At 40.7% G+C, this 71,450-nt stretch overlaps 4 protein-coding genes and 1 long non-coding RNA gene across 8 annotated transcripts in view; 3 read left to right on the plus strand and 2 right to left on the minus strand.

Moving 5' to 3' along the window:
- Positions 1 to 4,280, minus strand: part of coq7 (coenzyme Q7 homolog, ubiquinone (yeast)) — an 8,771-nt gene extending 4,491 nt beyond the window's left edge. The window contains exons 1-3 of the mRNA XM_008279901.1: positions 4,098 to 4,280; positions 2,787 to 2,968; positions 98 to 212 (exon numbers count right to left, since the gene is read on the minus strand). Of these exons, the coding sequence (XP_008278123.1) occupies positions 98 to 212; positions 2,787 to 2,968; positions 4,098 to 4,182 (382 nt within the window). The 5' untranslated portion in view covers positions 4,183 to 4,280. The remainder of the gene's footprint in view (positions 1 to 97; positions 213 to 2,786; positions 2,969 to 4,097) is intronic.
- Positions 4,281 to 19,566: 15,286 nt separating this feature from the next.
- On the plus strand, positions 19,567 to 45,712 carry abcc6a (ATP-binding cassette, sub-family C (CFTR/MRP), member 6a). Its single transcript, XM_008279902.1, has 31 exons — positions 19,567 to 20,117; positions 23,265 to 23,441; positions 23,567 to 23,692; positions 28,556 to 28,693; positions 31,784 to 31,906; positions 32,987 to 33,048; positions 33,187 to 33,318; positions 34,320 to 34,526; positions 35,721 to 35,898; positions 36,141 to 36,302; positions 36,400 to 36,492; positions 37,048 to 37,251; positions 38,068 to 38,214; positions 38,347 to 38,434; positions 38,997 to 39,066; positions 39,152 to 39,278; positions 39,375 to 39,551; positions 39,634 to 39,801; positions 40,034 to 40,217; positions 40,322 to 40,406; positions 40,500 to 40,617; positions 40,896 to 41,103; positions 41,215 to 41,525; positions 41,804 to 42,003; positions 42,203 to 42,329; positions 42,543 to 42,644; positions 42,748 to 42,894; positions 43,019 to 43,177; positions 43,342 to 43,508; positions 43,662 to 43,856; positions 44,289 to 45,712. Exons 1-31 carry the CDS (start codon positions 20,076 to 20,078, stop codon positions 44,395 to 44,397), a joined length of 4,533 nt encoding a protein of 1,510 aa, XP_008278124.1. The 5' UTR covers positions 19,567 to 20,075; the 3' UTR covers positions 44,398 to 45,712.
- Positions 25,842 to 31,893, minus strand: LOC103355935 (uncharacterized). Its single transcript, XR_520115.1, has 2 exons — positions 31,811 to 31,893; positions 25,842 to 28,706 (listed from the first exon to the last, which is right to left on the minus strand). It is a non-coding gene; the product is annotated as an uncharacterized LOC103355935 (long non-coding RNA).
- Positions 45,713 to 47,721: 2,009 nt separating the features above from the next.
- Positions 47,722 to 50,367, plus strand: cep20 (centrosomal protein 20). 2 transcript variants are annotated; one of them, XM_008279904.1, is made up of 4 exons: positions 47,722 to 47,797; positions 48,515 to 48,712; positions 49,216 to 49,300; positions 49,825 to 50,367. In XM_008279904.1, exons 1-4 carry the CDS (start codon positions 47,770 to 47,772, stop codon positions 49,934 to 49,936), a joined length of 423 nt encoding a protein of 140 aa, XP_008278126.1. In that variant the 5' UTR covers positions 47,722 to 47,769; the 3' UTR covers positions 49,937 to 50,367. The 2 variants fall into 2 exon arrangements, with proteins under 2 accessions (XP_008278126.1, XP_008278127.1); XM_008279905.1 differs by having other exon boundaries at positions 49,864 to 50,367.
- Positions 50,368 to 57,791: 7,424 nt separating this feature from the next.
- myh11a (myosin, heavy chain 11a, smooth muscle) overlaps positions 57,792 to 71,450 on the plus strand; it is a 34,876-nt gene continuing 21,217 nt past the window's right edge. For all 3 annotated transcript variants that reach the window (XR_520116.1, XM_008279915.1, XM_008279916.1), the window contains exons 1-4: positions 57,792 to 57,924; positions 61,055 to 61,419; positions 62,047 to 62,203; positions 67,963 to 67,990. Coding sequence is in view for 2 of the 3 variants with exons in the window: in XM_008279915.1 (XP_008278137.1) it covers positions 61,078 to 61,419; positions 62,047 to 62,203; positions 67,963 to 67,990 (527 nt within the window). In the remaining variant the exon portion in view is untranslated. The remainder of the gene's footprint in view (positions 57,925 to 61,054; positions 61,420 to 62,046; positions 62,204 to 67,962; positions 67,991 to 71,450) is intronic.

Consider the following 71,450-nt stretch of genomic DNA (forward strand, 5'->3'; position numbering starts at 1 on the left):
GTTTAGGACTACATCATTATTCTTTCATGCATTTGTTCCTTTCTAACATTTGTATAATCACTTTGTAAAACACTGTATATTTATAGGATGCACCAACCTAATACAAACCCCGCAATGTTCCAGAGGGGTAACAGTGCTGTGGGCCGAACTCTGTTCTCAGCCAGGATTTCGTTGAATTTCTGGAGGTGTTTCTTTTCTTGATCCCACATTTCCTATAGAAAAAAAAAACAAAAAACATTTACATGGAGGATACAAAAAAATGATGCAACTGAACACCCATACTACCATATTGTTCTGTTTTTGAATAACAATTCAGGAATGAAACAAGCTACAGTGCGTCTGTGTATAAGCTTAGATTTATGGAATCAGTCGGTTGCCCACTGTGACTGCTTCAGACGTTGTTAGTGCCTCTCCAGCTGTCTTTCCTTTGCTCTCTCTTCCTTTCCTGTTTATGCTGGTTCCTCATTCTGTTTTTTTCTCTTTCACTATCACCATCAATTTTTCTGGTTTGCTGTTCTTCTTTGTTTTGTTCTCACAGACCATCTCCTAAATCTAACAGAGCAAACACCACTAACCTGCAAACAGCAGATTTAACCATTATGATGTTTTGTCTTAGTTTTCAAATAAAATGTTGTTTATATTACAGTCGTGACTTGATAATCTGACCCTTAACAATCCAAAAACCTTGCTATCCGACAGGTTTTTAGGAAAAACGAACGGAACCCATGAAAAATAGCCTTAACATACCGACACCCTTGGATTCCAACTCCGACATGACATTTTATGTCACAAATAAGGATAACAGCATATTAACAATTTAACAATCCAACAGATTGGCTACGTTCAGACTGCAGGACTTAATGCTCAATTCGGATTTTTTTTTTTGTGAAATCCGATTTTTTTGCGAGTTGGTTCACATTTCCAATTAAATGCGACTTGTATGTGATCTCCTGTGTGAACTTCATAGGACCCAGAAGTGTTCCGCATGCGCAGAAGAGGACACAACAGCGTCACGCAACGAGCGTGCTCAGTGTTTGCAGAAGTAAACACGGATGGTGGTGGTGGAGCATATCTGCCACTCTCTCGCAGCCACAGAGGGTGGAAACAGAAGTGTGACCGCTAACTAAACTGGCATCAGCAGCTAAGTACTGCCTGTGCACTTCCACCCCGTCGGAGCGCACCCACAGAGTGGAAGTGGTCCCCCTGACCACGCCGAATATTTGGATATTCATCATTAATTGGATCTGTGTTGTTCAGACTGTCATGAAAAGATCAGATGCAGGTCACAACAGAGAAAAAAAAAAATCTGATTTGGGTCACTTTAGCCTGCTATCTGAACGTATTTACCTTTGATGGCAACCGACGGGCCTGTGCACAAGCGCACCAGTCAAAGGCGTGAAATCCAGCGATGCGTAGCATTCTAACAATACATTTGTTATTATAACAACTATAAACAATAAATATTAACAACAAATTACCCTTCAAGCATCAAGCCCTCCTTGTATCTCGACCTCTGTCTTGACAATCCGACAGCATTGCTATCCGACATAAAAGAAGGCACTACATTTAATGTTGGATTATTGAGTCACGACTGTACTTTAAACTTCCTCTCTGCATGTTGATTTAACTCCTAAAACGCATCTCTGTGTTTTAAACTGACATCTACTAAAAAAATTTCCATGAAAAGAATCCCTCTCTGCCTTATAAATAGTTAAATGTAACTCCACACTGCTCATTTTGAAGAAGACGATACAGAACAAGCTCACAGGACTCGTTCACTAGGTTTGTTACAAAAGATCACAAGTCTGAACACATGTTCTTGAGACTATCAGGTGGAAATGTTCAGCTCTGGCCTCCAGAATACAAAAAATGATGACTGGGATAACTTAATATATTGCTTTGTGAAGCTTCATGACAGAAGGTGATGTGCTTATTGTGAAGGAAGGCAAATTAACTAAAACAGATCTTGCAACAAGTGGTTTTCTTGCTTGATGCAAAAGAAAACTCATCCAGTTCTCATTTTCCACAACTAATCTACAAGAGACGTCTGTCTGATAAAACATCATTTACTCCGATAGGTGGGTTCTTTTATATCGAGCATTTTCTTCTTCTAACTTTATTCACAGGAGAATTACTTTGTTGACCTGTATGTGCTACATGTGCACAGCAAAATGTGTGAGAAACAGGAGAGGAACACCATTGCTTGTATGAAAATATTTGAGCTATAGCAAGGATAATGTTGACCAAAAACAAGAACTCTGTTGGCAGTGTCTATCAATGGTTGCCACAACACGAGGCATCACAACCCATTTGTTTCACTATTCAAGTCAGGGCCATAAAGCCACCACAAACTACGTTTTTTGAGTAATTTAGTTAAAATTTGTGTATTTTTTGTGTTGCAATATATATAACAGGAAAACAAAATAACACAATTTTAATTTTTCTAGTATCATGCAGTCTAAATGTTAACGATTTAAAAAAAAAAAAAAAAAAAAAAAGGTTTTCACTGATGAGAATCTTTAAATTCTGTGTGGCCTCTCTCTGTGATTTGCCCACTCACACCGAGTTGTGATTGTGTCAAATCTAAACAAGAAGAGACAAATCCAAAGATATGAGTGAATTCTTTATTTTTCTCCTCAACAGTAACTCCTCTGTCTGGTTACACAATGTTTAAATACGTTTCCATTCAAAGGAATCCGTGTGAACTGTTGTCCAGTAAAGGTTAAAGAATGTTTTTGACTCTGCAGATCATGCTGACAGTGTTTTAATCTGTGTGTCATCTGTACCTGAATGAGAGGTCCAGTCTTAGATCGACCCAACACTGCCATCTGGCCGGCGTAGATGCGGTTGGCACCGTATTCACCTGCATGGTCCACACGCACAATTCGGTGCAGCATCTCCTTCTCCTCGCTGTCAAGTGGGGTTGGAAAGACACTGTAAGCACGGGTGCTCTGCTGGAGGGGAACCGCTGAAACAGAGTAACACATCAGAATGAAGCTGACCAGCTCTTTCGAAGACTTTAAGGCTCCAAGTCTATCCTAAATGGAAGATAAAACATTTACCACTTTTCAGTTTGAAGCTTTCATTACTTGTAGAGTGGACTACTGTGATGCACTCCTTACTGGCCTCCCTAATAAGACCAAAAAACATTAGCAGCTCAATCAAAATACTGCTGCTGCAATACTGACAAGAACATGAAGGAAAAACACAGTTCTCCGATTCCTAGATCCCTGTACTGGCTTTCAGTGAAATGCAGAATTGAATTTAGGCCCTATTTATCATCTGTAAGTCTCTGAAAGGTCTGAGCCCAACACATATTGGAGATATGTTTCCTGAAGCCTTGTAGGTCTCTCAGATCTGCAGGGATTGCTGAGTTAATGAAGCCTAGAGTTCAGACCAGACAAGGTGAAATAACATTTAGTCATTATGCTGCTCACTGCTGGAACCAGCTGTTTGGAAAGATTTTCCCCAAATGCAGAATTATTCAAAGTAAGCTAAGATCAGTTATTTTTTTCTATTAATTCTAATCAATCAGTTGTACTTTAGAAACTGTGGTCTACACGGCAGGCACTTTTATTCACTTAATTTCAATGCATTTTTTTTCTGCTTTACTGTTTGCATGTCTTTTATTTTCTCAATCTGTGGTCTTTCTGTGCTTTTTTAGACAACCAGTTTTAATTACTATATACAGCATTTATTTGGACTTTATTCAACTTGACTGAACTGTTTTTTGTTTTTAAATTTATCTACAATTTAATTAAATAACTCTGCTTTATTTTGTATTTTATGTTCTACGTTTTTTGTTTGTTTTTTTCCCTGTAAAGCACTTTTTAAAAAAAGCCTCTGTTTATGAGAAGGTAAATACTTGTGGTGCAGACATAAAGTTACAAAGAGTGCAAACTGTAAAAATGTCACACAAGGCTAGTTCCACATAGATTCTGTTTATAATAATATTACCGGTAGCAAAGGAAGACGATATTCAACGTTACTTTTACAGACGGAGGTAAACGTTGTGTTAAGCGACACGCTGAGCAAGTTAGATAAGTGTTGTTAGCATATTAGCATTGTAGCTCTTAGCTGTGAAAAACGCTGCTTACCTCTGCATTTTAGACACTGACGAATCATCGCTGGACTGATAATGTGAGACCAGTCGTAAAAAGCTGTGTATGCGGTTCTGTGCATGGACGTTAGTCCACTAACTACCCGTGTTATCAAAGAAAGGCAGCAAAATCTTTGCCAGCTGACATTGAACGTCAGGAGGTGGACGTGGCGCACATTTATGACGTAATCACGTCACAACTCACGTCACAGCTCAGTGAGTAAAATTAGTTTGTAAGAATAATAACTGAGTTATTCTTGCTTTGTTTCAACAAGATGCCGACACTTTCACATGTTTTATTTTTATTGAAGCAAATCGGTCTCTAATATTTGCTGGAAAAAGGTTTGTAGGCTACTACATAGATTCTTTATAAATGACTAAATAAAGGAGATTTTATCCTGCAAGGCAGTGCCTGACAAGATTTGGAATGACAATTAACCCTATTTGTATTTTTTGCAAAGCTTAGACCCATAAATGTTTTGGAACTGCGTGTTTTCCAGAAAACTGTTCAAAGAAATGACTCCTTTTATGATATTAAACAACAGTTCAGGATGTAAATAACAAAATATTGGATATTTCTATATTTTCACATCAACAACTTTTTACAAGATAAGTCATTCTTTCTTGCTTTGTTCAGGGAAATGAAGAAATATGTCTCCACAATTTCCAGGAGCAAAACAGAAGAGCAGTCTAGTGTTACTTTTTTGCATAAATAATATTTTTGTTTAATAAACACATAAATCTGTCTTCTTAATCTTTTTTGCAACCCTTTCTGCTTTCTTTTGTTTAAGACTATTCAAAGACTCTGGCTATATCTTTATATCTTTGTATGTACTGTATGTGTGCTTGCTCTGTCCAAATGACATGTTGTGCTGTTCACATATACAATGTTCCTGTAATGATTCTAATTTCTTCAATCATCCATCCATTACCTATACACCGCTTAATCCTCACTAGGGTCGCGGGGGGGCTGGAGCCTATCCCAGCTGACTTAGGGCGAAGGCAGGGGACACCCTGGACAGGTCGCCAGTCTACCGCAGGGCTACACTTAGAGACAGACAACCAAGCACACTCACACCTATAGACAATTTAGAATAACCAATTAACCTCAACATGTTTTTGGACCTTGTGGGAGGAACCCGGAGAGAACCCACACTGCACGGGGAGAACATGCAAACTCCACGCAGAAAGATTCCGGTGCCCCCACCGGGACGCGAACCGGCAACCTTCTTGCTGCGAGGCAACAGTGCTACCCAACTGCACCACCCTGCAGCCCTTTCTTCAGTCAAACTTTCCAAAATTATAAAAAAAAAAGCCCTCTTGTCCTTCCATGCAAAATCATCGGCATGTTATCTGTTAATTAATATAGAAATCCCAAATGTTATCCTAATGAACCATCTATTAGGATCAGTCTATGTGCTTCAACAAGGTCTGCTCACCTATCCAACCTAAACAGATTTATTTCATGTTGCTGGGATGATTTTGTCCCAGGGGAAACATTTTAATACCTAAAGGCACTGAATTATCATCTGACTCTGCTAGTTGAGTTTTGTTTGAATCTTTTATGTGAATACAAGGCTTAGACCTGTCAAGAAAAAAAGCCCCTTGTTGAAGAAAAACTGCTTTTTGCTGTCATGTTGTAGCAGTCTTTGCATTTTTCTACATAGCCCTGACCTGTGCAGTTTCAGAGTTTGTTCCTAAATCACATTAAAATATCAGTTAGTAGGCCTAAACTATCCAGCATGAAGGCAGAGGAAAATGTTTGGCACAAGAAAAATGGTTAAATTTATTACGCAAGGATAGATAAAGTTGAGACACTAAACCATAAATCTTAAAATTTATCACTGTTTTTTTGTTGTCGTTGTTCCTCAACATTCTCACTGTTTTCTTTCATTTGAACTGTGATCCACGGAAGCAACGTGATCCACGATGAAATCATTCATCTGGTTTCTAAGGCTGCTTTGTTGCCGTGCGAGTTCACAGGGTCAGCAAGTCACTTGAATGTCACAGGATTCTAACACAACACAAACAAACCCACACTTTAGAGGCAATTTTAGAGTTTGCGTAGTTCACCTACCCACACGTCTTTGGTCTGTGGGAGGAAAACAAGCGTTTAAAGGAATACAGTAAATAGAGGAAATTGCCATTTTGGCTCAACACTCTCTGTTTTTGTTGTTTCAAACAAATCTCGAGTGTTCCTTTCGTTTAGGTTTGTTATGTAAGACTACCCAATTAAACAAAGAAAATAAGGGAGTTTTGTGGAGCAGTCTGAGTCGGTCTACAGATGGCGGTGTTGCACAGATAAAGCCGGTTGCTGCAAGTTTTACCTTGTAAACTCCAGTTGGTCCCAGTTTTCTTGATTATCAGTTTCAATTGAGTATGTGATGCTGCAGGAAGGCCATCTGAACGAGACAGCATTCAGATGAATTAGATTCAACCAATCAAAAAATGAAAATATTTTAAGCTGTCTCCCTGAAATCAAAGCACCCAAAGGTCTGAGCCTCATGCATGATCTGACACTATCATTCACTTTTATTATATTAGTCAGCATTATTTCCTAATGCCTGTATGACTCCTGCGTTTGATAGACATTTAAAAAAAAACTCTTTCTGGAAAACACATAAAAGAGTTGGGACACAGGAATCTGTGGAATGATGAGGTTGACTGCAACAGTCAGAGCTGCAATGGTCATGAGTAAACAAGGCCAGGACAGTGAATGGCGGGGTGTGCCGGGTTTGTCTGTGTGTGTGTTTGTGGCGAGACACCGGTTATGTGTTTCCCTATCTGTCTTTCTGACTGTGGGTGGCTACGTATGTGTGGCTGCACATCGGTTCATCTGAGTTGCCTTTTGTCCTTTCTACGCGAGCTTGTATGTGTCGGTTATAGGTGAACGAAGCTGAATTAATGACAGGGCAAAGTGAGCAGCTAAAGGCCCAAGAGCACTGGCTTCACTGGCTTCTAGTAACCCAAATAACTGCTGATTTTTGTTGGTAATTTTCACCACCAACGCACAATACCCTCTAAGGTGGATCCCGTCATATTACATAATCATGTGGCTGTGTCACATCACAATATGGTTATAATAGGGCACTCCACTGGTTTTGCACATGGAGCTAAGTGTACTCATCATTGGGAGTACCAAGTTAAAAACAGATGTCCTCTGTGGCTCTGGAGGGAGCTCTTTAAAGTTTAAGAATATAACCTTGGTCATTTCTTGAAATGATAGATCCAGTGGTTTTGAAGTAGAGCTTGACTCATCATAGGGGTGAAAATTCAAGAAATCCCAGGGCCGGGCTGTTTGATTTTAAGCGCCCTTTTTAAAAAACCTACCATAGTTGTTCTTTTTGGCCCCTTGGAAGAAGTAGAAACAACTTGCAAACACAAGCAGAGCGGCGCAAAGGAAGCGTACTGGGCCCATAACCCAGAGGTCGATGGATCAAAACCATCCTCTTCTAGGTGAAGCCATTATTTGGACTAATGACTGGAAGGTTTGGGGTCCAAACTCAAGGATCACCAAGCTGCCACTGCTGGTTCTGAATAATGTCCTTAACCTTAACGACCTCTGGGATGTTTTACTGTGACCAACTCTCCAGAAAAAGACTTTCCCCTTGTGGGATCAATAGAGTATTTAATAAAATGATTGACAAATAACAGCTTTTTTAATTTGACATGACATACTTATGGCAAGCAGTTGCTTATTTACCCAGAAGTTAGGGAGCAACATTATTAGTCATTTGGAGCTATTTTTCTGCTGACTAATGAATGTCCAGTTCAGTGGTCACCATGCTTTTAGGCAATATATGGCTTTTAAGGTGCCAGATGCACCAGTAGTTCACCACACTCCTGGTTACAGCTGTTTCTTATATTTAACAGGATGAGCTACACAAAAGATGATTGATGATGTTTTCACGGAAAACTGCAGCCTGCTACAGATGAAATTACACTTTGTGTAAACCAAAACAATAAAGATGTGGTGCGAACAGCTAAAAAAAAAGAAGCAGAAACCGGCTATTAGTCTGTCTAACGCCAACAGGAGCCATAGTTTTTACGTAATAATTCTCTTCAGGTTCATCTTTACAAGAAATCCCATTTGCATTGTTATTATATTTTATATCGGTTACAAGCGCGTAAAGGAAGTACGGTACTAAACTGTTGCAGTGGACCATTAAGTCCTTAATTAGTATATTTTGTGCACAAATGGCGTGACGTTTCTTCATTACCGGTCGTGATAACGTGGATGGTATTGTTTTTTTAACCTTGTGAGTTTGTGTGTCTGTGTGTCATCATGGCAAAATGTGGTCCTGGAGTCAACTGCTGTAGCGGGAACTACCACAAAGCTGGTTTTGAGCTCTTTGGTGAATGTTTATAGTCCTGTCTGTCTGTGGACAGATTATGTCAGAGCAACAGCGTCACAGACATGCAAGATGCAGCCATGAGACTTTATGGGAATGCACCGGAGATCAAAATGAAGGCTGAGTTCAGAGATGGGCGCGGTCCAACCTATGTTGGTATCACGGGTGGTGATTCTTTGGTGATCTCTCGATAAAAGTGCATTTAATCAAATTATCATAAATCTATACACCTTGGGTTGTGCTGTTTCAGCATATGAGCTGAGATCGTTTGCTTTGGTCTTATAAGGAAGTTGCCAACTATAGTCTGTAGGCAACTATGCAACTTCATACAGACATTACCAAACAATGCTGACTAATACAATAAAAGAGGATGATGGTGTCAGGTAATGGTAATACTAAGACCCTCAATTATTTTTGATTTAAGGCATTTGATTGCATAAAATCAAACTCTTCTCAATGCTGACTCATTTGTAGGGCCTTCCTGTAGTCTGTAGTAATTAATGGAGATGAAAGAGTACAAAGGAGGGGAGGTGGGAGACCAAACAGCGAATATTTGCCTGTTGCCACGTTGTAGATTTGTGAGGAATCTGGGGATAAATACTAAATCCTTTGAAAACGAGTGATTTTCAGAAGGACTTTAAAGAATTAGCTGAGAGGTGTCACGTTAATCCCTAAACACTCCATCTCATAACAGCGCATATATAAAATAATAAACAGCAGTCAGGTCTCAAATTCAACAGCACAACTGAAGGAGCTAAAGACCAGGAGAAAGTTCATGTTTTTTTGCTCTGCAGTATGCTGTGACTGATGACTGGCTTAAAGAGCAAACCACAGAGCTGGAGAAAGAGAAGCATATGTATGTGTGTATGCACCTGTATCTACAATACGTGTGTCTGTTTGTGTAATGTTTGCATGCATCCATGGACGTGTGCAAGTCTGCACACCCTTGCTCCGAGGCTCTGGTCAGACGGTGCATAGCTGTGGTGGGACGCAGGCAAAGCTCCTCTAGACTACAAGTGAGTCAACAATGTCTGCTCTCACTGCGAGGAGACATGATAGGTCTTGTCTCATTCAGTCCCTGACTTGTGTGGCGGCACTCCAGGAGCACGTGTGTGTTGACTGTGTGTGCCTTTGAAATGAAGAATTTTAAGTTAAATTAGAGTTTCACTCAGTCAGAATATATGACAGCAATCTGCGTCACTGTCTGCTCTTCTGCTCTTACGCATGTAAAACTGTTCTTGACAATGCTTTCAGAAAGACAAACAAAAAAAAAACATCACAAAATAATTTCGTCAAACCAACTTCAGGCTTCTTAAGTCCGGGATGACATATTGGTTTGGAAATCAAACTATGAACTTTCAAACTTCTTTGTGGAATTGGCACAGTATGGGTGTAATGAAGGGCTTTTCTCACAGTCGGTGAGGAAAACAAAACAAAAAATTGGATTATTATGATGGTTAAATATGCACAGGTTGAAAATCACTTCAGTTATCCTTTACAGGGCTGCTCCAGTGATTTAGCATTACACTGCCAGCATGAAGTGTCACAAGACAAAGATTAATATCAGAATGTTCAATTTTGAAACTACAAGGGCTAAATTATCCGGCAGTGTAAAAAAAAAAAACTTTTAAAAAAACTGATTTTAACTGTAGTTTCTTGAGATTTTTTTATTTTATAGAATTTCTAGTTTTGTGACATTACAGACAATAAAATGACTGAAAAAGTATTCATTTACTTGTTTAAAAAAAAAAAAATGCTGATAATGTCCAAATTACAAGTCTGTTAAATCTCTTAAATCCTTTCTAACTGTTGCTCTACACATTTCCCTGTTTTGTTAAATTAAAAAATTTAAAATAATACTAATTTACAAGTTTACTGTAAAAGAAGAACAACATGCCAAAACTCTACATAATGTCTATGTCTAGTCAGTTTTAGTCTACTTAAATTTGCTAAGATATCTAATTATTTCACAGATTTAAAAAATAAAATAAAATAAAATGTCCAGCTGTGTTCATGAGTTCATTAGTTCTATGGATGTGTAAATAAAACTTGATTGTAATATCATGGCTCTAGTAAATGCACTGAATGTATGAAAATAAGGGCAAACAATGTACACTGATCAGGCACAACCTCAAAATCATTAACAGGTGAGGTATTTTTTTATTGATAATGTCATTGCAATGCAGTGTTCAGTAGGAAAACCAGTTGGGTCTTTGGCAGGTACCACCCAACTAAACATTGCTGGAGACCAAACACGTTCGCAAAGGCCACAGCTCTCCCAGACATCAGTGGTCAACATTAGACAAGTTGCTTTAACTGTTTGTCAGATTGGTGCAGGTATTAGACCCCTCAGCTGAATCCATTTTGCACTGTGGAGACAAACACGCCATGCCCTACTTCTCCACATCTGTACGCGTCTTTCATAACAGTGTTTGCTTTAATTGCACTTTTGAATTTTGAACTCAAAAACTATGTCATGGTTGTTTATAAAAGTAGCATTTCTACTCCTACTCAAGAATTGTGGATTTATCCAAAATTACAGATCCTCCGTTGTTACTGGCATGAGAAATATCCAAGAGCTGAAAAGTGCATCATAAACTCTCCAAGCCAGTGAAAATGAAAAGAAGCGCATAACAGGGCGCCTTCCAATACCCAAACAACCATAGTATTTAGTACGCTTGAAATGATTTACTATGTCCCAATAGAAAGTGTGTCAAATACAGTGTGTCCAAAACAGCAGAGTGTCTGCCCTTCTGACCTACAATTGTCTGCACCGCTGACACAGGTCAAAGTTTAAGTTTTGACAAAGTAGTACATCCTAATTGTAAGCATACTGAATGAACACCAGCACCTGTATGTGATACAGTTTTTCTGCATGCACGTGGAGCTAATTTTTATGCAATAAAACAATAATGCAGCCTTTAAAAGAGAAGAATAGAAAAATAAGCCCTCACACTTGAGGCCCTGTTGTAACTGTTTAATGATCCCATTGGGCAGATTTGTTCGTGTAAGTTAAATGTTCTTTTCAGATACAGAATCACAGCTGGATTTGCTTTTTTCTCTGTTTTTAGAATGTGAGGAGACGCTGGAGCACTCAGGGGAAATGCAGAACATGGAAAGAACAGTGGCCTATTGGGATGGTGGCTAAGCTGCAGTGTCACATGCATTCAGATATTAAACATTCAGCATATGTTCCTTGTGCTTGTATGTAAAGAAATCCCAAACATACAGAGAAAGAATTAGGTGATAATACTGTTTATCTTGACCAAGGCCTAAGAGTTTTTGATGGTCTCATGTGGATGCTGGCTACTAAGCGCTGAGGATTCATTTCTGGCTTTAAAAATGATGAAGTTTAACAAAAAAAAGAAAAAAAGGGCGCAAACTCTACAAAGAAACTCCAGGGCCCAGACCTAAATTATTGATTCTGGTGCCAAAAAGCAGCCTACGAGGTGATATTATAGTCCTCTGTGTTATGTTTTCTTGTAAAGTTGCTTCTGGTTTTGAATCTCCTGAAAACCAAGGTCAAGGTATAGGATTGAAGTGCAAGGTCAGCAGGAGAAAAGTGCCCTTAGATGGCCTTAAGAGTTTGATGTCCAACACCTACGGTCGCATGTCACTGCGGTTTAATTTATGACGCTTGAGGATTGTTGTCCACCAAAATTGTTTGGCCGGGGTTTGACTGTATAAATTCTTTAAAGGCATGGTGTTCCCCTTGAAAACAAGTTAGTCATCCCAAATTGTTACAAAACTAGGTTGAGAAAGAAATTAAAGTTATGCAACATTGTTTTAAAAAGCTAACCATTTTGGTTTGGTGGTATCCCTTTGGAAAAGGCAAGACGTCTCGTAAAATAGCACCAAAAAAAAGATTCATTTTCTGATTTAAATTCACCAAGTCTCCTAAAAAGCCACCTAAAACCTTTTATAGATGCAGTGCGAGAATAAAACCAGAGGAAAGTGATTTCTCGTCTATTATTGAATTGTTTATACTCACGACCTATCTTGTGCACCGTGCAGACCTAAATCACACTCTAAACCGCCTGTTTTCATGGACACTGCAGAGTGTATTTAGCTTCGTCTGGTACAAGTTAAATGGCCCTTGTCTGTCTGGCACTATTCCTTCAGTGATATTTTTTTTTACACCAACGGGATAAGAGAAAATGATTTAAATCTGTTCTTCATTGGCGGGGAATTGAAAACAAATGCATGTTGAGACAATCCTCATCAGATTTCTGAATGAACTAGTCACGTAATAACTACTATTTATGATAAGATGCCAATGGAGACGCATTCATTTACCCTGACTGTTTAAAAGGAAGCATGAAAACAAGCCCGAGAGGTAAAAGCACAGCTTATTCAACAGACATTAGATTTACCTCAACAACAAGCTCAGGCACATGAGCTAGTTTATATAGAGAAGGAGTGTTCAGTGTGAGAATTACCCAGGAAAGGTGATGAATTTTTAGAATGAATGTCTATGAAAAGCTTCAGAGAGAGTGATCCCAGTTTTCTCATTTACACAGCCAGGCAGATAGATTTAGGAATTTAGGGTTTAATAAAGGGTCTCATTTATGGAACCTGTCATTTAAGCAGCATTTTCTGTTAGCCACAGGATGTGGCTCACTTTGTTTTGCCATCACAGCCTTTGCTGTCCTATATGGTCTTCCGGAAGTCCTTTATGTTTGTGCTCTCTGATTTACAGAGTGCAAACTGTGGGCTACCAGTGTATGAGTACATTCTGGAACAAATGGCACTGCAAAAGGAAGCTGGGTAATGAGTGCTGTTGTTGAAATTTAGATAAAGCCTGTCTGGAGGTGTATGATTTAGTGTATGTTGCTCATTTTCCGGTGTTCTTATAGCAGAAGATAAAGAAGTGAAAATTACAGGTTTGGATTACTGTGTGGGAATAATGGCTTGTTTTAGGGTGGCTGGTTGTTCAAGCACAAATACATAAAGATAAAGCATTTAATATGTTTAAGGGTCATTTTCTCACTTAGGTGCTGCTGTAGGGATGATGAGTATCAAGCATATGTTAACAGTCTTTGTTATTGTGAAAAAACTGTGACTCAAATAAGAGTTAAGCAGCAGGCAGCAGTCCAAAAGACAAAAAACAAACAGCAAACTCAGATCAGAATCAAAGCTGTGGTCAAATCATGTGGTAGGTTCTATGTTCTGTGGTTGGACATAGATATATGGTGATATAAAAAGCAGTGGCAAAAAATACTGCCGGTCATCGCTTCATCATTTTACCACTCGTACTCATCCCTTTTGTTTTCCACCCTCAAGAAGACTGTGTTTTTACGGCACGCAGGGAGTGGATGATTCCCCAATAAATGTCACAACCACAAGTCCAGGCCTCCCCCTCACTTTTTCTCCGAGATATTTTTAGAGGGGCTCCATCCACAATCCTCGAGTGAAAAGCAGAGGAATTGTTTTTGTTGATGCTCGTCTTACCACTTCAGTGTGGTGACTCGTGATGAGCTGGTGCCTTCATACGTCACAAGGGCCCAGAGTGAGTGGGAGTCAGGCTCCGAGCTCTATTAAGGGGGGAGCCAGTCACCCAGGTTATTGGGCAACTAAGTGACGGGGGACTGGCCCATGGATCTCCACTAGCTGCTATTTTCGGAGGGCAGCAGGTCTGTTTTGAGTTTGGAGTGAAACCACAATATCCTATTAAGCATTGTTAAAGTAATTGAGCTGTGTTTACTCAGAGGGTCTGACTGCTTAAACTGAGGCTGCTGAAGCTCTGCAGGATTCTACAGGAAGCAGAGCAAGACTGTGGATAGATAGATAGATAGATAGATAGATAGATAGATAGATAGATAGATAGATAGATAGATAGATAGATAGATAGATAGATAGATAGATAGATNATAGATAGATAGATAGATAGATAGATAGATAGATAGATAGATAGATAGATAGATAGATAGATAGATAGATAGATAGATAGATAGATAGATAGATAGATGGATGGATGGATGGATGGATGGATAGATGGATAGATAGATAGATAGATAGATAGATGGATAGATGGATGGATGGATGGATGGATGGACGGTGGATAGATTACACAGTTGTCTGTTCGTGCTTCAGTTTAAGGTCAAAAAGTCAGCAAGTGGCTCCAGATTTAAAACATTTTGAGAATGAACCTCTGATTTCTTGCCTCCAGCTGCAGGAGTTCAGCCATGCTGTGTCCTCCTGGCTTACAGCCAGCGTCTTCACTTTGTTTAGAAGCTGTCTAAACCCATGGACTGTGGCTGGGTCAGCTGGGAGGCACAGCCAAGTCAGGCCCAACCAAAATTTACCACTGGCTGACACATAAAGTACAGCTACCCAACATTGTGCCTGTGGCTTGAATTAAGTCCTCAAAAAATAGGCCCTGCACATTTGTTCTAAAACAGTATGCACATTCTGGTGCATCATCTGCTGACTACTACTAACTATACTGATTACTGACTTTATTTTAGACCTTTAGATTAAAAAACTAAAAGCAGTATCACATTCACACAAAATTAATGTGTTGATTCCACAAAAGATGAGTGATAACTTAAAATCTCATTTTGTATCACTTTGCTCAGTCTCTAACTGTCATAGACTCTGTAAGCAAAACTCATCCATGCATCACTGACTTTCCTACAAAAGAGGAAATAGATGCAACCTTTGAAATTTCAAAAGCGGAATCACAAGTTTTCCAAAAATAAAACATATAGAAACACATGGTACATGGTGACGTACTTTAAATGTATTGCTAAACAGATTCGTCAGCAAGGAAATCTGTAAAGACAGTCAAGAGGAAGTGGAGAGCTTTGAATTTCCTCTTGATGTCACAACCTAGTGTTAATCTCTGCTGCAAGACTTGATTTAAGTGTTTTCTATGAAGTTGGTATTACTTCATAGGGAGTAAAATGCATTCACCTGGATCTTTTTCACACATACATATGTATAAGCAAGCACAATCCCTGCAAAAAACGACCAACATTAAAATGGTAATTTGCACGTTTGTTTTTAGCGATCACGCTCCAAACCGATTCTGCGCCACCTCTGCCATTCCTTCTGGCTGGCTGTCATCCAGCGTGGTTTTCCTCTGAAGAATAATCATAGCGTAGTCTCATTCAGACACCTTCTGGGTTCCAGGGCAGTTGAGAAAATGAAGGCAAGCCATCTGCTGTCTGAGAGGAAAAAGAGCATCTTTACTGTGTCTGAGGTTTAGACATGTCAGGTTGAGATTAGAGTTACCAGAAAACTTTTTTAAAAAAAAGCTGGAGCCCAGCAATTACTATACGAATTCTAGATTGTTTATGCAACCAAAGTGTCTCCTAATGTCACGCAGGTCAACTAAAATTAGGAGTAAATGTGTTTGGCCTATAGAAGGAGCTGGTGAAGGCTACATTTGGAGCGTTCCTCATCAGCCACTGAAACAATAGCTCATTTTTTGGGAAAAAAATGCTTATTTGCTTTCTTGCAGAGTTACATGTGATGCTCACTACCACTTTTACATCAGTCCCATAAACACACAGCTGCAGGCTAAACATAGCGTAAAAACCGAAAAACTGAAGGAAACAGCTCGTTCCGAACCCACCAGCATCCCTGAAGCTTGATTGCTGATGTTTTACCATGTTTGTGTGATCAAGAAGCAAGTTCGACCAGGGGAAACATGTCAACCACTCGCAATCACGTCTTTTTCTTGATTCTAAATTAACACAGTGGCGGCGCGGCATACAGGAACAAGTCTCAAAATGTATTTAAAATTTAACAAACCCTAATAGACAAACAAGTAGGAGTGGCTGCATTGTGAATGTGAGTGGGCACATGCATTTAAATTGTAGGTTAGGCTGGCATGTCCCCCCACAAAAACAACAACAAAAAAAAATTACACCAATGCGTTATTTTTACAATTAGGCTTTTTATAGAAATTAAATGAAGATTTTTATTTACTTCCGGTCTTTGTTTTTCCGCTCATCTCAGTGAGGGGGTCAAGATGAAACATGTGCTGTTAACTTAAGCCTGTTTGTTTCCTTTACTTTTCAGGTCAGGAGTGATATGAAGTAAATTATATCAATCTTGTGTGTGTGTGTGTGTGTGTGTGTGTGTGTGTGTGTGTGTGTGTGTGGGTCTGTGGGTGTTTGTGTTGAAGTATTTCTCTCACAGTAGGTGAGCAATCAAGCTGTGAGTATTTCTTGTGAATGAGCAGCTCCTCGGCAGGTGCCAGGGCAGCAGGGTGATAAATACTTTTGGGCTCGAATCACTAGCAGAGCCATGTGAGACCAATCTGTGCAGACTGAGGAAACTAGTCTGACATCTACAGACACACACACACACATCGTATGGACGTGCAGAGCGCAGAAGTTGCTGACAGACAGGAAGCAGGTTCAGAGTCTAAGCTCAACCGAGAACAGATTAAGATGGCAATGCGGGTTAAAACGGAAGACAGACCCCAGTTATAATTGCTTGCGTAGGCTGACACATCTGAATTTACAGGCTGCCCTAGAGCTGCGCCACTCATTTAAAACTGCTTATTTAAGAGCTGAGAGAGAGAGAGAGAGAGAGAGAGAGAGAGAGAGAGAGAGAGAAGAAGTACAGAACAGATATTTTGCTCACTTGTTTCCTAATCTGTTGTAGGCCCCTCCCTTTGCTTTGCTGTTGCTAAATTTGTCTTCCCCTTGCTCAAACGTAAGAAGCCAAAATGACACCATTATTTTGACTAGACTGTTTTTCCTCCCAGGGAGAGAGGCCAGAGGAAGTGTAGGTGACCTAGACTGGTTAACCACCGTTCGACCACGGGTTGGCTGGGGCACTGCCTCCCCCGCAGCCACCCTCTGCATCCACTGCCTGCCAGGTCCACATTACTACTACTACATGCCATGACCACAAGCGGTCCCGCTCCAGTGCCAGCCTGCCTTTGGGTCCGTGCTGAGTACTTTCTCTCTTGCCCATTGGTGTAAACAGTCTGGCGTCTGGGCCCATCGGCTGGCACGGAGCTCATTTGGGTCGTATTTACAGGCCAGACGTGTGTATGTTTGTGTTTGGGCCTAGTTTGCATAGCTCTTGCTCTTTACTGCACGATTCCTTATATGTGCGTAGTTGGTTTTTTTTGTTTTGCTTTTTTTTGTGCTACTTTTTTCTCTTCGATTTGCAATAACCAACCTCAAGCTCCTGTCTGGGAACGATCAGCTGAGGACTCTTGGCTCGCAGGCTGCAATGAAGTTTATTCTGGATCCGGCAGGGGAGATACTAAAGTATATTCCTTCCCCCCCCCTCGGACAAAGCCTTTATGGGCTGCGTTCACAAACAGCTGCTTCATTATGTTGACATCGCCACAATGCAGAGGGCCCCTTTTGAGAAAAATTCTCACACACCTTCTAAAAATTTCCTCCTGCAGCCAAGCACCAGATGTTGTCATCCGTCTAGTGCTGATTAGAAAACACAAACACACTCGGACCGCAGAGATTCAAGCATGTCAGTTAAAGCGAGTTAAAACAGAAAGAGAGTCTCTCTTTTTCTCAGTGTTTGGGGATTATTTGGGACAAAAGGTATGTTGTAAACACTGCACACACACACACACACCACCCACCTCACTGGCTGTGATACAGTGCCTGAGGTGTTTCGGACCATTTCTTGGTAGTAGCAACACTCCGCTCAGGCTGTAGGACGGAGACATAACACAATAGTTGGTTAGACCATGGATGTCTTTTCTGTTTGGATCCATCTGACAGCTACATTAAACTTTATTACACTCATTTATTTTCACTTAATCCTAGCTGGTTAGCGCTGAAGCGAGCGAGACAAACTTTGGGCAAAAGCAAAAGGTCATTTTGAACTTTCTAACTCTCTGACCACACCTAAAAACACACCTAACACAAAATATTTATTCCTAACCAGGATTTCTAACCACAGTTATAGTTCCAGATTCCTACTTTATGTGTCCTCCAATTGCACCATAGAACAACAACTTCAAATCCAACTTTTTGCAAAAAGTTTCTAAATGAATTCACACGTGTCACGTTACATAACTCACGTCATTTTTGCAGCGGGAGCTCTGAACTGAAGCGCTGTATGAAAAAACACTTGCTTAGATCAGAAACATAAAGCCATGACTCATTTTTTAAAGAATAATAATCTCGTATTTGCACATGGCGAGACACAGGGCCCGGTGGTGGTCTGCCTCTCCGCCGAACTTTCCATGTTTCTTCTCTGCGGTGATGATGGCGGTGGTGTTAGTCCCAGTCGAGACACTGTCATACTTTCCCCGAGCAGCTGCTGGTGCTGTAGTTTTCCCCTGCGTCTTTACCGGCATCACACCATTAGATGATGCTTTCAGGGGGAACACAAACCTTTGAGGACATTTGGTCTTGTTTTTGAACTTGTAGAGCATAAAATGATACTTCTAGAGATATATTTTGCTCTGTTCTTAAAACACTAATTAGTGACATTAACTTATTAACTTACACTTTGCGACACAGACTTTAAAATTTAAGCCGTCATTACAAACTCGTCCTGTGATTTCACATTTTCCACTTACTGTGCAAGTTTCAGCCCTTTTAGATGACTAATTAACCAAATACATTCTATTTTCTTACAGTATCAGCAAGTTTTGCAACACTTGGAAATGCATGTGATGCTGTGCGCCACTGAGGTGGTTTTACATTTTCCACTCAACTGGACTGAAAAAGACAATTACAAATGAATAAATTAAATGTAACTATAAGCAATATGTTGTAAGTTGGTGCCTGTGTTGTTGAATGGTTCTACACAGGCAGGCACATGCTAACGTGTTAAGTTTTGCGCCCCACTGGTGATACATGTGAGCGGATGTGAGACAGCTGTTATAGGGGTGCTAATATCTTGGATGTGTGTTAGGAGGAGATGTTAAAGAGCATTTATCTGAGCGTGGCTGGTCTCAGTTTAAAAGATATGTCTATGCATAGACACTTTGTGGCGAGACGACTGGCTGTTTGGGATGTAGGGGGGGGGAGCAAGAAAAAGGAGGTGAGGGGCAGCGAGAGAAAATGGGAGGAGTGTGTCTGGGTGTGGGACTGTCATCCCATTGAGGGGAGTAGCTGCTGTGTTTTGATCGAAATCCAGCAGATGTGGGAGAAGAAGAGAGGGGTGTGAGTGAGAGAGAGAGAGAGAGAGAGAAAGAGAGAGGGGGGAAGAGAGAGAGAGAGAGAGAGAGAGGGAAATATTTCCACCCACCCAGCAAGGAGACTCACTCATAAACAGCCGGCAGACTGAGTGAGAGTCAGAAAGACACAGAATCTCAGGGCAGCAGCAGTTCAAACAGCGAGGCAGAGACAGAAACAGAGTTTCATTCAGAGAGATGTTTTATTAAAAAGGGGAAGCAAAGTCGCACACACTCAAATACGCACTAATAAACACAGACTGTACCACCCAGACAGACAGACAGACAGGCAAGAAAAACCCAAGAAATACTTACATCACAGCACAGGGAGTCTTATAAGGACACACATTGTGCACTCTTTCTCCCTCATCACACACACACACACACACACACAAAAAGAAGTGGTGCTGCTGCTGCTGCTGCTGAGTGTGTGTGCTGCCCAGTGTGAGGATCAGGGCTGACCGACAACAAGTGGAGCATCAGGGAGGAAGGAGCAAGCGAGTGGATGGATGCCTTCTGCAGACTCAGTGGCCTGGACCCTCTGTGGGTGAGTTAATGATGCGTTCACTGACCCCGGTAATCACAAGTGTGTGTTTGCTGTTTTCTGCCGCAAAGAGTTACACTTCTTCCACATCAAGTTCAGGCACCAGGAGTTTTGATATTACTGCTATGTCACTGCAAATTTGTATTCATTTCATTCGCGTTAATTGCCCATTAATGGCTAAATATTAAGACGAAAATGTGTTTCTGTGTTTCTGAGGCTGAATGATGAGCGTCAGCTGTCGTTTCGAGAAGTTTAAGTGCGTAACATGTTGATATAATGATTATATTTTCTCACTCTTCTACACTTGTTTCATCCTGAGAAATGATATATCCAGTTCAGGTATCAAGTTTTTGATATTACGGCTGTGTCACTGCAAACTTGTGTTCATTTCATTCGAGCTAATAGCCAATCAATGGCAAAATATTAATGTGTGTTAATGTGTTAATGTGTGAATGATGAGCATGAACTGTTGTTTAGGAAAAAGGTGTAAAAAAAAAAAAAAGAAAGAAAGAAAAGAAAAAGTGCAAAACTCAGCAATATAATTATAATTTTTGCCTACTCTTTTAAACTTCCTGAGAATTTATATGATTTAATCATCATTTCCAAATATTACGGCCCACATCGCCAAGAAGTCTTTGGCTCTGAGCTTCGCTGTTCCTAAATAAGCTTTTACTGTGCTTTCCTGAATAACAAATTAATAATAATAACCAAGCATGTCAAAGAGGAAGAGGGGAATGAGTTTAACATAAAATATTAGCTGGCAGCTGTACAAGAAGAGAATCACCGTATCACACAATGTTCTCAACAGTTTGCAGCCTGTACTGTAAGTATGCCTTAGCAATCTAATCTAAAGAAAGTCTGAATGGCAGCTTTGGCCCTCGTTGCGTGTCAGACTTGTGTTTACCATCAATCTGCTCTGTGATTCAGTACAATGAGATGCTAGAAGGTGGGAATGCGTCAAACTGAGCGAAGCTGCTGTACTTGGAGAGGCTTTTTAGTCTTGTACATTAGCAAACCTCCACATTCTGAATCCCAGAATGAAAATAGAAGAATGGCTGCGATCCAGCTGGAATACCCAAATTACTGAACACACTCGGTTGCAGCTCCGCTTTCCTCCCCCTCTTTTTCTCTCTGTTTCTGGTTCTCATTACAGCTCATTCTGTGTTTTTGCTTCTGCAGAATAACGGCCATCAAACTGTGGGGAGAAATTGAAAGTGAACTTGTGCTGTTCTCGTTGCCATAAAACTTCAAAATACAGATGCGGTGTTCTTTAGCTGTGTTGCATCCATCACAGCGTGCAGGATGTTGTAACAGATGTTTTTGTCCCGTGTTGGCTCCAAAGTAGCTCCAGTTATTAACTGTATCAACCTTTTGCATAGTTGTGAAACAGCGTCACTGCTGACTCACAGGTCTCACAGGCCTTGGGGTAGTGATGGGGATTTATGTGGCTTTAATACTGAACAAGTAGTTCAGCTCAGCAGAGGAGAATCGATCCAAGAACATCTCACCTGAAAGTTCTAAGGGTGGATGCATTTGAAAGAGGCCAGTTTAGAAAACTAGAAGCGTAGTTAGTTTATTTCTCTTTAAATCAACCTGATCTGGAAATTGGACAAAATAAAACTATAAAATTATAGTGTCCTTAGTTTGAACACAACACAAACTCCCATTAGGTGCAAAATGCTGTTTTCAAAACCGCTTTGCTCACAACTCTTGTGCAAGAGTTCATTTATTTAACCCATTATAAGCACTTGATTTGCTTTGCAGGAGGTTTTAGACACTGAATTGACTCAGTAAGCAGAGATGATGTAAAGAGTGACACTCAGCACATTCGCAGCACAGTAAAAGTCTCTGTCCTCCACTTTCACATCACTGTTTGTCAGGTAAAAATAGACACCTTGTCACAGTTGTTGGCACATCAGGCTTTACTGCAACCACTTCAGCAGAGGGTGAGAAACAGGATGAGTACTGAGCAAAATGGAGAGAGGGTTTGACAGGTTGGATTTCTTCATAAAAGTGCTCAGTTCATCTGCTTGCCATTGACCGCAGGAGTCAGAAGAGTCTGTGAAAGTAGCCTCCCACTCGCTGTGGGAGATTTATCACTTAAATGGGCTTTGGAGTATCAGAGCTCACAGGGGCCACAAGCATACAGTACGTGCAATATGGCGCGTTTGTTACATAACCCTTGTGACCTGTGGTAAAGACAAGCATAAATGTGCAGTCGAGCAGCCTTTACTGTCAGATCATGATTCACACCCTCGTGGTTCCAGAGGCAGGAAACAGTAGCGAGTAATGGTAAACTTGAATTAATCACTATTTACGCTCAGACATGAGCTGCAGCGTCTATCCTGGAGAGGTGTCGCCTCACTTGGCGCGGTTTGCTCGCAGGGAAAGTTCATTACGAAATGACCCTGCAGCTGCCATCAATTGCGGCCACTCTACCTTATCCCAGCTGGGAGTCGACTGGCAGTGGCAGACTGCTGTGCCATGCTAGAGGCTTTAAACTGCTTCCTGTGGTGACTCCGCAGGGCAGTCTCGTTAGCACAGCCAGACACCCTGCCCCTCATTAGGCCGGCGAGGTGATAAACAAGGGAAGCAAGACAACAACAAGCCACTTAGCTCCCTGTAGTGTTTTTTTTTTAAACAACCTATCCTGGTCCTGCCGCTGTTGCGTAATCACAAACTTTGGCAGCATTTGCTCAACACACCTCGTCTGCGTATGTTTTTTTTTTTTATTATTATTGTTTATAGCCTACATTATTAGTATAGTCATTGACCTCACAGTTTAATGTGTTGACAGCAACACTGTCCAACTCAAATTAGGAAACAGGCCAGAGACGTGGTCAGAAAAATCCCAGAACTGACTCAGCTTTTTAGTAAAAAAAAAAAAAAAAGAAAAAAGGAGGCTTCTTCCAGCTCACACTCTCAGGATTGGGCACAGACACATTTTCTGTTGACTTGATGTGGTTTTTCACTCCCCACTAGCTTGATGCATGAAATGTAGGACCTGCACCAAGTCTGGATTCTCTGTACTTGGCGCTCGCTTCACTCAGTCTGTTAGATGATGAATATAATCTCACAGTTTGACCTCAGCTTCAAACTTTTAAGTATGTTCTTTTGATGTGAACTCTTGACTTTCTCTGTGTGTTGCAGGACTGGAACCGTACATGGTACACGGCCAACCCGGACCTCACCCAGTGTTTCCAGAACACGGTGCTGGTATGGGTCCCTTGCATCTATCTGTGGTTGCTGGTTCCTTTCTACTGTCTTCATCTCTACTGCCATGACCGTGGACGCATTCAAATGTCCTGCCTTTGCACCGCCAAAATGGTGAGATATCACATCGATAGTCTTATTTTTTAAGGTTTTCAAGAAAGAAAAAAAGAAGCAAACACATCTGCAAGTTCTTCAAAGTCTCTCCAATCAGTCTCCCTTTACTTCCCTGTTGTGTCCAGGTGTTGGGTTTCCTGCTGGCCTCTTTTGGTTTTGTGGAGTTCTTCTACATCCTGCTGGAGAGAAGCCAAGAGATCCAGCAGCACATGGTCTTCCTACTCAGCCCCATCATACGCAGCATGACCGTGGTAAATACTGTGGCTGTTTTTCTCGTGTTTACTCACACATCCACCTCTGTCCAAATCAAATAATTTAAATTTTATGCTTTATTGAGCTGTAAAAGCTAAGCCCACTTCAGATACTAGCTTAATATTTTAGACATCGGGGGTGGGCAAGTTGCATCCTGCAAAGCGGTAATTTTGGAAAACAGCACGGTTCGGTGCAATATAGTCCACATTCACATAAAACACTATAATATGTGTTTGTATTGCGAAACTAAGGGGGAAAATGGCTTATCTTAAATACCACTGAAGTGCAACTGGGTGTGAAAAAATTGTGTTATAACCCTAATGTTAAGTCTCTGGCAAAAAGCAAGAGAGCAGCTTTATTTCTGGCCAAGTTTTGAAAGGGTTTTGATTCAGTGAATGCAAAATAATCATGTGCAATAGGTTAATGTGTCCAGCATTTTTATATATGAAGAAAAGAAGCTTTAACTATCGAGCTGTGTTGATTTGTAGCTCTAGTTGCACATTTAACATTCTCCTCCCCTGAGTTGCTCTGGGTAACGGAGAAGTTTTGGGAATATTTCAGCCCGTGTCCCTGCTGGCTCACATGTCAATGTGCAAACACGTGAAAGACTATATAGTGTATGTATAAAATGTTGGCCAGACACTAAGGTGCAAAGATGCATAACCAGGGATAGATTTATAGTGTTGTAGGCAATGTAAATATTACAGTACCTTGCAAACACAGTGTGGATTTGACATCACTCGTCAGTACAGGGTACATAAGTAATGACATCAATTACTGTTTGATGTTGAATCCCTGTCAAGTATGTATGTGCAAAGTTCCATTGCAGAGAAATGTGATATGTGCCTTGCCACTGACAGACCATGTGTCATGAAGAAAATATATACTGTATATATAATGGCTCTGATATTTTACAGGCCAAAATGCAGCATGAACTGTACTTTTCCAAAGTACATACTGTATTGTTTTCCCCACATCATTTCAGATTTGATGCCAATATGTCATAAACACTTATAAATACTAGCTACACAGTCAGCACTTGTCCACTCAAGAGCTTTCATCAAGTTACAGTTGACGCTTGGCCAGTTATGTAACAGTATGCAAATGCTCAGAGGTGGAAGCGTCTTGACTAATGCACATCGAGTTCATCTGACTTTCTTCCAGCGTTTTGGTTTGTCCTTAAAAAACACTAAACCATCAAATACAAAGGTGATGATACACAATTGTAGTCTGCACTAACCCTAAATTACATAGAAAGATGAAGTCTTTATATAGGCTACAGGTGTAATGTTGGACTGGATGTTTTGACGCCAGATCCCTATTTGAGCACCATTGTTCTGACCAAAACTATATTTAAGGTGTATTGTGTTTAATTGCAATGCCGCAGCAGAGCGGAAAAGAAAAGATAAAGGACCAAATATTCAGTCAGTCTCCCTCGCAGTAAGAATCAGAGGTTTGGAATAAACCGAACCACACTCAAAATCCATTGTTTGTACACTGATTTCTAAAACAAAAAACAGCCAAAATAGATCAAATGTCCAGATCCAAATCAGACATTTCAGTTTTACACAGTCTGGGTGAGATCTTTAATCTTTACAAGTTTTGTTTGTCTCTTCCCTCTCGAATCAAACTGTAGCGGCCTCGCTGACCTGGATCAGGGCGGCGCGTAGGGTGGGCTACAGAACATAATTTATAGAAGATAAGGGCTGCTATGCAATCACAGAAATGTTTCCAGTCGCCTTTGTTGATGGAAATCGCCCTGTATGTTTCTGTGAACATCGATCCCTCTCATTTTCGGTAGATTTTAAATGATACTTTACCCGAATGAGTAGGCAAAACAGATGAGGTGTGCAGTTCAACATGGGTGGCGTGGCGAGTTTTAAACGCTGTTTATGCTAAGCAGGAGAGATATGAGAATTACAATGAGCTAAAAGAGTGCGGAGCCCAGATAGGAAGGGTTGCTGTGGTCCTGTGAGCCTCTAAAGCCATATAGTTTTACTTACAAAGCTTCCTCTCTGTGCAGCCTTATACAGGTCCTGCTCAGTCTCACTCTCTCCAAGCCAGACAGCTTTGCCCACCTGTGGTCTTTGCAGACTCCTGAGTAAATACCAGCACGTGTTTGGGTAAAAAAATACACTGAGACGTCTCTTGTATCAAGGGATACATCTCCAAAAAAGCCATTTATTTTGAGGATATAATTTCTCACATAAGGGGGGCCAGACAACAAACACCCACTACACCATTTTAAGAGCATGTCGCCAATCTTTTAATCTACTCACCAGATTTATCTTTATTATAGGATGTAATTTTCTCGATGTTGCGCGTTCCCTCGGTGCAGGAAGGGAACACTGTGCCCTTGTTGCTCCGACCCACTTGTTTTCTGGCCTTTCAACTCAAGTTAATGTATGGGAACGTTTTTCCCCTAGTCAGTCAGCCCACGAGTGAAACGCGGTCGCTATTGATGAAAACTGCACACATGACACCCACTATAATCAGTAATACCATGACGTAAAGCTCCTATTCCTTCCCCAGAACTGCACACTTCCCATATAATTATAAGGTAGGGTTTTGATTCGGGCCTTCGTGATGAAGTTGGTTCCACCCACTGACTTGTGCAAACAGATGGGCTGATGGTTTGCAGCAATATGGCAAGTCAGAGCGGAAGGCCCGGAATAGGAGGGACCCTGCCTACTACCTATAGTGACCGAAGGGAAGCTTTATGTTAAGGTTTGGATTGGGGCTGATGCAGCCTCATGCCATTAGGGGCGAAAGTACAAGCTGTTGAGAACATAAAGTTCCTCCCGTGGGTTTGGTACTGCTGAGAAACTCACTGTGGGTCTTATAGATGTAAGAGATATGTAGTCCCACAGAGGGCTTGAGAACTTTCTGTCAAGTTGATTAAAACTCCAGGAAAATCAACTGTTCTGCGTTTCAGTTAAAGAAAATGCTCTCTTTAATGCTGCAGGAATCCTCTTTTTAAATCGATTCCACACAGATTATCAACCAACTCTGCAGTTTCCCATCAGATCTCTCGCAACTTTCCGCTAACTGTTTTGAATTTGCGATCTCCATCTTTACTGATTAAAGTCTCCAGAGAAAAACTTTTACAAGCTCAAAAGCTACAAACCTGCCAAACACCAAACAGCAGATGAAATTAGTGACTATCTGGTGAACATAGTAGAGCATTAAACAAGTGGTGGAGAACAAAACTGAGCCACAAAGAGAGTTTGTATTAGATTTGCATTCCTCAGCTGGACACAAACCAACTCCAAATAAATGATAAGGCTACTCCGTATCTGCAGATGTGTAAAGAAAATATATAATTTGATAACAAGATTGCCATGGTACTCTAATAAGATGATAAAATGTCATCAACAGCCAATTAATGCAGAGTACAAGTAAGAGCGCTTGTATTGATAACTAGTAAGGAAAAAGAGCAAAAATTGATGTCTGTGCAGATTCTGAGTCATCAAGTTTATGGTAATCTTAAACCTTCAGTAAAAGGCAGCTGGACTACTATTTTTGGTTCTTGCAAGAAACCAAAACCACCAAAAAAGAAAGAAGTCCTGCTGTCTACTAAAACTGAGAAACTACTTAGTTAGTAGTTATTACAGTATCTGTAATCATGGCATTTCTACCCCTAAAGTACATAAAGTTCTTGGGCATTTACTCGATTCGAGTTTGCATGATGTCCTTGTGTTCACGTCCCCGCCATACTGTTGGTGTGTTCTTTGGCTCCAACTTCCCAAAGAAACTGAGGTGGACTGGAGACTCTAAATTCCCCATAGGTATGATTGTAAGAGACTATTTGTGTTCATTCTCTGAAGTGCTGGCAAGTATCAAATGTAAAGAGAAAATGAACGAACAACCCAATAAATGACTCTGTGTCACTGCAGTGAATATACAAAAACTGTAAATGTTGTTTGTATCATTGGTATACATGGAGATGTTGACCCTCTTGGCCACCGCACAGAAATGTGTACACGTCTGCCCATAAAACGCATCAGGTTGTTGATGCAAAAAACTTATATAATTACCAGACCACTTGTTTATAACAGGACAGCACTGTGGCTCATCCCAGTGTAACCAATGTGGTACTCATTATGAAACCTAAACCCGCTTTCTCCCCACTTGGTGATGAGCTGGCATGACAAAATGACGTCTCACTTGGCCAGCCACTCAGCGAGGGCCCAATTACAGCGGTTCGCAGGCAGATGCACGACTCCTCTGAGGACAGACAAAGACACTGAATCAGTCTTATTTCTAGGAAAACATCATGGTATAGGTTTTTTTTTTGTGTGTGTAGGAAGGTATATATAATAATGTTTAGCAATGTGTGCAGGGCATGCGGCATACCATGTATGTGTCATTTTTTCATGGACGGAAGTCTGCCAAGTCACATGCACACCAGCAGCAAGGGAATTCCCAGAATTACAAGTTCTGCTTCAAAACCACCATCGACTGCATTAGATCAGACTAAATCTGATTATATTCTCTATGGTCCATTGAAAACCCTGGCTGTGACACTGGCAGGAATACATGGGAATTAATGTTATTTTCCACAATTGAATTAGCGCTAAATTACAACTTGGAAAGCAAAACTTAACTATCTACTACAAAACATAGAAAGCATTGTTATGCCCATTGGTACGTCAATAATATTTGTTTAAGTTCAAAAAGTGGATTCACGCTGTGAAATCCCCGTTGCTGTCCATCGTGTCGCTCCAGGCGGTTCATCAACGTGGCCTCACAGATTAGAGTTTTGGCTCTCTGCTCTTCTGGTTCTGGAGCTGTCTCCTCTCCTGTCACACATATGAATTCTGAAATGAAGTCTCTCTGTCTCTCTGTGTGTCTCCATGTAGATCCTGGCATTATGCATCATCCAGTTGGAAAGAATAAGGGGCTGCCGCTCCTCTGTATTCCTCTTCCTTTTCTGGGTCTTGGCTGTTGTCTGTTCCCTGGTGCCTCTTAGAGCGAAGATCCAACTGGCCATGGATGAGGTATGTAGTTAGCCTATCGATAAATATGAAAAATGAAACACTCTATCATTTATTATGAATATCATCCCCCTGCTTTATGCATTTACACATGATAGTATACATTCCAAGCATCAACACTCCTCCTTATACTGAAATTCAGGAATTGGTTGCAGTCAAATGCAATCTGTTCATCCAGGTTGAACTCTGTGAACTTGCAGTGTCAAAACACCCTTCAGGGATATCTAATCAGGTCTACTCCTACCCATAGTCTAGACACCAGACTCCAGCAGCACAGCTTGAGATATACCCTGTGTCAGCAAAGAGTTTCTATTTCATCCCCCAATTTTAACCAAGGTAACCTAAAGTTAACACAAAGTGTTGGAGGATGACACTGCCAATTCTGGTCAAGCCTGTGTGTGTTTAAGGTTGCCTTTTCTTCCTGTGTCTCCCGTCAGACATTACAATCATTGTTGTATTGGGTGAGTTTGTATTTAAGTGCACACAACCATGGGGCAGTCGCATTTGCATTTCTATAAAAACACACAAACACACACACATCCATATTTCTGTTTTATCGTTCTCAGTGTGACATTCCCACACTGCTTGGGGGAGAGTAATGATGGCCCTGGGATAAATGCTGGTGAGACATGGCAGCCCAGGGTCAGACCAGAGGAACGTCAGCGCTGTGTTTATGGGCCTACACTGCTGTAAACACAGCCAGATGGAAATCTATGCATCCACACATAATGCAAAGCCATTTCCAATTGAGACACAGATGTTTGCATTTCATACAACCGCAAAAGTGTGCAGACGATGCACTTCTGATTACCCTGACCGCTTGTATACTTATCCTCCAAATCCTATTTTTACATCTTGATAAATCAGATCCATATGCTGGATTCTGTCCATCTACTTTTTAATATCATCCAACCCACATTTTAAGCAAAAAAAAAAAAAAAAAAATTGTTATCAAAGCTTTGGCTTAAATGTCAAGCAGATCATGTGTTTTGTCAAAGAGCAATATTCAATGATATACTGCTGATTTGTAGATGAGGCTGCCAAAAATTGGATGGTCATGAAGACAACTGCAAAAATGAATGAAGTGATAATTGGCTTTTATTCAACTAATTATGCAACTACTGCTGAAAGAATATTTTAGAGGAAATGTGTTTATTTACATCCTTTCTAGGACTCAGAATAGAAGACTGATAGCACTTTCATATCTGTATGTTTATATGAAGGTACAACCAGCAGCCCGTCAGCTTTGGTTCACCACAAAGACAGTAAACAGAGTGAAGTAGCTAATCTGGCTCTAAGTAATAATTGGAAACTGACACATTTTACTATGTTTGTCTAGTCCAAACAAAAATCTGTTCAGAAAAAATAAATAAAAACAACACTAAACCAGCACATTGAGGTCCATAAAAGGAGAAATTGTTGCTATTGTAGCTTGTTTTTTTGTGTGATTTCAACCAGATATCTGTAAGTGAGCTTGAAAGGAGGATTTTAACATAGACAGAGGCATATTCACTCTTTCCTCATGTTTAATGTCTTTAGAAGATAAATAATCATCTGCTAGTTTGCCAAACATGCAGACAGGAGGGTGAAATCAATCTTCTTATCTTGGCAAGAGAGTGAATGAGCATGTTTCCATAAATGTAAAACTATGACTTTAATATCATACAGCTGCAACCGTAACAGTGCATTAATACCAAAGTGAGCGAGAACTCAAATGTACAGGCTAAACCTAAGATGGGACACTGAATACAACTACATCGAGAAATTAGGTATCAAACTGAAAAAAAATCCGATTTAAAAAATTGGTGTGTTGGCTGGTATGCTTCAATTTTTGTTTCTCTGATCTTAGATTAAAAATGTCCTCTTTTCCCAATTTAACCCAGTCAGTATTAGTTTTATAAAAAATTTAAAAAAATTAAAAAAGAACTTTAAAGCTACACTATTTTCAGTGTGTTTGTTTTGTATTTCATGTTATAGTTTTGTTATGATGGACAGTAACAAGTAAAAGACCAAAAATGAGGCAGCGCTGCTCAGCAGTTGTTATCTGTTTCAGCTCCCATTTACATATTGCACTGACACATTTTCAAAATACTTATACACAAAGTGTCTAATTCACGTTGCGGTGTTGATGGCTCGAGTTGACAGAGTTCATGTTTGTGGACCCTTGGCCATTCTTAGTTTCTTGACCTACATTTTTCCCACCCACTCTCCAACCATCCTGACCCTGTTTCTTTTTTATAAACTGTGTGGCCGGATCCATTTGGCCCCTCATATCTCCTTTCTGAGCACAGCACCACACTTTTCGAAGAAAATCATTTTACTGTTTACCATGGCTTCGAGTTTCATGCATACTGCTGCACAACAGCCTGGCTGTGGCAGTGGCGTTGAACCAGTAGTAAACAATGCCTGTGCCAGAACCCACAATTTCTGTACGTCAGGAATAACACGCAAGTCCTACATTTCACAAAAGTCTCTGAGTGGTTAATATTGCAGCTGCTCCCTTGATTGAAAGTAAGGGAGCTGGTTTGTAAAACCACAATCTCCCTATTTACAGATATGGGCTAGCGTGACTGAGAGGCAGCTTTAACTATTGCTTCATTTATATAAAGTACACCATTAAAGACTCTGGGTTTTCACCCTGATTTAGCTTTAAGGTCCAAAATACTCTTTATTGTGTCTGTGATCTTGGTACATAAACCATTCTCTGCTATACAATATGTAGGCAAGGGGGAAGCAGTATAAAGAATTTGTTGCTGTTGTGAAACTGCACGCAAAGCCACGGCGGCGATAAATGATGCAGTATACCACAGGATGTTGTGTTATTTGTTAAGGCATGTTGAAAGAGATGAAACAGTCAAAGCATATTTTGATCCGAGCAAAAACCTTCACGTAAGAACATTGTTATTTTTCTGTGGCATGTACTCGGCCACAAAGCCAATTAATTGCGTCCCCGGCTTAAAAATAGACGCCAAACCTACAAAATGTGCCTGTAATAACTTGAAGCAAATAAACTCAGGGAACTCTCACAGATTTTGGCCTTTTCAGCCCTCTAGCAGTGTCATTTAATCTGTGTTTTTTCTATTTATTCCACAGGGCATTGCCTCTGATATTGTACGATACCTCGCCTTCTTCTCCTACTTCACCATCCAACTGGCCCAGCTCTTCCTGTGTTGTTTTGCTGATCAGCCTCCAGAGGGAAAATCCATCTTGGAAAAGGTAGGCAGAGGAGAATGCATTCCACTTCCGTCCAAACGTCTACTCCGATCCAGTATCCCAGGAAAGAAAAATGCCTAAGTAGCTGTTTTGTGGTTTTCAACTTTTGTCGTCGAGACACTTTTCCCTTTTGGAGGAAATGATGTGATTCACCTCCTCCCTCCTTCCTCTCTCACTTCACCACTTTGGCTTCCTATGTGGGAAGTATGAATAAGTGTGTGTTTGATGCTGCATACCTCTACTACGACTCACACGTGTTAGATAACATCATGACTGCTGCTTGGAGTCTGTGACTGCACAGCAGCAAAGCCATTATTTAATACGCATCTCACTTTCCCATCAAACATGAGCTTGGCAGAAACTCAAGTTAACTTCAGGGCAGCTGACAGGTGAATGAAAATGAGCTCGTAATCAATCTAACCACTATGTGATGTAATATTTCCCCGGTGATAAACAATCAAAATAGCTGGAAAAGTCCCTAACAAACTCTCGGCTGGCGGTGAGGAGGCTGAGGGTGCAGAAGCCACAGTCTGGCGTGGTGGACACACCCATTGGTGTGTCCTCGTCTTTCCTTTTTTTTTTTCCCCTCCACCTCCTCCACCCCACGTTCTGGTTAGAGTTACTCACAGGAAGAGAGGAAGTGAGGGGACAAAGAGCGAGAGTACTGGTAACGAGGAGAGCAAACACCCTGGTGAGGGGGTGGCTGGGTGGAGGAGATGCCATAAAGTATGCGTGAGAGCACAAACTCTCCATGTCTGCATGTGTGTGTGTCTATCCACTTGTTGGACAGTTTGTGATGACACATTTCCGCTCTGTCTGCACCAGACCTCAGAACGTCATCCTCACCCTGCTCTAACACTGAGCTCTATTTATTCTGTCCTGTGGGAGTTCATGGCCTTTGCTCCCCACAATGGACCACCTGAGTGTACAGCGTTGTTTACACACATTAACATTCTTGAAACACACCCCTCGCAAGTTTCCTGTACAACCATCAACCGACGGCTGTTGATTTCTCGAAAGCCTTTAAGTGGTGAGAGATTTACTGCGAAAACAACAGTGAGTCTGGTCTCTAATCTGTTGCAGAATCCCTGTCCCGTCAAAGATGCCTCCTTCCTGTCAAAGATCCTCTTCTGGTGGTTCACTGGGTAAGTTGGTTCTAAGAAAACCCTTCATTTTAGGCAAAATCCAACTCACTACAGCAACAGTTTGTACTTGTTTACAATAATATGTGTGTTTTGCTGGTGATTATGTCTGTGAATCATGCCCCCGTGCTCCCTCCTCAGGCTTGTTGTTAAAGGGTATCGTAGTCCACTGGAGGCTGAAGATCTGTGGACCCTGAGGGAGGAAGACACTTCACATAAGATCATCTCTGAGCTGCAAGAGGACTGGACAGCTGAATGTGCCAACATTCAGAAGTAAGGATTATATGTAACTGACTGTTTACTAGGGTTGTCCAGTCAGTTAGCCCTGCATTGCACTAATCTAGTTTGGGTAATGCTCCAAAAACACTGGATCCTCCATTTTTTGTAATGCAACCGACAGCATTGGTATTCAAACTCCAAGTCCCCAGTCTGCAATTCAGACTTCCTGTTCTGATTATTTTATTATTTTAAGCCGAAGACTAGATAACTCCAACAAATAACATCCTCAGCCATACTTCTCAGACTTTAGAGAGTTCCAGCCAGAGCAACAGAACACATTGTACAAGTATTTTTCACTGGATGACTAGACATAACAAGAGAACTGAGTGAAGTCTTTAGAGGGCCTTTTTAATGACCTCTGTGCTTGGCTGAGTAATGTGCAGTGTGCATTAGCCAGCAGTCGGCACATTAATCTGCGGCAGAAGACACAAGGAAACGACATGTGCAAAACATGCACATATTGTCTTTCATGTTTCTTCATATGGCTTGCTGTTTTAACGCAGGCCTGCGATGCATTGTACTGCTCTAACTATTGTCATAGTTTAACAGCCAAAGAATCAATTCCACTTTATTGCAGTGTGGTCAAACATTCAACATGGTGCTGGATGAACTAATGTCCCAAGCAGAGCATGATTTAGCTATGACTGTGGTGAACTGACATTCTGGATGTCTCATCACTGTGGCCATTGTGGGCTAAAAACAGGCCTGAGGAGTCCTTTGAGGACACACAGCACCATAATGTCAAGACACGAGCCCCGTGTCATTGTCAAGGCTTGTTAACATCATCCAGGGCTTTGAAAACCATCATTAAGTGTAATAATTATTCCAGCAAAAACTGCTTTTCACAGCTGCTGGTGGACTCTTCAGACCAGTCCAGTGATGGCACAAATATGGTCTGCTTTACGTTAAAAACTTGAAAGCTGCCTTCAGCATGTTGGTGAAGCTCTGACGCAGATGTCTTGTCTGTAACTGTGTGCGTTTTCTCCTTCATGCAGGCAGGAGAAGGCCTTAGCGTCGGGTGTGGCGATGGGCAGCAGACTGCCAGACCAGGCTCAGCTCCTCAGGAAGCTGCAGAAGGAACAGAGCTCAGGGTTCTTCCTGCTCAGGACGCTGGCTCGCAACTTTGGTCCATACTTCCTGACTGGAACTCTGTGTATCATATTCCACGATGCCTTCATGTTCGCTATCCCTCAGGTGCTGAGGTAAGACACCAAAACCCCAAATCTGCTTTTACCGGGTTCCAGTATTTTGAGCTGTATCTCAACTCAGCACCATGAAGCTCTGGATTTCTGTGGTGCTAAAAGTCTCTCAAAACAATTCTTTCAAACATAAATCACAAATATCGTCAACGTGAAGACAGACGTCAGGTCGCTGCACTTTGATAGCAAGAAATTCTGAAAGATACTGGTCACAAGAAGGTTTCTGTGCTACTGTGAAGTAACTAGGCCATTATATTTGGATAAAGATATGGCTCTTGGGTTGGTCAAATATAACTTTTTCATTGCTTGGAGTCCCACAAACCAAATGGCACAGAGTATACTGTATTAAGGCAAGATGCAGCCAAACCTTTCCAAACCTCAGCTCAGGCTGAAATTACCTGGATGCACTACAATCCAGGCCAGAGTAAAATTAGGTTTTATTGTGTTTTGGGGGGCTAACTGTCCGATTCATTTTTGAGATTTAAGAGAAAGGACATCACAGTTTATAATGATTTAATGAAGAAACAGCAGACAAAAATACCACAGTCTAAAATATCCGCAGATAGATAGAGAGATAGAGATATAGATAGCTGGGCCTATTTTCAATGATTTCAATGATTTATGACCCCGACGACCAAACAACAACAGAAGCTGGCAGCAGTGAAAACAGGTCAGGCTGACCCGCCACCCGCCGCACCATCCCACCAGTCAGACTGGAATGTTGTTGTTCATGCACAGCACAGAATCAGTGGAAGTGTTAATTACGGTCGTGAAGCTGTGAGCAAGAAAAGGAGACGAGACCACAACCCTCTGAGCTCCAGCAAGGAGGATAGGCAGTGAGGGAGAGGAGGCTCTAAATGGCAGAAATGCAGTCGGACCACAATAAGGGAGCCGCCGGCCAAGTGTGAGGGCAGCTAGACCACAGGCCGAGCTCAGTTGTGCAACTCGAGCCACTTTGTGTGGACCAGGGAGCCAGCAGCCACAGCAGTGCTCAAGGCCTTTGGTTTAAGGCACACAATGGAAGTCAGATAATACCAGATTGAATGAAATGTGTGTCAGCTCTGCTTTGTATCATTCACGACTTTCCAGGAAAAATACAGAAATCGAGCTTTATTACAGTATGTTAGGAGGTCAAGCAAAGCATTTTACAAACTACTGAACATTAAACATGAATGCTTTACTTCTCTTCCTTCATAGTCTTCTCCTTGGTTTCATGAGAGACGAGGACGCGCCACTGTGGAAAGGCTACTTCTACGCCACTTTAATGTTCCTGCTGTCTTGCCTCCAGTCGCTCTTCAACCATCAGTACATGTACACTTGCTTCACAGTGGGGATGCGGGTGAAGACAGCTGTTATGGGCTTGGTTTATAGGAAGGTGGGTAAATCTGTATCAACCGAATTGTAGCCACTAACCGCCAGACACAGCATAAATTATGTCTTAAATTGTGAAAATAAAAGCCTTTTCGCCTTCCAGGCTGGAAAAACAGTTCACAGTGTATCATTAACAGCTTTCACCTAAGATGAATGACGGTGTAAAATCTTTACAAGGTATAAAATTATTTTGTACACACTGCACTGAGGGCTAAAATGCCTTTGTCTCTTTTTTTGCCAATCCAGTCTTTGGTGATAAACAGCGCTTCCAGGAGGACTTGCACTGTGGGTGAGATTGTGAATCTGGTTTCAGCAGACACTCAGAAGCTCATGGACTTTGTGGTGTACTTCAACGCTGTCTGGCTGGCTCCTATCGAGATTGCACTTTGTCTCTTCTTCCTCTGGCAGGTATGTCAAAATGTTTTCACAATGCCTCCCATTCATGCACATATACAGTTTAAGTGACAGTCCCTTTGACACGGTTTTATCCCTTCTTTTTTTTTAGCATCTTGGTCCGTCGGCTTTGGCAGGAATTGCGACTGTCATTCTCATTTTTCCACTCAACGGTATCATTGCAAAGAAAAGGAGCAAGCTGCAGGTAAATGCTGCTGCAGGAATTTCTTTGCACTTTCACTCCAGTAGCCCAGACATCTGGCATGTCAGGTCAGGGATGCCACAGCTGGTTTAGATAGTGGCTTAAGAGCTGTGTGGGTGTTTGGCCTGGATGGTACATTCTCTCTTGTCCTTTTGATGTCTGGCCCATATAACGTGTTTGAAAAACAATGACAGGAAAGGGTGGGCAGCAGGAAGACATAATTTTTCATTTCTTTGGAAAAACAACAGACAGTTCTGTAAATTTGGATGCCAGTTTAATCGAACTTAGTCTTGAATGCAGTGACCACATTCCTGGCCCTTTGTTGTTTCCTTGTTATAAAAATCACTAAAATGTAACAAGCAATAAATTCTTACTGAATTAAACAAGTTCTATGATGTTCAGGAAGACTACCACAGCTGTAATGAGAGCAGACAAACCCATGTTCACAAATTCATGTATTTGCTTTGGTCTGGTTAATTGTCTATCCACTGTGCCCCAGTTTCATCTCGGGGTACTTCAAACAATTAAATCGTAAAAACTTCATTGTCTGATCAACAGGAGATTCAAATGAAGTTCATGGACGGACGCATCAGACTGATGAATGAGATCTTGAACGGAATAAAGATCTTGAAGTTTTATGCCTGGGAGAAGGCCTTCCTGGAGCAGGTTTTGGGCTACAGAGAGAAGGAGCTCAAGGCCCTGAAGAAGTCCCAGATTCTTTATTCCATCTCCATTGCATCCTTTAACTCCTCATCTTTCTTGGTAAGATCACTAAATTTAACGTTTTTCTAATATAGCGGCTGTGTATCCAAAGCCTGACATAGCTTATTCCTTTGTGCCATAGACCTCCATTGTTGTCCAGCAAGATTAAAAGTCCACAGTCATGTTGGTGGCTCTGTGAGGCTGTACTGTAGTAGCATTTGTAAACTAAATTACAGAGAGAGAGAATATTTAACCCTAACCCTAACCCTTGCTGACCATGTCCGGTTTCAATAAACCAACATGGTAACAGTCAATAAGCCAAACTTGAGGCTTCAAAACGGTCGTCCACAAACCAATGGAAGACGTCACTGTGGCTACATCTATCCTTTTCTATACAGTCAATGTTTTTATTACTTTTCACTTAAAACCACATGCTAACCTCATGGGGGGAAAATTATAGAGATCATGAAATCATTAGCATTTATCCTCTGGGGACTATGACCATGTGCACAGAATGTCATATTTCAATCGAATTCATAATGAGATATTTATTAAACTCACATTGCCACTTCAAGAGCAATGGCACTAAGCATTGTAAAAAAAAAAAAAAAAAAAAAAACCTTAATTTACAGATTCATGTCTTGAGAAGGAATAAATAATCTTTTAACTGAGTGTCATACACAGCATTGGGACATCAGAAAATAATGAGAGACAAATTATGAATTGTTCTTGGAATGCAGTATATTGACTTTTTGGGGGGGATAAATTTAGAGTAACACCAGCCTTGTCCTTAAAGTTGTGTGTGTCTATAGGACATTCAACACATAGGTTTCTGCCTCTAAAGGGAACATTTTGTGATTTTTTTACCCCCTTAAGATTGCCTTTGCCATGTTTGGAGTCTACGTGACGCTCGATGACAGAAATGTCCTGGATGCCCAGAAAGTGTTTGTCTCGATGGCACTAATCAACATCCTGAAGACCCCACTTAGTCAGCTTCCATTTGCAATAAGCACATCCATGCAGGTAGGTGACAGTTCTCTTTAATACCCACTATTGCTCAAAAATGTCCTCTCTAATCACGGAGTCTGATGACAAGTATTTTAATGGTTCCATGTGACGGATATAGGTCAGCTAACTAACCAGTGACTGTTTCAGGCTATAGTTTCGTTGAGACGTCTGGGAAAGTACCTGTGCTCAGAAGAACTCAAAGTGGACAATGTCTCAAAGGCTCCATTGAGCTCTGGTAAGAACCCCACCCATATATAAACTATTACTCTGAATGAATGAGGTACTATACTGCACTGTTTAATTTCATAAATTTCCCCAATTTGGTTCCCATACGGCCTAAAATCATAGGCTGTCATAATCAATATGAGCCGCCTGTTAGATGTTGTTGTTTATAACTGTGGAGTACCACAGCCTTGTATGGATCATGTGCACTGTCACTTCCTGGGTCCCGGGCTGACTGGTAGACAGGGTAATTATAGGATGTTCCCATTTAGTGGTTGAACGTAAATCACAGCATAAATTCAGACATATGATTCATAGAGAAATGAAAAAAAAATATACTGCGCTCCTCTGTCTGTAATCTGTCAACACTTCCTAAGACAGCTTGTGAAAGAGCAACAGCTCTGTAATTTGTATGATTAAGCAAATTCACTTGTAATTACACCCAGACTGCATTTTGACGAATAACTTCAAAGGAAACTTTGTTTTGGAAGTTTGTTTGTCACTCAGGTTTCAAAGAACACATTCTTCTTTTCGGAGCTCATTGGAGGTTTTGTTCGTCTTTCTTTGTTGTTCAGATGGAGAAGACGTGGTCTTAGAAAATGGCACTTTCAGCTGGTCTACAGAGGGCCCTCCATGTCTCAAACGGTATGTGTCTAAAAAAAGGATTTAAACAAAAAAATGCAATAAAAACAGAAGAGACTTACAGAACAATTCACATCATTGTTGACAGGATCAGCGTCCGTGTGCCACGAGGTTCACTTGTTGCTGTGGTTGGGCATGTAGGCAGTGGAAAGTCCTCTTTGTTGTCCGCCATGCTCGGGGAAACAGAGAAAAGAAGTGGCCAAGTTACTGTCAAGGTGCTGAGCTTATGTTCCATGTGCAAGATCTATTCATAGTCTGTGGTTAAATTTAATAAATATTAATGTTCTCTGTTTTGACTTCTGTCTTCACAGGGCTCTGTGGCATACGTCCCTCAGCAGGCCTGGATCCAGAATGCCACAGTCCAAGACAACGTCATATTTGGCCGTGAGAAGCTGAAAACATGGTACCACCGTGTGCTGGAGGCCTGTGCTCTACTACCTGACCTGGACATCTTACCTGCTGGCGATGCCACAGAAATTGGAGAGAAGGTATAAAATACCTCAAAGATTTTTTTTGGTGTTTGTGACCTGAGGTGAGTCCTAAATTTAAAAAAAAAAATTGTCAATGCAGGGACTGAACCTCTCAGGTGGGCAGAAGCAGAGGGTCAGTCTGGCCAGGGCTGTCTACAGAAAGGCTGATGTTTACCTGCTGGATGATCCGCTGTCTGCTGTAGATGCACATGTGGGCCAACACATCTTTGATAAAGTCATCGGACCAAAAGGAGTCCTTAGAGACAAGGTAATAACATACAAAATCTACAAAGTGCAGTTCAGCCTGTCGAGCTCTGCTGCAAAGAGCCAAGACATGGTTTTACAACACCTAAACCGCTTACAAGCGTATGCTCTGCGCTATTGTTACCATAATATGGAAACCACCACTTTGCTGACACTTTTGTTTTTAAGAAAGCCTCAATTTAGTGTTGGATTGTGCTTACATCCAATTTTTCTGACTTGTGTGGCTTGCTTCACAGACCCGCATCCTGGTGACCCATGGGATGAGTTTCCTGCCGCAGGCTGACCTCATCCTTGTCCTGGTAGATGGAGAAATCACAGAGAGTGGCTCCTACCAGGAGCTCCTCAGCCGCCATGGTGCATTTGCAGACTTCATCCACACTTTTGCGAGCACAGAGCGAAAAGAAAGCGCCATACAAAGAGGTGCAGAGACATTTCAGAAATAGATTCAAACAACTCTGTACAGTTTATTTCAGTTTTTCTCAGACTCACCAATTTCTTGACATCATTGTGTTCTTGTCATGTAGCTGGTTCCAGGAGGTCCAATGCTCGTCTCAGCATGGTCGATTTCATGCCGTTCTCCAGAGATCTGTCACAGGAGCAGCTTATTGGGTATGTAAACAAACATGTAAACTCTCAAAAAGATGTTTGGAATTCCAAACATCTCTTTATTGAACTGACCTCTGACTTCCCGTTATCCTCCAGAGGGGACACCACTAATACCAACCTGCAAAATATGGAGCCTGTGTCTGAAACAGACCAGGAACAGGTACCAGAGGACTTGGGCAAGCTGACTGAGGTCGACAAGGCACGCACTGGGAGGGTAAGTCTGAAAATGGCTGTTGCCTTGACTTATAATGATGTTATAATGATATAATTTCCCTCAGTGACTTGTGGAGACAAAGAGCAAAGCTAAAATAAGGAGAAAATATTAGACTTCTATTAATCAGATAACCAGGAACACAACTTCTAGTCCAGGCTAATATTGCTACATATCAGAAAAGTTATTTCATCAATGAAAAATATAAAATTGTTGATATAATGATAAGGTTTTTGAACTCCTTGTGACTGACTGGTGCTTCATGTATTCTTACACAACAGGTGAGGTTGGAGATGTACAAGAAGTACTTCAAGACCATCGGCCTGGCCATCATCATTCCCATCGTCTTCCTGTACGCCTTCCAGCAGGGTGCCTCTCTGGCCTACAACTACTGGCTCAGCATGTGGGCTGACGATCCTGTTGTCAATGGCACCCAGATCGATACAGACCTGAAACTGACTGTGTTTGGTGCTCTGGGCTTTGTACAAGGTCAGTTACAATTGTGTTTTAGTGGAGAACACTACTGATGTCTCTAGCAGTTCACATAGGTTTGATTAAGTTGAACTCTAGTTTGATGAAACCTCTCTCCCTTCTCTTCAGGTGTTGCCATCTTTGGTACGACCGTTGCCATCTCCATCTGCGGCATCATCGCTTCTCGCCACCTGCACATGGACCTACTGATCAACGTGGTGCGCTCTCCAATGTCTTTTTTTGAGTGCACGCCCAGCGGAAACCTCCTGAACCGCTTCGCCAAGGAGATTGATGCCATTGACTGCATGGTCCCTGAGGGCTTAAAGATGATGCTGAGCTACGTCTTCAAACTCATGGAGGTCTGCATCATTGTACTGATGGCAACGCCCTTCGCAATCGCGATCATCCTGCCTCTGGCTTTCCTCTACGCCTTTGTCCAGGTACACGTTCTCCCCAAAATATCAACTTTAATCTTTAGTTTTTTATTTGAGATCACTCTCTTAGCCTTGGCTGAGCAAGTGCTGGGTCCTATTACTGTATGTTATTGGAAAGCTCTGGGCTCCAAAACCAACCCTGCTGATTTTGCCATCCACTTGTATTTTGTTCCCCACCTGCTGACATGGATGTTACACACATTCACGATGTATTATAGGAAAGCCGTCACTCTTGTCTCGCTCATTAAAGCCGGGTGTTTTACTTTTCCACTGTGGGTTTTCAGAGCTTCTACGTCGCCACATCCTGTCAGCTGCGCAGGCTGGAAGCTGTGAGCCGCTCACCCATCTACACCCACTTCAATGAGACAGTGCAGGGCGCCAGCGTCATCCGGGCCTTTGGAGAACAGTCCAGGTTCATCCTGCAGGCTAATCAGAGGGTCGACTTCAATCAGACTTCCTACTTCCCTCGATTTGTGGCCACCCGGTGAGATGAAATATAAAGATTATAAAGTGCTCTACCTTCATTTATGCATTCATTTGCTTAGTTAGCAATTTAAGGTGATGATTCACAGCACTAAGATTGATTCATGTTAAGTAGTTGAGCGAAATACCTCCTGACCTTAGCAACAAGGACACATTTTGGAGCTTGCTTGCCCGCGGCTAAATCATCGTTGCATCCACAGGTGGCTGGCAGTCAATCTGGAGTTTGTAGGTAATGGTGTGGTCTTAGCTGCTGCCATTCTCTCAGTGATGGGAAAAAGCACCCTGAGCCCAGGCATCGTCGGTTTGGCCGTGTCACACTCCCTCCAGGTAAGAACCACACACACACAATCACACACTTGTACTAAAGGTTCCAAGTACAAGTCTTATTAACATCAGAAACAGCCATTTTCACGAACCGCAGAGCAACAGCAGGAGGCAATTAGAGGTTAAACTGGCAAATGTGAAAATGCGTCAGTTTTGTTCAATCAGCAAACTCATTTTCAGTTCATAAAATACAATTATCCAATCATTGCGCTGCAGGTGACAGGAATCCTGAGCTGGATTGTGCGATCCTGGACCGATGTGGAAAACAACATCGTTTCTGTGGAGCGAGTCAATGAGTACGCCGACACTGATAAAGAGGTCAGTGTTCAAACCACATGTTCATCACAATCGGTTAATCCAACATTGCTCTGGAGGAGGGCTTTTGTGTTCTCTATTCACCCTTTGTTATTGTCCCATACAGGCCAGTTGGAGTATAGAGGGCAGCTCCTTGCCCCTGGCTTGGCCCCAGAAAGGCACTATTGAGTTCCAGGACTACGGGCTGCAGTACCGTAAAGGCCTTGAGTTGGCTCTGAAAGGCATTAGCTTGCAAATTCAAGAAAGAGAGAAGGTGATTCATCTTGTGGGATATAAAAAATGATTTGCAATCTTCACCAGTCTTAAACAGTTGAATCGCAGAACTATCTCATACATAAATTCTGACAGTTTTTTGTTTTTTGTTTGTTTTTTTTTAGGTTGGGATTGTGGGCAGAACAGGAGCCGGAAAGTCCTCACTTGCCCTGGGAATTTTCAGGATCTTAGAGGCAGCAAAGGGAAAGATTTTTATAGATGGAGTCAACATCGCTGAAATTGGACTCCATGACCTCAGATCACGCATTACTATCATTCCTCAGGTACACCAGTAACAATAACGGGCACTGAGTTCTGTCTTTCATCACGTAAACAGTTTGCAGTAGTTGCAATCTGTTTCCAGTTGTTAAAAGAGACATTTGAAGTTGTAATAATTACCAACCTGGACAGTTTGCTGATGAGTAACATCTGCTGTCTTCTCCTTCAGGACCCTGTGCTGTTCTCAGGCTCCCTCCGGATGAACCTTGACCCCTTCGATTCCTACACAGACGAGGAGGTTTGGAGTTCACTGGAGCTCGCTCACCTGAAAAACTTTGTGTCTAATCTCCCTGACAAACTCAACCATGAATGCTCGGAGGGAGGAGAAAACCTCAGGTAAACACGGCTGCGCTGATATGACACGTCGCAATGCAGACAAAACGCAAGCCATTGTTCTGCGCAGTAAATTATGATAAACATATCTGGATACGTCGAGTCCGTGTGCAGTATGTGATTCTATCCCTGCCTTCCTCCCCTTTGTCTGTGTAGTCTGGGTCAGCGTCAGCTCGTGTGCCTTGCCAGGGCCCTGCTGAGGAAAACCAAGATCCTGGTTTTGGATGAAGCAACAGCTGCTGTGGACCTGGAGACTGACACGCTTATCCAGTCAACAATCCGCACACAGTTTGAGGACTGCACTGTGTTGACCATCGCTCACCGCCTTAACACTATCATGGACTACACTAGGTACAATATTATCCACCACATCATCCATCACGCATTTAAAACTAATCAGGGGCAATTTGGGTCATTCATTTCAAGTAATTTATTGATTAAAAATGTAACTTGTTCCTTGTTTATGGCTTCTCTAATGTGAGGATTTACTGCTTTTATTTGTTTCATAACACTGTAGCCTGAACTCCTGCAGATTTTTTGTCAGGCAAAATAATTGCTCAGGAACCATATAATGGACATTTGTCATTATTTTTTATCCATCATTTTTAAGTCAAAACAGATACAGGAAATGAAATGATTTTCTAAAAGAATTCATTCGTAATTGGGACCCTGCAATTACAGCTGAGGGCCTAAACACTCTGTCCCCCCTGCATTTATGCACACATGTATCACGTGCAATGAAAATACTAAACTCGTGTCGCTCTTGTCTTTGCTGCTTCACAGAGTGATTGTCATGGACAGAGGCCATATCTCCGAGATGGACTCTCCAGCCAACCTCATCTCACAGCGGGGACAGTTCTACCGAATGTGCCGGGAGGCCGGCCTGGTTTAGTTCTCTACCGGGCCTCGTTCCATGGAACCGATGACCTGGTGCACCTTATTTTTATGGCTCTCAAACGCAAATTAAATCGGGCCATTCCAAGCTTTGTGGCAGCTCAAAACACCTCTCCACGAGGGCATTGTCGATGAATCTCATAAACAGCTGCTGACGCAGTCTCTACAGTATTTCTTGGTTTCTTAATCACACAGACACGATATCCTAATCAGGAAAAGACATTGTTAACCTCAGACGATGAACATTCAAAAGAAGCTATAGTGGCTTGTTGAGAGTCTCCAAGCTATAAATAATTGTATATAGAGTAGTGGAGTCCGTTTATTCCATTAAAGGATTATGCCAAAGGCTGGAATGAAAGAGCACCACAAATCTAAAGGATTTTCATTCTCTTTAAGGATGGGAGCTATATTATTTTTGTAGTTTTTGTAAGTGTGTATAAAGCACATGACATATTTTTTTTATGTTGTCTCAGGCTTAAATGTTGATGGTTTACTCACACTTTTTTTAGCCTCGTATATGGAAAAAGAGGCAGTTTTGTAACTGTAAATTGATAGAAATCTATTTTGTGTTCTTGTCCCAGAAACTGGGACAGGAAATACTCTGACACACTAACCTTCAAAAGGTTCATGCTGGCAAACGCAGGGGAAGTGAGGTTTTCACAGCCTTCAAAATCTGAGCTGGAGGCAGCCAATTTGGACTTTTTATATGTCAGGGAGGAAAAAAAAGAGGAAAACATTGAAGTGAGCCAAGACATTAGCACTCGTCCAACTATGTTGTGGCTGTTGTTTATTTCTGTCAAAGTAAACACATAAAAAAGTCAATAGAGACCTTGCTGGTCAGATTTAACCTGACACCGGTAGTGAAAACCACCATGAATGACAAGAATGCCTCTTGAAAACAATGGTGATAAATCTTTATGTGATTGTCTCTCAGCCACCACCACACTCAGGCCATACACACAGACGCAGAGAAGATAAATATCAGTATTGTTCTTATGGTGCTGACATAACAGACTGTAAATAGTCCATGTTGACCTTTATTCTCGATTCAAAGAAAGAACCCTATGAACTTTTCAAAGAGAAGAAGCATTTACTGTTTTTGTCTTACTGGTTTAGACAATATATTCTGAGAGAAACCCAAGTGTTTATTTATGTCATATGACAGAAATGTATTTAGTGTCCTTAAAAAAATGAGGATTATATTATATTTATACTTTTTATAACAAGCTTGATCATTTTCACTGACCTTTTACTGTTTAATGTACTGTCTTGTTCCATACATCATGCTGGACAATAAAGTTTATTTGAATCTATTGTTGTGTTTGACTTCACACTTTTTAAGTAAGTTTGGGGCTTCAAATGTCACTTAAATGAAAATAGATGCAGCAAACAAAAAGTGCTACAGAAGTATCAACACAGCTTCAACAAACACCAGACAACTGTAGTGATGTTTTAGTTGTATATATTATTATCAGAGATTGGGAAAAAATCTTTATAATCAAATTACAAGACAAACCTCAAGTCTGTCAGCAACTGAGGGCTGCACATTAAAACGACACAGGACAGGAGTATATTTCTTAAACAGCTGTGCTAACTGTGCTTTTTGAACATACCTGAAATCAAGTCCTCTGCACACATATGCCTAATTATGGAATACTGTACAAGGCAAGCCATAACTGACAAGGTCATATACATTTATTATGATTCCTGCATTTAAAAAAGCCAAAACTTTTGCTTTCTTGTGTCATCTTCAATCTTAAGGAATTCAAGTCATATCAGCACTTATCCAGAGGTATTTTTATGCATACAACTGGGTATGAGCTTAATTTATCTTATATTAATTGGAGTCCTATACAATAAAAATAGTGTTAACAATAAACTGATTCAATATGTAGGCTAGTATTGAACTGGTAGAAGTTTGAAGACAGAAATGGAACGCATGTGCCAGTAAAGTGGTCCCCAAAGGGGGTGGCCACTGCTGCCACAGACTACAATCTGGCCACACACACACACACACCCAATAGTGAAGCCTGTTAGAGGGCTACAAATACTCATAGATCTAAAGTTATATTCAGTAACTACTATTTTTCTTGCAGAATTTTTTTGCAGCTTTTTCTGTGCAGCTGTTGTTCCTATACAGCTGCACTTCAGCGGCACAAAGATGGCCCATTTCAACCAAATATAATGTAATGATTCAAAGATTTCACATTATTGTCACTGCAACGTGCACCGACAGTATGGAAAGGACACTATTTTTTTTTTTTACAGGTAAAAAAAAAAAAAAAGAATCTGTTTGTACATGTTTTCATCAGTTAGTGTTTAAGATTTAGGTTTAGCTTAAGAAGCTCTTGTACAGACTCTTAAAGACTGTAGAGATTAAATCTGACCCTGAACCTTCACCCAAAAGAAAGAAAAGTGGTCAAACACTCAGCCAACTGCCTGAACCTGAGTACCGACAACTATCTATGCACTTTGCATTTATTCATTATGCACTAAACGATTGACCAATGTAGTTGCAAACAGCAACGACGATATTCTATTCTATTCTAAAATGCAAAAACAAAAGGCTGGATAGAAATTGCGTGATGTCTCAACTAGGCCCTGAGCAGAACAAGTACACTTTTTTATTTCAGTGTCTTAAATGTTATTTACCTTATGTAATTAAATTGTAATGACCTCATGAGGTTTATCAACGATTAAAAACGCATTACTTTAGTTTTAATTATCTGAGGGTTACATAAAACAGCTTATTATAGTGTATATGAGCTGTAGTGTACTTTTACGTGACTGTCTTGTCTGCATGAGCAAATTATAAAATCAAGAGACCAAAAAAGTGACTATATAGCTTACAGTGATTTGCTGAATAAAAATATTAACCAGATATTGTGGCAGACTAACGTGAGTAATGATAATGATGATATTGCTATCAGGTCAAGTCCTTTCCATGCACACACCTAAGAATTAAGAATTTAATGTTATCAGGCACTGGCATACTTGACACTTTCTTATTTATATATGTATTTTTATTTATTTTTTATTTTTTTAATTTGACAAGTTAAAACTTGAGACTTTTGGTTTCTTTCCCCATGTTTATGTTTTTGTTGGGGTTTTTTTTGTCAGCGATTATCCAGAGGTATTTCAATGCAGACAACAAAGCATGAGCTTGAATTATCCTCTAATAATTCTAATTCTATACAAGAAAAATATTGTTTAGAGTAAAATTATCTAATATGTAACATTAAATTGTTGGAAGAAACTAAACACTTGTTTGGGGTCTCATGAGCTACTTAGTTGTAGTTACTGGGCTCAGCCACTAGATGGCAGGAGTCTGTGAATAGTAGCACACAGTCGTTTGTTTACACTAGTTGCAATGGCGACCGTCGCTGAACTGAAGTGTGGTAAGAATTCACTATCATTACCGTCATTTTGTTGCTTAAATACTTATTTAAATCGTAAATCAAACTACATAGACGTCACGGTAAAACTTAAAATTGCCAAAACTGTCCGGCTAACATTACATTGACCACAACAACGTGACACCTCCTGTACGAAACTCCATTCAAAAGCACGACAATTTAGTTAGCTTAAGTGATCTAAGCTTTCTGGAAAACGGTAGCCTAAAATTACCCACATATTATTTAATGTTAAACTCCATATTTCAATTCGGCAGAATTAAACATGCTCTATATTTTACGCAATTGTGGCTTTCTGTGAATCTCTTTCTGCTCGCTAACGCTTCCGTTGCTAACAGTTGCTCGTTAGCTAGCTTGGGGTTAAGCGAACTAGCACGCGTGGTGGCAAAAGTTAATAAACATTGCTTTGAAATGGAGATGACTTACCTAATCGCATCTGTTACGATTTGAAGAGTAGCTTAAAGTGAATAAAATACGAGTATGAGCGATCTCCAAAGAGTTCAAGAGGTGTAAACATACCTAAGTGAATGTTAAATTCGCGAAATATTGAATGGGGTACGGCGTGCTTGACAACGAACAGACTTAATTGCAATTATTAGCTGGTTTTACTATTTTAAAATAAATGTCACGCTTACAGTCCTCAGATGGGCAGTTTTGCTACGTGAGTCTTGTAGTATTTTAAATATCTGATTATGTATCAAGCCGTGAAGGAGACGCTGGAGGCCCGTGGGGTGCTGGGCCAGCTGAAGGCTCGTATCCGGGCGGAGGTGTTCAGCGCCTTGAATGACCAGAGAGAACCGCGGCCGCCGCTGTTACATGAAAACCTGCTCATCAACGAGCTCATCCGGGAGTATCTGGAGTTCAACAAGTACAGATACACGGCGTCGGTGCTAACAGCAGGTAGGTGAAGAGATCACTGCACAAGCACTGCAAGCTGAGAGTAAAATTCATCTTTTATTAATGCACTGGATTTATCAGCAGCTTAAATGAATGTGATATGGCTTTATTTTCATTAATGGTTAGTTGTAAATATGATCTTTGTGGCTTTATTAGATTGATCTTTTATGGTGAATGAGTGAAAAGAGGCCAATCTTTCAGGTAGAAGCAGCAGTATTAAACTTGGTAAAGACTCTCATTTAAATTATTGTACAAATGTTTATAGCTCTCTTACTTTACTAAAAGTGGCAATATTTAGAAATACTTGGTTACAAATAAGACTCTTACATTGTACTTAAGTTGTAGAGGTAGAATTGTACTTATAAAAAAGTACATGTGTAAATTTGTCTTGTACTTAGTAGAATTGTACTTAAGTACAGTGTTGGAGTACATTTATTTAGTTACTTTACACCACTGCTGTTCAAGCCAAGTGTACTATTTCTAAACTCAGCTGTTTGTTTTCTCAGAATCAGGCCAACCTGAAGTTCCCTTGGACAGACAGTTCCTGGCAAATGAACTAAAAGTTACAGAGGATACGAGCTCCAAGTCTGTGTAAGTGTGCAAACCAGGATTTCTGGGAAATTCCAGTGCAGCCTGTAGTTGAACACAGTGTTCAAAGACTCTCCGGGGTGTGTTCGGTTTGGGGGTAATCATAATCTCTTGGTGATGTCATCATACTTTCATCTTGAAACGCAGAGAAATGTTTAGAAATTTCAGCTTCAGCCCAATGCTGTTTTGGAGAGTTTGTGTTGTGAAAGTCAGCGTTTCTCAGGGGGTTTAGTTTAGCAATCTTGGCTCAGCAGATGTTAAAGGATTGTACTCCGGCTAGTGTCCCTTTGCTATCACTGTGTCTTCACTCTTGTCTCTGTGTACCACCAGGGAAACACACACACAATTAAAACAATCACTGGTGAGTCGTTGTGTAGCACTGCGGCTATAATGACCAGGGATTTTAATTCTGGCCTAGAAACGTATCAGGACACACATTTTCTCTCTCTTTCTCTCCATCTTTAGTAATGAAAAGCACCAAAATGTTCAAAATGTAAAAGGTAATTTATTCACATTTTGCTTTGCAGACCTCTTCTTTATGGCTTGTTGTCCCACTTTCTGAACAGCAGTGACAGTGGAGGGAAGGTGTTTCTACGAGGTGCTGCTGCCAACAACGCAGCTCCTGGACCTGATGCCTAAAATCTGATGATGCGCTAGTGACTTATGATGCTCATGGACTGAAAAGAGGCTTTAACACTTCGATAGATGACATAAAATGTTGCAGCACTTCATGAGATTCACCCTTTTGCCTCCTCTCAGAATCTTGTCCATAGTTTTTCACAGTTTTCCACATTATTTACAGCACAGAGTATATGGATCCTGCTAAGCCTAATTTTTATTTCTAGAGTTTTTATGAATTATTTTTTGAAGGTTTTGATTTCAATGACTTTACCAGTAAGTTCTAGTCATAGTGGTGCTGTTTGCAGTGCTCCATTATGTTTGTTCTCTCAATAATTTGGGTATGCAGTTGAAAACTACATTCCTTGTTGCAGTTACTATTAAGTTTTGTAAATGTTTTATATTTTATACTGTCTTTACAGCTTAAAAATAAATATTTTTTTCTATTTAAACATCTAATCAAATCTGTTATTTATGCAAGTGCTATTTGCATTGGGAGCCATATGGTGGCAGTGTCACCTCAGATAAGGCTGAAGCTGCTACAGGAACAGTGATGCTTAGTTGTTACATTATTGCCACTGTCCTTTATTAACATGTAGTTTTGAGCATAAAAATAGTATTTTTATGCCTCCCCCTGTCCTTTCAAGGCTTTAAAATAGTAAAACATGAGGTTGATTGAAGAAAAGTGCCTGAAAAAACATGATTGCATAAACTTCTAGGATAATCTTAAAAACAAAAAAAAAAAGTGAAAATTTGATAGAGAAACAAGAATGCATTATATTGCATTAAGGGTTAGGCTTTAATCATAAAAGTCACAAATTAAGCTGCGGCAACGACTAGTGTGCTTTTAATTCAACTGCATGCATTAACTTGGGCTTAGATGCTTTTATATGATCACTTCATTTATATGATGATGTGGAGTTTTGCAAGTTTTCTAAACTGTTTTGTTTGTAGTCAGAAATGTATTTGTAAGTACGTACATTTAAGCTTTTGCTTTTTGTAGTTTTCAAATCTATGCAGCTGCACCTGATTGTTGACTAAAATAACACTGAGTTACTTTCCTGTGATTGTATCCACATGTTAGCAGTCATTGTGTTGTTCTCAGGAGCTACACCCAACCTTGCTCCTGCAGCATTACACTTGAGTCGGTCTAAAATGCATTTGCTAATGCAAAGTGATGCATGTCTGTTTTTGGTACCGTTTGTTTCTGTTTGCCTGTAAGCAGGTTTATGGAAATGCTACCAGGCTGATTGTCATGAAAGTTGTTGGCGACATTGAGCACAGGCAAAGGAAGAAAGTGTTTAATTTTGGCGCTTGCACTTGAAGCACTGTAGCGCCACCAGTTGGTTGAAGTTTATGCATGTAAGTGTCTGGTTTTCAATAATGAGGTATTGTTAAGTTTCTTGGATCAAGCTCGGTTTAACGATTCCTGTGGGTCGGATGATAACAAAAATGTTTAAAACGTTTCACAAAAATTGGCAGAGATGGTCTTCAGATCAAGCTTCACTGAATTTACATTTATATCTCAGCAGTACTTTGATCAATCAAAGCTAAACTTGGTACACGGACTTCCATCCATCCATTTATCCATTATCTGTACACCACTTAATCCTCACTAGGGTCGCAGGGAGGCTGGAGCCTATCCCAGCTGACTTAGGGCGAAGGCAGGGGACACCCTGGACAGGTCGCCAGTCTATCACAGGGCTACACTTAGAGACAGACAACCAAGCACACTCACATTCACACCTACGGACAATTTAGAATCACCAATTAACCTCAACATGTTTTTGGACTGTGTGGGAGGAAGCCAGAGAACCCGGAGAACTCCCACACTGCACGGGGAGAACATGCAAACTCCACGCAGAAAGATCCTGGTGCCCCCACCGGGACGCGAAACAACGACCTTCTTGCTGAGAGGCAACAGAGCTAACAACTGTGCCACCTTGCAGCCCGACACATGGACTTGAGACCCGTTTTTGAGTAAGCTCATACAATTTTGTGTTATTTGACCACTAGGTGACACTGTAGTCACCAAAATTGTATTTGCCTTAGTTTGAAAGCTCACATATCAAAGAAATGTGGTCTGTTAGCGGACAGCTGTTTTCTCTGGGCGCCCTTGTGGTTATTTTAAAAAGGAAACCTTATGATCATAAAGGTGTCTCATTGTGGTCTCATAGTAAATAATAATCCACATACTTATGATGCATCATATAGATGTCTATGCAGCTACTCTCCTGCCTGTTTGCTTCATTTTCTCATATGTTTCTTTGCAGCCTCAGAGGACAGGCGAGGAAGTTCTATCACTTCTGTATTTTTAGTTTTTTAGACAATAAATCAATAATTAAAGGGGTAATTGTTCAGTAAATAGAGTCATAAAATGATGCAGACACCTTGAATCAACAGAAATACGTACACACTAAACAGAACTATCATGTCTGTGCAGCCCAAATCCCCAGCTAGAAGCACAAACATCTAATACATCAAGACTTTTCGCATCTCACTTCCTCTCTCACCATTTAAGGGAACTTGACATTGTTATCTCAACTTAAACCCCAAAGTTTCTGGAACTGATTATCCGCAGACCCACCATTTATTTCCCATCCTGATTAGCGATGCTGGGCACTGACTCCCACCATTTCTACCATCTCTAACTTAATCCACGTTCAGGTTATTTTTAGGTTTTACTAGTTTATTTATCCTGTCTACCATATTTGCATCTCTCATTCTTGATTGTACAGGCTTTAGTGAGATCATGGCGCTTAGATTAGTCCATTATAAGAATGAGGTCACAATATTTAGCAGACGGGTGTGTTTTTGCTGAGTTTACGCACGGCTCTGATGGAGCTGTAAAGGTGAAATGGAACAATTTACCTTCACTGCAGTTTCTAAAGCAAGATATAATGTACACTTTATGTTAAATAGTGCCCTAATTTATTATTTCTCAGCCCCATTAGAGAAGACATTATGTTTAATGCATGTAGAATTAGCTTGCTTCATCTGGAAGGGTCTGAATGTACGTCACTTTCTTAGAGCAAAACTGTTCTGTCCATTAATACTGTGGCAGTCAGGTGCCAGGTTCATTGGCACCAGATACAAGTGTTCGCTTAAAAATGGCTATATAAGCAGAGGAAGTTGAACAATGGCACACGATTAGTTCAGTTGGCAGTTTGCCCCAGAATAGGTAGCATTTCTCCTCCGCTGTATAAATTAGTTGTGTGTAAACGAGACAGCTGTATAAATACTATTGAATGCTGTGGTCTTTTTCGACTGCAGCAGAGCGAACTGATGTTTGCCCCTGGGCTCAAATTAGAATGCAATTGCATTCCACGCGGGTCAAACATATCCATAAACATATTTTCTCTCCAATAGATGGCCATCTATGGGCATGAGGGGGAAGAAAAAACATTAAACAGGCCGTATGTAAGAGATTTCTGCATTGTGGGTCAATGTTAGTGTATATTATTACTGCTGCATTGTGTTGAGGGACAGTTAGCAGGTTTGTCGTCAACTGTTTTAGTCATTTTTGCCTTGTTTAGATTGAGCGGTGAGCTGGATGAATGCGGGTCACGCAGTTTAGTTGCAGTTTTTAAAATAAAACACATAAGATTGATGCTTAATTTTAATGTATTCTCAAAAAAACAAATCCTGTCTATTTTTTTTCCGAGTGACTACAGCTGATGTCACCAGCAGAGTTTCTATCCATGCTCACTCCCACCAGCCTCTTCATGGGCACTATGGCCTTCTCAAATCTTTATTAATTGCTCTGAGGAACTACTCAGACTTGATTCTGCGGCTCAGATAACTGAGGGAGGACGAATGTTTTGGCTAAAGCTTAAGATGGACTCATTTTGTCAGCATATCGTGCCCCTCTACTTTGACTTCCAGCATTTTGTTTTTAGGTTTCTCTCCTCCCTTTTCCTTCCATACATTGCCATACACTACATAAACCACTTCCACTCTATATGAAGAAATGTTAAAAGACACAGTAACCTATGACTTAAGTGCATGTTGCTCTTGTGCTTCATTTTAGTTGCATCAAATTTGAAGAGATAAAAATCATTTCAGTTACATCAGTGTTGCTCACTCAGGTTGTTTATTAGTCCCTAATTTACAGCTTTGATTAGGTGGAAGTAAAAAATGTCAGTTTTTGTTGTCACTCTAACAAGGATGAGGAGACTTACTGTGTTTTAAAGTTCTCCCAGGTGTTTCTGATCCGTAGAGCCCTAGGGCGTTCATTTCAGCCGTACAGTTTTGCGGATTTGGAGGATGTTATTTCAGGTGTAAATTTCAAAAAAATTGCCTATAAGGCTTAAGGGGTTAAGGAGAATGATTAAAGTGGCATTTTTACGGACACTAGCTATGAAGTAATGATCCTGTAATAAACCGGTGGGGATTACTGTGGAGTAAATCAAATTAGATGCAAAAATGATCTAAGAGTGTACACATAACATGACATACATATATACAGCATTCTGTGCACCGCTCTTCTGCAAGATATTCTTTTATGTGTTGCAGACTAATAAACTACTTTTGTGTCACAGCCAACTACAGGTAAATAATGAGAGTTATACCCATAGAAGCAACTTTGTTTGAACAATGCTATTGCTGTTGGACCATATTTAGTCACCGGGGCCTGCGCTGGTTGACTGTGCTACACTTTGAAAGTAACACAGAAAGCTGCCGAGATTCCACACAGACCCCACTCTCCTTATATGGCACACACTGCAACCTCTCTGTTCAGTGTATCTGCTGCTTTCTTTCCCTCCTCTTCATCCTCCTCCTCGTCTCGCTCCTCATCCCTCCCTCTAACTTGTCCCTCATCCTGTCTCCCCTGAGTTTTTCAACCTGGGTTTCTCCTTCACGAATGCCGTCGCCTCCTCCATGATGTTGACCAGAAGGAGCCTGAAGATCCTCCGTATTGGTCTGTCATCAGGTTTCGTGCACACACACACACTCTTGCATATCAGCGCAGCGCTATGCTTCTGGCACGAAACAGGCCGTGGCTATCAACCAGCGGCTTGATTTATTGTAGCAAATAGAACAGTGTCCTTATATAGGAAGTTCCATTGGAAAGAAGCTGGAAACAGGAGGGATGCAGCAGCAGCAGAGGGGATGGAGGGGGTACGGCTGGTTGTAATGCTGGAATGTGATGTGTGTAATGATAGAAGGCACGACTAGGATGTACACACACACACACACACACACACAAAGAAACTAACATTCATTACGTGAGTTATGAGTTGTACTGTAGGGGAACTCTCCAGAGGGGGTTACAGTAAAAGGGGATTCCTGTGTTGGGGACAGCTGGTTTGCCTTATGAGGAGTGAAAGCACATTGCATAATTTATAAATCTTACAGGGTGTGGGTGGGACTGGAGAACACGGCTACTGGGTTTTACTGAGTCTGTGTTTACTGTATAAAGGTGACGTATTTTACCAGATCAGTAGAAATCCTGCTGCAAAAAGCCTACACAGACCGTAAAACTGAAGGTACAATAAATCATACTTTACAAAATCTCAGCAGGAAACCTCACCTATAATCAAGTAGGAGTCGTACCATAAAAGTAGTTCAATAAATGTCACTTTGAGCAAAATCTATGTATCTGCAAAATAACTAGACTCCTGTACATGCAGCAGAAACAACCTTATTGGATCACAGTGAAGAGCTATAATAACTAATAATATGTCAAATTGCTAAGACCTAAGTTTTATGTACATTGTAAATGTCAAATAGAGCTTCCTCCATAAATACAGGGGACTGAAAACTATTCCCTTTGAGATCAAATGAAGTCATGATAAAGTACTTCAAAGTTGCACTTGAGTAATTTTCTTGAGTAAATTTACTTTACTCCACTTTAATACACTGAAGAAAAATATAAATGCAGCCCAGAAATGGTCTTCTTTTGTGACCGAGACTAAAAGGTTACAGATCTCATTTCTGCTGTTAAAGTAAGAAAGGGGGCTCAATTTAGTCAGTTGTGCACAAAAACCTTTTCACAAATTCTCAAGCATTGAGTTAATCCACACCTTGGTCAAATGTGGCTTTTAAGGACAATGATTGTTCGACCAGTGACTATAGAAGTCCACCTCAAAATGCAGCTTTATTCAAATGACATGATGCCACAGACAACAAAAGGTAAGTCGAGGATGAGCTGTGAGCATTCTGGATGCTAGCAGGTCAGTTTGAGACGTAATCAGACACTTTAATGTCCACAACTGTAGGGAAGTGTTTCTCCCCTTAATGGATGTGTCTGACAATGTCATCTTGTCCCCCAGACATGTCTGCCAACTTCACCAAGCCTTTCAGGAAAAGCTGGAAGACATTCCACAAGCAGCGTCAGCAGCCTGACTCACCACTTCTTCCATTATCATTTCCAACATGGTGCTTACTTGGCTGTTTCCTGGCATTCATTCAGTTGTTGAGATGGCATGCATCGGAATAACTAATATTTATTCCAGTCATCCATCCATCCATCCATCCATTATCTATACACCGCTTAATCCTCACTAGGGTCGCTGGGGGGCTGGAGCCTATCCCAGCTGACTTAGGGCGAAGGCAGGGGACACCCTGGACAGGTCACCAGTCTATCACAGGGCTACACTTAGAGACAGACAACCAAGCACACTCACATTTACATATACGGACAATTTAGAATCACCAATTAACCTCAACATGTTTTTGGACTGTGGGGGAGGAAGCCAGAGAACCCGGAGAACTCCCACACTGCACGGGGAGAACATGCAAACTCCACGCAGAAAGATCCTGGTGCCCCCACCGGGATGTGAAACAGCGACATTCTTGCTGCGAGGCAACAGAGCTAACCACTGTGCCACCTTGCAGCCCTAATACTTATTAACCTTTTTTTGTCATTGCATGTTGCAACTCTTCAGTAAAAATTGTAATCAATAAATAGACAAGATTGTCAAACTAAAAGATTGAAAATGACTGTAAAGGGACAGAAAGTGATCAGTGCATACAGATTTCAGTCTCTTGCAGTAAACAAGGGTAGATGAGGTGAAAGAGTTTCTCAGTCTGTTGGTTCTGCATTTGATGGTTCTGTATCAAATTAACAGAATTTGATCAGCTATTGGAGTTTGCATGTTCTCCCCATGCAGCGTGGGTTCTCTCCGGGTTCTCCGGCTTCCTCCCACAGTCCAAAAACATGTTGAGGTTAATTGGTGATTCTAAATTGTCCGTAGGTGTGAATGTGAGTGTGCTTGGTTGTCTGTCTCTAAGTGTGGCCCTGCGATGGACTGGCGACCTGTCCAGGGTGTCCCCTGCCTTCGCCCTAAGTCGGCTGGGATAGGCTCCAGCCCCCCCACGACCCTAATGAGGATTAAGCGGTGTATAGAAAATGGATGGATGGATGATCAGCTATTACATACTGCACTTATATTTTTGATCAGTATGCTATAAAAAAAAAAAAAACAATAAAGTACTTTAAAGTTGCACTTAAGTACTGTTTTTTTGGGCAAAACTTACATTACACCACTTCGGTGCTTGGCTATAACGTGACACCAGAGCTCAGATGTGCACCAGGATTAAGTATAACCTCCACGTCTTTGTGCCGGTGCCAGTCCATTTCTAAGTGCAAACGTTAAAAAGTTATTGTGTTTTCCATTTTACCGCAGAGTGTTTTATGCATCTTTTTTTTAATCCTCTGTGACTTCATCTTCTCCATTCAGCATCTCTTCATTCAACTGAGACCCTTAAAAAAAAAACAAAAAGGAAAAGGAAAAAAAAAAAAAAAAAAAAAACTCTGCCGGTGTCCGCAGTGCGCATGTCCGCTGCCTCCTGCGCCGCCGACGGATGCTGCGGCCGGACGATGCTGGAGGAGGAGGGTCCGCAGCGGCTCCACCCTCCGGCAGCAGTGCGCAGTTTAAATGGTAAAGCTCGGAAATTGACGGGGGTCATTTGGACTGTTCGCTTTTGGAGTACCTCGTCACCGCCGGCTTCTCCAAAACTGTAACTTTCCGAATCCAAAGCTGCCCTGAATTTCTTCACTCTATGTGAGTATGTCGTTTGCTGCAGAGGGACATACTGGGGTGCACCTGTTGCTGAAGGATTTATGTGCATTTATTCGCTTGTATGTGCTCAGATGTAACTTGGTGCTACAAAACTTTAGTTAGCTTTTGCCTTCAATTTACATACATCTTTTTGTAAATAACTGAACAAAGTGCCACAATTTTAATGTCAAATCAAGTGTACATTACCTAATTAATATATGAACACATCATGTATGCAAACCCTCATTTGTGTGTTAATTAGTGTGTGCCAGAGTGTAAACTTTGTGTTATAGTTTAATAAACTGTGGTTATGTATATGCATATGGCCCCATGCTGCAGTATTGTGTAGTACAGTAGGAAGAAAGGGGAAATCAGTCAGACTCTCTGAGCGACTAACCGTGCCGTTTCCTGTTTCCCAAATATGGTTGCACTAAGCTGCATGACTGTGATGCACGTTGACAATGAAGATGCAGAGAAGTGACTCACGACAGCTGTCACACTTAACCAGTGAAACTTATCTGATGGTTTTGTTGTTTTTTTTTTTATCCATCTTGGTAGACTTGTTTCAGTTAGTGCTTCTCTTTTACAAATAGTTTATTATTATCTGCAGCTAAACTGTGGATTTCTACAACTTTGCTGCAGCTGTACTATTAATATTAATTTTGGCTCTGAAATGTGTGTTAGTCCAAAGAAACATGAACATTACACTTCCACTTATCACTCTGATGGACACTATGATTACTTAGGAAGCAATAAAGCGGATCTGCTTTAATCCAAACGCTTTCACTTATCCTTTTAATCGTTGAGGCATCTCTGAAAGAGACAGAACTTATGAGCTGAAAGTTTATTTAGCTTCCATGTTTGTTTTGCATTAAAACCAGAAAGTTGTGCAGTCAAAGCACAAGTAGAACCTGGAACAAATCATGCATCTATTTTGGGGAAACTTAATTAATTTATTTTCATGCTGTAATTCTCGTCGTACAAAGACATGAAAACCCTGGCGTGTCGGGGTTTGTTAATAAGATGATAAGAGAAAGAATGTTTTTGAAACATGTGAGAGAGGAAGTGAGTAAAATCATTTGCTGGCCCTGCAGGTCATCCTCTTTCAGCCACAAATAGAAAGGTCACTTGGTCTCCTGGGCGACATTTCCACTTGTTTATTATATTTGACAGAAAAATAATCAGCCTGTATATTGGAGTTTGCGATCATTTTTTTCTATTAAGACTTAGTGTTTGAGGAGTTGTGGTAACAAATAGAAGGGTTTATCTGCAGAAATGCTTTGAGTTCAGGGGTTACTCTGAATTTCGTGAGTTTGTGTGCTGCTCTGCTGTGGTTGTGACGTATGGGAGGACTGGGAACACATTACTTATAACAGAGTATGGGTAGTTTAGTCTCGAGTCAAATAAAAATGCACAAATTGACTAATAGAGCCTTATTGTGGCTGTGAGCACTCCAGTCAGTATGCATCAACCTGCTATCCTGTCAGCTCCACTTCAGACAACTGTCTTCAAGATACACCGACTGAGCGCACACTGTGTTGACACAACACAAAGTGAGAGAGGAGGCTTTACGAAAGTATGAAGCCGAGCTGCTGAGAAAAGTTAAAGGGGGTTGAGGAGGAGGCACCTTGATTGGTTGCAGATTCTTAAACATGGGGAGTGTCGGGAAAAGGCTGTTTACTTTTATGCGAAGAAATAACTGATCATCAAAGCATCAGCTGCTTTTTTTTGTTCTGTCAGAAGTGTGCACAGGACTTACTCGACTCATAGGAAGTGTGTGTCTCTGTTGTGAGTTAATATTTGTCTTTCAGTAGTTTCTGGGTGGTTTGATTTTGCAGCTCCCAGGGGTGCATTTGTAAGCTTTCTCAGGATGGTTAGTGGCTTTTTTTTTTTTTTGCAAAGTTCCCACTCAGAGTGTGTGTCAGTGTGCAGAGAGGTAATTCAGGAACCATTAAGTTTCCTGCTCAGGGTTTCAGAGACCAACCTCATCTGACACTCTGCAGTATAATTTTAGAGTTGTGTTAGCTTCCCTTGACCAAATTTGTTTAGCAGTAGGTGCAGTGTAGTGTAGAACATAGTACAGAACAGATTGTATTTGCACTGCAGACTAAATGTAAGGTGCATCCATATTTCCTGCACCTTCCCCCTGTTTGCATTTTACATAACCTCCCACTGCAGGCACCACTCCCAGACATGGCTACAGTCCCAGACACTTGTTCATAATTTAACCACTCACTGCTACATTTAAAAATGAATTCCACCAGGGGCCCATGTGAAGCACGATTGTTAAAGCCCCGGGCCCCCCTCAGGCTCTCTGCCTTCGCTGTTATCATTTTGGAGTAAACGACAAGGCCGGCAGAGAGACATACTATTCCCTATATGGGCTTTGTTTGGGAGTTCACTTGCCTTGCTGTTTAGGTCCGCAGAAAAGAGCCCAGCTCCAGAGAAAGGGGCCCATATATGGTCATCGCAGCACGAGACTGAATCCTTCCTAGCAGGAGACAGAGGGGGAGAGAGAGAGGGAATGGAAGGCAAAAGACGTGGAAAAAATGGATGTTGTCAATTAAGCAGTGGCTTAATGATTGAGTGCGAGTAAACACCAGCGAGTATTAATGATTTGGGGTTATTTTAGATAAAGCCGCTGATAAAATCTAATGGTTCTTTGTTGCTGAGTTAATTAAAATCAATTTCCCAGCCTTGGTCTTTTCTAAGGCAGGGGAATTGTTTGTGCGTTTCCCTTTTGGAGTGTGTGAAAGTGTGGAGCTGAGAGGGGGTGGAGGTCTGTGAGAATGGCTGCACTCTGGAACTCCCCGATGGATGAAGCATGTTAACTCTTTGAGCAGCAACCACAAAGTGCGAGGCAACTGTACCAGCATGTTTCCTACCCTCAGAGACTCATCACTTGGTGCAGTGTTTAGTGAAAACTGTGCACAAACTGTTTCTGCTGGTACCTGCAGGCGACGCATCATTGCAAAATCATGTCCTGTTATATTTGCACTCTCATCTTTGATTCCAACCTTCCTTTTTTGCTTTGTTCTCCCCGCTACGCTTTCCTTTGATATTTCCTCCCTTGCTCACTTTCCACCTACCATCCCTCACTGTTTCCTAACACCCAGTTCACTTGTCTCTTCAGCTGGCCCTCCACCTTAAGCCAAGATGTCCAAGAAGGCCCCAACCGAGGACGAGAAGTTCCTCTTTGTTGACAAGGACTTCCTGAACAGCCCCATGGCTCAGGCCGACTGGGCGGCCAAGAAGCTGGTCTGGGTCCCGTCAGAGAAGCACGGCTTCGAGGCGGCCAGCATCAAGGAGGAGCACGGCGACGAAGTGCTGGTGGAGCTGGCCGATAATGGCAAGAAGGCAACAGTCAACAAGGACGACATCCAGAAGATGAACCCGCCCAAGTTTAGCAAGGTGGAGGACATGGCCGAACTCACCTGCCTGAACGAGGCCTCAGTGTTGCACAATCTCCGCGAGAGGTACTTCTCTGGCCTTATTTATGTAAGTATTCCCATAAACACATGAAACACAACCATTTTCACACCAAAACAAATCTAAAACTACATCCAGATGTGTATTCTTATGACAACTTTATAATGAATCCCAATTGTGTAAGCCCAATTACTGACAGTTTACCCTGATCTCACTGCTGTGATAAAGGCAGAGTATAACACCTACTTGTATTAATAATTAGGCAGGTTTGTTAGTTACTGATCTAGTAGACGTAACTATTTTGAACCTTCCTAAGTCCTAGAGCTCTCTCCATTCAGTAAATGCTGAAATCACTCGTTTGATGTCAGTTTCAATCACTGTCCCTCTTTGCCTCCTTCAACAAGTCTCTTTTTATGCCAAGAAGAGTTTCCACAGTTACTCCAGTTCTTCTTTTACTTTATTGCAAATTGAGCCTTAGTCATCTTGGAAAATTTAAGACCTGGTGGAAGGCAGTATTGCAAAGTGGAAACAATGCTTACAGAGAATCAGTCTAAATGCTGGTAATGTCAATAAACTATAGTTATTACATTTTACAATCAAATTTACTTCATCACGTTAAGTTAAAGAAAAAGACATGTAAATAGCTACTTTAAAGTGTTTGCACAACCTGTTCTAATGTCATCTTTCTGCTCTCAGACGTACTCTGGCCTGTTCTGCGTTGTGGTGAACCCCTACAAAATGCTGCCCATCTACTCAGAGAAGATCATCGACATGTACAAAGGGAAGAAACGACACGAAGTCCCCCCTCACATCTACTCCATCACTGACAACGCCTACAGAAACATGATGCAAGGTAGGATTTTCACTTCGCTCTTTTTCCCCTTGTGATGCACCTGCATCATTCACCGTCCTTCATTCTTGGTTCCTTATTTTTTAGATGTTCTCCCAGTGAGTGTCTCTCACACTGCAAATCAGGTGGACCAGAGATTTAACCCTCTGAACTTCAAGTAGTGTCACTTTTTTTTGCTATTGTCACATTTTGACCCATTTTTCCTTGCAGTATAAAGTCCTGCAACTCTATGAAAACAGCACAACCATGGCTTGAAGGAGAGAGAATCAAAAAATGTGTTTTGTGCAGGATGACTTAGCCATAACGCCTTAAAACCTTAAAAAAAAAAAAAAAAGATGATTGAATGATTATTTGTTTTACAAAAATTTTAAAAACCCAGAATTAACATAAACAACATTTTCCCACATGCCCAATACTGGGAAAAATGATGACTCTACAAACTACACATATTTTACTGCTTTTTCATTTAGAATTTGTCTCTGTACTTGTCTCCAGTCTGCTCTGTGTAAACACAGCCTGCAGTTTATCTGAAAAATTCCCAAACTTTTCCGCAGCTGAGTCACTTATGGTTTTACAGTTGCACAAAGGAGCTCAGACTTTTTAGTTTAGTTGTTTTTTTGTTTTTCTTTTACAAAATCATATTTATTGAAACAAGAGCATTTTGGCACATGTTTAAAGGAGACATGCAAAACTGTTATTTTGGCAAAATACGACATTGTTAAGGTTAGATTTGGTTATTTTTCCCCATGGAACTGTGTGTCACACATGAATAGTTTGAGGACTGTTAGAAAGTCAAAAGTCTGACAATTATTTCCGTCTTTACAGTTTCCAGCTCTGATAAATGGTGTAATTTTGGTTAAAAAAAAGTTTTTGTTTTTTTAAAAAGTGTGCCTTTTCAGCATGTTGTGTGTTTGTAGTCATGTTAAAGAGCTTATTATCTGATGTATCCAGAGGGTCTGTGTGCTCAGAGCAGACTGAGACTGTCTGCACCCTCCATTGATCGAAACTGATCAGATTAAATCAATGAATGATGACAGTCTGGGAAAAGAAAAGAAGAAAACACCAGAGCTGGTGTTACTCAAATATAACCAAAGCAAACTGTATTTGTGTCAAATTAAACTGGTAGCTTTAAGAGCCTGGTGTGGGTGAGGTGTGGTATCAGCTGTCAGAAGTCTCGCTTTCGTCTCGGTGATGATTCCTGGCAGCTTTTTAGCTCTGTCATGTTGACAAAGTGGTTAATAAAACCACAAACTGGCCAGAATAAATGCAGAAGCGTGTCCATAAACTAAGAGCTCTATCTGTCTGCTGCAGGCTCATTACAAAGTAAGCGGATTTGGAGGTATTAAAAACACAAACGGCCCTGAAAGAGAATTTTATGGCCTATTTGAGAGTCAATGTCTCGTAGAGGTGACGATAGTGGCTTTGGCAGAGTCATGCTTACAGTAAATGACTCTGGGCAGCAAAACCTGCAGTGATACGATTTCAGAGAGCTGGTTTCCCATAGAATCAGTTTCTTGAGTTTCCAGGAGGTCTTGCCCGCTGGATTTCATGTTGACGTGAGGATGATCTCTCTGAGGAGTTGACATCTGGAGATGGTGAATAATGGGTGGAGGACAGTAAAACATTTCCTGTTTCAGAGACACCCTCCCTCCTTCCTTATTCAAATTAGTAACTGTTTTTTTTTTTTTTTCCTCATTTGGTCAGTGTTAATGGGTTTGGTATTGTGTTTTCCTCATTTGCTTTGATGAGTTTCCTCATGAAACAGGATGTTTGGAAAGAACTTCATTAAATAGTCAATGCTGCAAAGACAGCGGGATCATGCAGGGAAAGCTGTCAATACTGAGATATTGTATTATTTTCTCAGAATTCATGTGTTAGTTTGATGTCAAATATGAGGGCTGGACCCGAATAACCGACTATTCGTTCGCTGTGCTGGAATCGGAGTAGTAATTTTGATATCCCCAAACAAGACCAGTCTAAAATTTTCCATCACATCAAACATTTTGTCAATCCATTCAACCAGAAAATATTTGTACCTATAACCATGTAAACAATTTCAGGTTGGACTAAATCAAATCTTTCTGCACATGTTCGCCATATGTTGTATTCCTAATCAGTAAACTCTGTGAGAACAGCTTTAAAGGAGTAAGGAAGGAGCATCGACTTAACCTTTATTTATGAACCACAAAGGTCCTCCTGTTTAAAGATTGCAGAAGGATTGTGTGCTGCTTAATTAGAAAGAACAGCATAAATGCAAAAAGTGCTCCAATGACACAATATGGGTCTAGTTTGATCCTTTTCTGCTATTAAATTAATTGAATTTTCTCATTTAACCTGAAAAAAAAAAACTTGTTTTGGTAAATTTCCTTCAGATTAGACAATTCACAGTTTCTTAAACCATTTAGCATTAAGTTTAAAAAAGTAAAATTAAGTGCTTTGTGAAATGTAAACAAAAATCGATTTACTTTATTTAGGGTTCATGTAAATGGTTGATCAGTTAATTACACAGGAGTATATTGTTGCTACTACTGGGCTGATGTTTGTTCTTCAACTTATTTTATGTAAGCAAGCTTAGATACAATGTAAAAGCTAATTGTATAGCTTCAAACTACTTTTCTTTAGTGGCCTCTTTAGGTTGCTGTGTGTATATTTTAAGGGAACTGATTCATTAAGTGATGCTGAAATGATATCTGACATATCTGATTGCTTCTAGGAATGACTGGTCAAGAGAAGCCTAAGAAGTGCTCTAAATAGAAATACTCTATGACATCTGACTGAATGTCAAGTTTGTCTTCAATTTTCTGAATTAGTTTCGCACTGGCAATATAAATATCCAATTGGGCCTGTGATAACGCAGCTGTTAATGTTTCTCCTTACTCTAGGGGTGCAATTGTCATTAATGCAACATGTGTACATGGAGGATTTTACATTCCAACAAACCGGTACACAGGAAATTAGAGTTTACCGCTGCAACTATTGTGTGTAAACACGTTGTCACTGGTAAACAAGAAAGGGGGAGGATTGATTAGTGTTTGTGTGGGTGTTTAGATTAGCTTCTTCAGCTCATCCATGCTGGAGGAACGTAAAAGTTGGAGATCCTTTTCAGTTTATTGAAGAACCACAAAGGATTATGTATGCAAAAGAATGTGTTTTTGATTTGCTGCATTAATTTCAGACTAAACATTTGCTCAGTCTCATGATAAATGAAATGACAATTGAAGCTTATGGACCACCCATTCAGCTTTCACACTTTGAATTATGGCCTTAAAGTGCTTATGGAGAGGTAAGGTATTTGTCGGTAAAGTAAGCTAGGTGTTTTATATTTCACTCATTGTGGCCTCATTTTTTATTGCAATACAAAGCTGTGCACCTCTACGGAACCATGAATAGCAGTAGAAACATGTCAGAAATGTAATCTGTGCAGCGTAACACAGTTATAGTGCCATGAACGCACAAAAAAAATAATTCAAAAAGGCCCAAGGGTTGAATTTTCTTTAATAATTTATTTACAACAATTGAAAAAACTGAGAATCAATGTGTGCAACATTTTTAAAATGTGCACAACTGTCATCTGTAATTGAAAACCATGGTGAGTCTACATGCCTAAAAGCATTACATTTTAGTTTCATGTGCATATACTTATATTTTCTTTTACAGTTGTGTCCATACTTTTCTCCTATCCGCACTGTGTAAGCCCAGCCTGCAGTTCAATGTAGTTCAGCCATAAAGTTCCTGAATGTCACGTGTCGCCGCTGAATCACGCATGGTTTTCCAGTTGGATCGAAAAGTGCAGAATTTTAGCTTTTAATTTTCTTTTTAGAATCTGGTTTGAGTAAAGATGTTTGTTTTTTTTTAAAGAGATGTGTAGAATTAAGTGATTTCAATGAAATGCTTACTTGTCGTCCTCATTTTAAGCTTATATTTGAATAATTTTTCCAACAAAACAGAATATTAATAATAAGTAATAAGTTTAACGACTGTAACTTGAAAATCCGACAATTCTTTCAGTTTTTACAGTTTCTGATTCGGATAAATGTTTTTAAGAAATCGCCAAAATGACCCACTCTCAAGTTCTGAGTGTTTATCGTGTGACATGTGATATTTTTCTCGTATAGGAAAGCTTGTTTTTTGTATTCTCAATGTTATTCAAACAATACTGTGTATCCAAGAACTGTAAAGCTTTATGATGGTCAGTATGAATATTTTCTCTAAGTCTCTAAGTACCAAAAGGTTAAGACTAAAGCTACAAACCTATGACTTCTCTGTGAGCCTTTATTTTAAAAATGAAGCTGACTGTTATTGTTGATACACTGGTGGGATTTCCCCATGAAGTGGTGACTAATAACGCAGGATGTTCAGTACTGAGCGCTGCAGTACGAACAGTTCACACATTAGAGTGGAAGTGGTGCATAACTGCAGCAAATCCAGATAACCCTCCTAAGCTTTGAAACATTTTTCCTTCAGTCTTGGCTGAGATCCCAGTTCTCCAAAACTCTACTTCAGGCTTTGATGTCCAAGTGATAAAAATGTGAAATTCTCGTCGGAAGTCTGCTGTCCCCCCTGCAGCAGATGACCGATGTGCTGTTTTTCTGAGCTCTGGGGGTATTCACAAGTGACTGTTTTGTAATCAGATTTACGGCACATCACCAAATCTCTCATGTAAAAATGTCATCTCCTCTCTGAGTCTCATTCACTGGTCCAAAAGTGAGCATTGTTGTTGTTGGATATTTTGCAAAAACTCACCAATCTGGCCATCTCTTTCTGTCTTTTTTCTCACTCCATCTCTTCCCCATCTCTCTCTCTTTCTGCCTCTGCCTTAATTAGGAAGTGTAGTGAGGGAACAGGCTGCATTTTGTGTGTGTATGTAAGGAATGGAACCAGCAGGAACAGCAGCCAAAGTGAAGTCCAAACCGAGAAACGGCATCCGAGTTAGTTTACAATTGAGGGGAGGCTGCGCACTGTAACTCTGTTTGTGTGTGTGTGTGTGTGTGTGTGTGTGTGTGTGTGTGTGTGTGTGTGTGTGTGGACCAGTTTGTGAGTTTTGGACTTGGGGAGTGAGGAAACTTTGGGAAAGTGAGAACGTTTTAGCTGGTTCTCACATCCTGACACAGCTTGCACGAGTGGATGTTAAATCCAGCTATGAATGTTTCGACACTAAATGATGCTCTCTGGGTCATTTCTTGCTGCACACTTCTAAGGCGTCATTCACTTTAAGAGTCTACATCGTGTGACATTTGATCTTTTACAATCAAAAAACTGAAAGCAAACTTATCTGTCCTTCAGTGTTGCCCACACTCCCCCAAATCGAAGGATACAGTTACAGTTTAACCTTACATGGACTTGTTGTAATCTCCCAGGAATATTTTAAGAGACAGAACAATGACTCATTGCTCAGCACATTCTGAGTTGATTTTCATGAGCGAAAGTCAAAGTATTTGTGGAACTTACATGTTTCTTTAGGCACAGAGTCTTGGCTGGTGTCTGAAGTTGAACACTAAATTGATCTTTAGTCTTGCAGAACAACTTGTGGTTTCACTGTGCTGTTGTACATGCTCAACATAAGGTGGACAAGGAGGGAAGAAGAAAAAAAAAAAACTTATTACTTACTATTACTTACTATTTGTGCTTTGGTTTTTGAAGATTCCTTTGGGTTACCACCTCACTGTTATAGTTTAATACACTATCTGGACACTTGCTACTGTGCATTTGTAGAATAAGTTGCTGTAAAAGTCTCCTCACGCTGTAACTCTCTGTTTCTGCAGATCGTGAGGACCAGTCCATTCTCTGCACGTAAGTAAAAATCCGTCACCTCCAAACTCACCTGTGTCATCTTTCCTTCATCTCATTCCTCACATAAACACAAGGAGGGAGGACACATCTGCATGAGTGGAAGAACAGTTACATAATGCTTCTGTAAACACACCAAGCGAGATACCTCTCAGGTCTCTTAGCACCCAGTTTCAACCGCTGGTGCCAGCAAAAAATCATTTTGTTTGTCAGATTGCGTTGCTGCGGAGTCGTGTTGTTCTCAAATGGAGCCGAGCTGGATGAGCATTAATGCCTTCACAGCGCTCCCACAGGGCTGTGGCCTCGCTCTCCTCTCAGACCCTCGGTCAGGAAGTACGGCCCAGACACTGATGGGAGAACCAGATTAGCCTCTCCAAATGTTTGGGCTCCATTTTGTTTGTTTATTTGTTTTAAACTAATTATTGGGAACTTTGACAGGACATCCAGAGACAAACGGACTCATTTTCTCTGGCAGTGACGGTCTGATCTTTGAACTGACCTGAACCTGGCTTCTTAGAAAACAAAGTTAAAATAGTGAATTAACTAGTTTTTCTCTGTGTGCTTTCATTTCTTCATTTTTTTTTAGGTTCCTTTACCACTCTTTACAAACAAATTCTTCCCTCACATACTAGTATAATGATCATCCCTCTGGCTTGTGGTCTGTGCACTTCCAGTGTAAATGTACGGCATAAACAGAAGGACAAGTTTGAAGAAAGAAGACATTTTTGCAATATTTCAAACAAATAAGGACGCCCCAAATATTTCACAAAGTGCACCTTAAAGGGCCTTAATGTGTTCTTCTTCTACTCAGTCATTTAAACTGGCTCATCAGCATCAACCAGGTAACATACAGATTGCAATATTTCCTTTATTATTTTAGAAATAACGACGCAACCTTTGGTGCTCAGTATTCTCAGCAACGGAAGTGAGAGAAAATGCTCTTCCTCTTTCTCCTCTAAATTTCCTGAAACCAGGATGCAGCAAATTCTTTGATCACATCAAACCATTTCCTCAACTATTAAGCTTCTTTATCAGAGGGAAACTGGAAAGGTTTTATCCCAGTTTATGGAGGGGAGGTCTGGTGGTTAACAGTACCGCAGTGTTTGATGCTATTTGTGAGAGAGTTACATGAAGTGCTATTTTTAAAAATGATAAACTGGAAGTGATATGACACAGCAGAGCTCAAATACAAACTCTGCCTCTTTGGGAACATCGAGTCCATGTGGTTGTTGAGATTTTTTTGAGCCTCAGCAGACTTCTGGAGCCATAAAAGGGAGAAATGTTTCTATGTGGAATGTCATTTATGACATTTTCCTCCCGCGTGTGAATGTACATGTGTGTTTAATAGCAATCCATAATAGGAGCCTCGTATCTTCACAGCATGCTGTTCAGTGGAAGTATTTGTTCTGTTTTCATGGGAGACTTCTGTTAATCTAATTGGTAGGATTTCCTGTAACTCAACTTTCACACGTCTTCGGTCAAATTAGATGAAGTCAATCACAGACTTCTGGCACAACTTCTAAAATTACTCTGAAGAAGTCAATTCTGCAGCAGCAGTTGTTTAGAAAACCGGGCGGCAACAAAAATATGTGCAAAAAGCAAAACAGGATAAAGAATCAATTTGTAGAAACAAAAACAAAAAAAAATATTTTAAAAAACTAAAAGAAGGCAAAGCAGGATGGCAGTTTGTGAAATGTATTTAGAAATAATTTAAGTATAAAATATTGTTAAGAAAAAAGTTAAGACCATTAGGATCAACCAAAATTCCTTAAAAACCGTAAAAATTTGTCTGATAAGGTTTTAGAATAGCTTGTTGCATAAATTTCCACATTAAAACTTTTTTAACTCCTTTATTTATTGTAAATGACAACAATACCAACCAACCCTGCTGTGAGATGTAGATGCTGACAAAAGTATTTCTTAATAATAACACAATAATACATTTATTTATTTAATAACCCTCTGAGCTCCCAAACCCAATAGCGGGTTTGAAAGACAAGCTGTCTTTAATTAATTGTCAAAATCACACCATTTTTCAGAGCCACAAACTGTAAAAAGAGCAGGAATGGTTCAATGTCCAACTTTTGACGGCCCTTGAACTACTCATCTGTGACTTAAAACCAAATCTAACATTGTGACATTTCATCACTTTATTCTACGTGTCTCATTTTATAACATTAAATAATTTGCTCTAAACAGATTCTGTATAAAAACAAAAAAATCCTTACTCCTTATCACAGTTGTGATGCTATTAGTGACTGCAACCAACAGACACATGATTAAAATTCAGAGACTTTTTGGCTGAACTGCAGACTGTGTTTATATTTGTATGTTCACGGTGCGACTGTAATTCTGCACAAAACATGTTTGAGATACTTGTAGTCATGGTTCTGCTGTTTCCATAGAGACGCGGGACTTTATTTTGCTGTAAAAAAATGAGCCCACAGTGAGTAGAAATGTGACTGGAGCAAAAAAATAAACACACAGAAATTACTTGAAGTTCAAAGAGTAAAAGAATTCATTAGAATAATCTCAGCGTTTGGGTGGCTATGTTTCAAACATTTTGTAACATTTTATAAAAAATTAAGGAAAGTTTTAATTAATCTCTACAATTTAACTTATTAGTTCAACACCAGCACAAATATTGCCACAAAACTGATAATCCAATACAGTCTCAAGTCAAATGTTCAAGTCAGTACTGTTAGATAGTCACAGGTTTCTGCTGTATTTTCTGATCACTGAGTGTATCGTGGTGATTCTAGTGGTGATAATATTCCACAGATTCCTCCACATATTAGCAAGAATTTGTCATGGGAAAGAGCTGGGAGGCTGCTAAATCTATTCTCGAGATGTTGACATTGCGTCTCAGCAGGGTCACCAGTTTCCTCGGCCTGATGTTCAGCACGTGTGTAAAAACCGGACTGTAAAGTGACAGGATGCTGGTGAAATGCACAGATTTGCATCCTTGTGTGACCCTGCTGAGGATTTAAAGTCTTTAGGTGCATTAATGAAGGAATGCCTATAATTTAGCCTTCTGAACTGTGGGGATTTTTCCTCAGTGGACTGTCTGTGACTTATGTTGTCTAGCGGATTTTTAGCCCTTTCAACGAGGTATTGCCTCTTGCATCTCTGCATTTTTCAGGTGCTGTAATATGTTGTTTTTAGCATAGGGGATATGAAAATATGCAATAGTTCACAGGAAGCAAGAATATCATTCCACAAGATGGTAACAAGATATAATAGAATATTTGAATATTATGTAATTCTACATATATTTCCAAATAATCTTATAATTGTACGTGAAATCTGCACTGAGGTGAAGCAGGCTGTGCAGGATGAGACATTCTGGTAAACAACGTGGAGGAAAAACTCACTGGAGTTTATCCTGAGTTAACTGCTGGAGCCTGGATGTCATGCGTCCCCACCAAACCTGAACATGACAGAGTAATTAGATTCCCCTTTG

This window comes from Stegastes partitus, unplaced genomic scaffold, assembly GCF_000690725.1.
Source record: "Stegastes partitus isolate 25-593 unplaced genomic scaffold, Stegastes_partitus-1.0.2 Scaffold176, whole genome shotgun sequence".
Lineage (NCBI taxonomy): Eukaryota > Metazoa > Chordata > Actinopteri > Pomacentridae > Stegastes > Stegastes partitus.

Coding starts and splice junctions, on each gene's coding strand:
- cep20 (XM_008279904.1), top strand. CDS start 47,770: ATGGCGACCGTCGCTGAACTGAAGTGTG. Junction 47,798..48,514: donor CGTCGCTGAACTGAAGTGTG/GTAAGAATTCAC, acceptor TTATGTATCAAG/CCGTGAAGGAGACGCTGGAG. Junction 49,301..49,824: donor GATACGAGCTCCAAGTCTGT/GTAAGTGTGCAA, acceptor TTTGCTTTGCAG/ACCTCTTCTTTATGGCTTGT.
- abcc6a (XM_008279902.1), top strand. CDS start 20,076: ATGGATGCCTTCTGCAGACTCAGTGGCCTGGACCCTCTGTGG. Junction 33,049..33,186: donor CTCTTCTGGTGGTTCACTGG/GTAAGTTGGTTC, acceptor CTCCCTCCTCAG/GCTTGTTGTTAAAGGGTATC. Junction 42,645..42,747: donor ACGCCGACACTGATAAAGAG/GTCAGTGTTCAA, acceptor TGTCCCATACAG/GCCAGTTGGAGTATAGAGGG.